This window comes from Lycorma delicatula, chromosome 13 (genome assembly GCF_047948215.1).
Source record: "Lycorma delicatula isolate Av1 chromosome 13, ASM4794821v1, whole genome shotgun sequence".
Taxonomy (NCBI): domain Eukaryota; kingdom Metazoa; phylum Arthropoda; class Insecta; order Hemiptera; family Fulgoridae; genus Lycorma; species Lycorma delicatula.
In genome coordinates, this window is record NC_134467.1 from 33183852 (window position 1) to 33255940 (window position 72089).

Consider the following 72089-nt stretch of genomic DNA (forward strand, 5'->3'; position numbering starts at 1 on the left):
TAATTTTATCAAAGTTGTAGATATCAGGACAAAATTTTTCACCATCCTACATCCGATAACGAAACAATTCAGAATTAATGTTTATATGAAGGTTTTTTATTTATTTTCACCAGTATAATGAAGGTTTGTTACATTCTTCGTGAATGGGCCAATATATACAGGGTTATCATAATAGAATGATGCGGTTTCAATAATTCATAGGAAGATTGTCGGGAAAATTCTAGATGTTATATTGGTACCCCTGAAAGCCTCCAACCCAAAAGTTTGTTTATCAGCAGTTGTAACCACAACGTCAGTTCTTGTATTGTTGTTGCGGTGAGTTTAGTGAGTTACTATGTTCTCGGATAAAGACAAAGCAAAGTGTGTTTTATTGATACCTGAATTAAAATCCGTATTTTTAGTTCAACGTGCGTTTCGTCGTGAATTCGGATCCACCGCACCAAAATAATATAACACGTTGGTTCAAACGATTCGAAGAAACCGGATCGGTTAAGAAACAGAAATCCACCGGCAGGCCAAGTGCACCAGACGAAACGGTTGAACTAATTAGACAATCGGCAATTAGAAGTCCTGGGAAGTCCACCCCCCGTCGAAGCGTCGAATTAGGTATTCCAAAATCAACAGTTCATAAAGTATTACATAAAAAACTGAAATTACACGCTTATAAAATCCAGATACTGCAGGAATTGAAACCCGATGATGGTATAAAACGTTACAATTTCGCTGTTGAAATGTCTGACAGAATAAGTGAAAACGAATCATTTTTAGACGATATAATTTTTACAGACTTCCATTCCGTGGGAATGGATGTGTTAACAGACACAATTCACGAATATGGAACTCTGAAAACAAACACGCAATTATTGAGAAACAACGCGATTCGCCTAAAGTTAATGTTTGGTGTGGTGTGATGAGATGAAAAATCATAGGGCCTTTCTTCTTTGCTGAAAAACAATTGATGGAGTTGTGTATCTTGACATGTTAACCGATTATTGCTTTCCTCAGCCGGATAAACTCGAAAACATTCATCAACTTCATTTCCAACAAGATGGTGCTCCCCCGCATTTCAATGCATCGGTCACGGACGCTTTGAACGAAAAATTTGGAGATTGATGGATAGGCCGGCAAAGACCCGTGTACTTTGGCCTCCAAGGAGTCCAGACCTGACACCTTGCGATTTTTTCTTGTTATGATACATCAAAAGCGTTGTTTATACACTAAAATTTCGCGATCTAAACCACTTAAAAAAAAGGATTAATGAAGCAATGACAACCATTAACGCAGAAATGTTTGGAGAGAAGTTGAGTATCGTTTGGACATTTGTTTTATATATATATATATATATATATATATATATATATATATATATATAAACGTGATTAGATTTAGAAATAAATTTAAGTGTAAATACGTCGAAATCATTTTCTCTACATATTTTTAAAACCCACCCACACATATCATCTACTTTCACCCTCACAGACAACTATATATCTTTAGAATATAAAATATTGGGTTGGCATATGTTACAAAAAAAATAAAAAAATAAAAAATCTTAACCCGACCAATTCCAACAAGTCTAAATCGATGAGTGGAAGGTTAGAACAAATTGTTAGGAAATATACGAGTAGAGTTAAAGAAAGGAGAATGTTTTTTAGGAGTGGTAAGTTGAATGGAATGAGTAGGGGAATAAGAGGAGGGTAAAACATAAAGAAAAAGAGGAAAGTAAAAGCCACATCAATAAATTTATACTTATAAACCATAATTCACAAGTATTTATTATAAGAATAAATATTTATCGCGTATGCTTTAAAATATTTTTCATCCATAATCCATCTTGACGTCAACATGATATTTTTCCATTACGAACAATTTATTATGTTTTCGAAACTTTCTTTTAACTCTACCACCCCTGAAATTCCATATAAACAATATGAAAATAATTTAAAGATAATCTTTTTAACAACACTCTGGTCGGGTTGTTCATAAATTAAAATACTTATTTGGGTAATGGATTTAAATATTTATGAATACATTTTTGTATTATTAATAACTTGATAGAAATTAATTCAATTCTTAGAAAGATTTTTACCAGGGGATATATATATATATATACTGCTCTGTTGTATTTTATTAAAAGGGTTTCATGCCATTTTTTTTTTTCAATCAATTCTATTACAAAATTGTTTTATTACAGATTTAGGAAATTATTACGATTAAGCATTCTTTCTACGTTAAATGACAAAAAAAACAAACGATATACCGTATGTACCACATAGTAGAGTAGGCTGAAAAAAAAGAGTATTCTAGACATGCTGAACCGTAAATGAAATATTTGCAGGTTTCTACCATGGAAACATATGATTATACAACAACAGAGTAGGAGCGTTGGATTCAAAACATGAATATATAAGAAAATAATGTTCCTATCAATCAGACCAAGTGGAAAAGGTCCCTATGCATGGCTCAATTAAATTATTTATATTTTTTCTGTTTAGCCTCCGGAACCACCCTCAGGGTTACTTCAATGATATGTATGAATGTAAATAAAGTATAGCTTTGTACAATTTCAAGTCGACCATTCTTGAGATGTGTTGTTAATTGAAACCCAACCATTAAAGAAGACCGGTATCCCCGATCTAGTATTCAAATCCGTATAAAATTACCTGCCTTTACTAGGATTTGAACGTTAAAACTCTCGACTTTGAAATCAGATGATTTACGATGACGAGTTCATCACTAGACCAAACCGGTGGGCTAAATTTTTTTTTAATTTCTTATAGTTTACCTATTTTATTCAGTTTTAATTCATCTAAATTTATTAAATATACTTTCTATTTTTTTATTTATTTTACTTTAATTATTGTTTCATAATAAATTAAACATCGAAATTTCTTTATGTGGAAAAAAAATATTGCATGAAAAAAGAATTTGTAACAATAGCAAAATAGACATAATTATTTTAATTTTTTTTTTTTCTATTGTTGGAACAATTACACTAATTAATATTTATTACGCATTTTATAACAATATTTCTATTAATAATACAGATATCAAAAAATAATGTGAATAATAATAATAATAGAAACAGGGAAAATATAAATTGAACAGAGTTAATGATTTGAAAAATGTTTGATAAGAAAGGAAAAATGTAAGACGTATTATCAAAAATTTTAGATACATTAATCATTTTACATTAGATCACACACGTTTATAAAAAATTTAGAAAATTTATTACATATATCCAATATTAAACATAGAAATGGAATATGCTTGCAAGTTTTTCGAACTGCAAGTGTTCCCGTACAATTTTTTTTTTCTATTTGAGAATTTGAATGGAATTTTCAATAATATATTTCGATATTTTAAGATTTCATGAAATATTATTTTAATAATAAACATGAGACCTGATTGATAGAAATTAAAAAATTAGAAAAATATGTAAAATATTTTTGAAACAAAGTTTCAGAAAATAAAATAATTAAAAGAACAAATAAATAAAAAGAACATATGGAAGAAGTAATAACATCAAATATTTTGGAAAAAAAAAAAAGGAATGAAAACTACAGTAAGAAAAATGTAAGTGGCTTTTTGAAAACCTAAGTGGCTTTTGGCACGTTTTAGAAAAAAAAAAACGCTATCTGTTGGATGTAAAAACAACATACGCTATATTAAATATTTTATAATTCCATTTCAATATTTCAAATATATGTGCCTACTATAGACGAAAAACTACTGGATCGATTTATGCGCCGGGTAAAAGGGAGAAAGGGAAAATTTGGAAAAGGGAAATAGGGAAAAATCGGAAAACGGAAAGATTGAAAAAGGGTTAAAGGGAAGAAGATAAATGGGAAGAAGGGGAAAAGAGGAAAATGGGAAAAAGAAAAGTAAATGTAAAGCGGAAAGACCAAAAATAAAAGGGGAAAGAGGAAGGAGAAAGGGAATAAGGGAAAGAGAATCGAGGAAGTAAAGAGAAAGGAGAAATGGAAAGGGGAAAGGGAAAAAAGGGAGAAACGGTTAAACGGGAAAAGTTAAATTTTATGAAGTTCTGTAATGTTCATTTTGTTAATGTTTTATCAAACTTTCAATTGTGTTCATTTCATCTATATATATATATTCAAATCTAGCAATAGCGAAGCATTACCGGGTCTGCTAGTATATATATATATATATATATATATATATATATATATATATATATATATACATACATTGTTACAATAATAATAATTTATAATTAATTATCATAATTGATGGTAATTGAATTCATCACTAATTAACATGTTTACATAATGTATTACATAATTATTAACGAAGATTATTTAATCATATGACGTAGCCGTTAACTGTAATGAAATTATATAAGGGTATCTCCAAATTTCAACGTATCGTAAAAATAAAATGCTACTCTTTAATACATTAAATAAATAATAATAAAAACAATAATGTTGTGGTGTAATTTATTTTTTTCAAATTTTAGTACATTTAGATAAGGTTATCTGGTATATTTTCTAAATAAAAATTATTTAATACTAGCTCTCCGTTGTAGCTTCGCCCGCACTATATGATTACTTGCGTTTCCCATAGCGGTCAATCTTTTTATTTTATGTTTTTTAGTCACGTTACAGGAGGGTAAGTGCAGCCAGTCACACATACAGTTACGGTGGCAGTGCCTGTGGTGGTCAAGCCACAACACCGTATACCTTCCCACCCTTAAAAAAAAAACCGGAATTTAAAAAAAAAACGAAAATGGTTTTTAAATAATATTTATGTGATGAAAATTTGCAAGGCCAGTTTTAGGGAATATCTCCTTTACTATAATTGGCATTAGAAAATTTACAATCATTGTTCAAAAATTTTTTTACCTTTCTTCTTCACCTTTCAAGGTTGAATTTCAAAAATTTAGAAATTGGTTTATTGTCATGAAGATTACACGCGCCAAAAATCAAATTGATTTCTTCATTTGTTACCGAGAAATTAAAAAAAAATAACATCGTTAGAAAAAAAAAAATCAAGAATCTATTGTAACCCTTGAAACTTTAGAATGAAACTGAGAAAAAATGGTAGGAATGTATATCTATATAAATAAAAATATAAATGTTAGTTTCTTCAAAATCTTAAATCTCCGAAAGTTCTTCATCGATTACTTTGAAAGTTTGATACAACGTTAAATTCGAATACGAAGGTATTTTTATATACCTAAGTTGTCACACCTGTGATAAGTAAAAACATGCTTTTATTTTTTTAAACAGCGCTATCTGTAGGACGTAAAAGCAACACACGGTATTCTAAATATTTTACGATTCAATTTCAATGTTTCCAATATGTGTGTCTGTTATAAACTAAAAAAAAATTACTGGACCGATTTACGCGCGAAAAAAATGAAGAAAGGGAAAAATCGGAAATGGTTTAAGGGAAGAAAGAGAAAATGTAAAAAATAAAAAAAGGGAAAAACGGGGAAATGGAAATGGGAAATGATAAAAATTAAAAGGGGAAAGAGGAGAGTTAAAAATGTAAAGGTAAATGGGGAAGGAAAGGGGAAATGAAATGGGGGACAAAGAATATGGTAAAAATAAAAATTGGAAAAGGAAAATGGAGAAAAAGGAATATGGGAAAGGGATAATGTTCATTTTGTTAATGTTTTATCAAACAGTTTTTACTTAATTTCTATATATATATACTCAAATCTAGCAATATCAAAGCATTTTTTGATTTGCTAAAGCATTTATGCTAAACAAGTGAAATTTTTTTCACATGCAACCACTGTCGTATGAATAAATTTGAGGTTTTTCTTAACTTTAAGGTGCAAATCTTTTTTATTCCCTACTTTTTTTCATTATCCCTTACTCCCCTGAGCCGGACATACAATCAAGTAAAGCTCAGTCCAGGAGAGCGTCCTTCACCTATAAACGGGCTTCCCCATCTACCGGCAGTACGTCCAGCATAACAGTTCAGCCCACCCAGAGGATTTTTTTTATTGCCTGCCTCTAATCTCTAAGAAAAGGTGTACCGGACCTATCTATGTCGTTCCCGGGTCACGCGGTCTATACTTTTTAATTCCTCACGCCTGTAACCACTGAGCAGGGAGAACCGGGCTTAACCAAATCGCTCCCGGCCCCCCATCACAGTTTAAGGACCCTGGAATCTCCGGTTGATCATCGTTGATCACCTCGGCATGCCGGCCCTCACAACCGGGGCTATCCGCCCTTCCCTAACTCTAAAATCAGTGTCGACGCGTCTCCTTGACTTAGTTGGGTTAAACGAATTAAAAGCCCTCCAATTTTCATCTGATGTCAAAATTAAACGTTTTAAATTCCGTAGCCTGCCTACGTAAAACGCGACATTCCTCACACTCGAAGATTGTATGTTCCACAGTATCCACCCTACTACAATATATGCAGCAAAGGGAACTACGTCTGAATTAAATACTATAGGAAATATACTATGCGTATAGCGAACTGTGGGGGATTCGTCCCACCTGACCTGCCAAGACGCAAGGCCCCAGTCTTCAATCTCTCGCTTTTTTCTGACGTCAATAGGTTATTTACCTTGGAAATGTAGCGTTCCTTACGCTGATTAGCCAAGATATCTGTTTGTTTGACTCAAACAAACTGTGCCTCACGGGAGGCACAGACTGCCTCCCGTGAGGCTGTTCTGTAACCGCCTATAACAGCCAGCAAGAGGAGTCGCTGGGCTCCGCAGTAAAATATCCGCGCAATACCTAAAAGCCACGTGGTGATCCCAGACAGGCGCAGCATACAGTATAATAGTTTCGCTGACACCTTTGTAAAGAATACGCATGGTGCGGTAATTCAACCCCCAATCGGGTTGAATCATCCAATTCGGGGAACTACCTTCAGGGAACCCCTAACGGTAACTACGTCTGCCGAACCTATGCAAATAATAATGGAAAATCCCATGATCTGTTAACTTAGTACCGGTGTGTAACTTAACAGCACCTGTCTCCTATTTAGCACCGGTGAAATTTACCTTCTTCACCTTCCGGCGTGCCGAAAGGGATTTTTTTGATAACAACGATGCAGAAATCTAAAATTTTTAATTTCCATGTTTACTTGACTAAAAACATAGATATAAAATAATAAATAAATAATGTATTTATGAGGGCTATGCAGAAAGTAAGGAACGTTTCCACCTGACGCCGCCAGGCGCACGCCAATCGCGTATATATTGGTGCGCTTGTGCTCGGCACTTCAGTCAGCGTCCAGCCGTGACAACGGGAACATTTCCGTACTGCCAGTTTTTTTTATATACAAATTTGAAATGTGTGCAGCAATCGAAAATCCCGCCAGTTGTGAGGTGCGGTCTGTGTTTCGTTTTTTGTTGGCAAAAAACTTAAAAGCAATAGAAATTCATCGGGAACTGTGTGAAGTGTACGGAAACAACGTAACGAGTGAAAGTTCTGTCAGGAAACGGTACATTCAGTTTAAAAATGGCCCAACAAACGTTCACGATAAAGAGAAGAGTGGACATCCGAGCATTGTGACTGACGATCTGGTCTCCAAAGTTGACGAAAAGATTCGTGAAAGCCGCCGTTTCACAATAACTGAGCTTTCTCTATGTTTCCCACAAGTTTCACGGTCTTTTTTGTTTGAAATTGTTTCACAGAAGCTAGGCTACCACAAATTTTGTGCAAGGTGGGTGCGTCACTGAGTGGTTGAGATCACAAGCGGCAGAATTCTATGACAGGAATTTCAAAGCTTGTCCACCGCTATGATAAGTGCCTGAATTTGTATGGTGATTACGTTGAAAAGTAGTATTTTAGTCCCTCTTTCACACATGTATATAATAAAAGGTTTTTCTTCTACTTGGTTTTTTAAAATTCCAAACGTTCCTTACTTTCTAAATAGCGCTCGTAAAAAATATTTACAAATATATTTTTACATATTATACAATTATTTTAACATTTTATTAAAGCAATTATAAAATTTATTTATTTTATTGGTTTATATAAAATAAATAGATTTATCGTAACAATAATACAAATAATAATTAATAAAAAGAGCATTGTACGTAAGAATTGTGAAAGTGAGAAAATCTTCCTTTTTTATTATATATTTCTTTTACAAATAAAGGTAAAACAAAGATTAGCGATGAAAAAGTGAAGAAAATGTAAAAGAGATATTTGTATGGGTTTAGTGGTGATAGGAGGTGGAGGGGGGGCTTCGGAATGAAAATGGTGAAACGAATCAAGAGAGAAGTCTAAAATAAAAGAATGAGAATTGGTTAATCTGAAAATCCTGGAATCTCTCTTTCTCCTATTGTCATTTCTTCCTCACTCACACACACTTCCTCTCTCTCTCTTTTCTACCACTTTTTGTGTATCTTTTTCTTTCACTCACTTTCGGTTGGATTACATTTTTAATCTTCAGAGTTATATGAGTGGAGGAGAGTCATCGGCGCTCATTCAGGCAATGCAAACTACACGACGCGAAGGCAGAGGAGAGAGCTCTCTAGATTAAAATATACATAACTAAGAAAAAGAGGAATACAACAAAGTGTATATAAAACAAGTTTTCCTTCCGTCCACCCTTTCACTCATCTTTATCATTCTATTTCACTCAAATACACGCACACACGCGCGCGCGCACACACACACAGCTGAAATATTACAACATTGCTTTTTTGTTGTTGTCTATAATACATCTGGTCTGGTCTGGTAGACTGGTTTAGTTATATAGTATATTTTTAATGAAAAATATTTATCAACTCCCAACCACCACAAACTTTCAAATTTAACTCTAACCGTACCATAATAATAACAAATATATATATATATATATATATATATATACAAACTAAAATAAATAACAAAAAAAATTAAAAACAAATATATAACCAATATTGTAACGTTTTCATTTTTTTATTATTTTTTTTTTTTTAGTTTTGCATTACGTTTTTATGTCCTCTTTTTTTTCGAATAGATAAGTAAAAAAAAGAAATAATAATTTGTGTATATACATAAATATTTGAATAAGTTTTTGATGAAAATGTAGTTAACTTATTTTATATACTGTTATGAAAATTCTTGGTTCGTTCTGATTATACATTCATTGAAATAATAATAATAATAATAATAAAAAAGTTTTTGTATAATTTCTGGTATCAAGTAATATCAGAATACTATAAATAAAGAACAAATCTAAAAAAAAAACCTACAAGTTTTAATTTAGATTGAATTTTAAATATTAAGAATATGTTTAAAAATCAATTAGATTAATTTTATTATTCCTTTTTTTTTGTTTTGAAGCAGTCTATTAAGGATCACCTACATTTTCTCTAAATGCATGCGTATTTTCCTCTGCCCATTTTCTAATAAACTTCTTTTTTCCTTCATCTTCAAAAACTTTTGCGTTGTAAATTAATTCCTCATTTTCAAATTTCATCTTTAATTTTTCTTTCGTCTGCTCTATCTATCATATTTAGCTTTTTAGTCTTCGCAGTTTTTCGAAGATTTCTTTATTTAATTTTTTTAATTCGGATGATAAATTCAAGGAATTTTTTAACAGTAGTATCCAAATTTTCTTCGTTTTTATAAATCTTGAACCCCGTAAGTCTAAAAGACGACCTCCAGTAAATTCCATCAGTGGCAGGAACGAGAGGTGATATAGCGACCGGAATCGTCACAAGGTGGGTATACGTTGTACTATGGACATACGTTGGAACCGACAGTACATTGGAACCAAGTCCTAGTGAAGTCAGGCATTTATATACGGATTTTTAATACTAGATCGTGGATACAGGTGTTCTTTGTTGGTTGGGTTTTAATTAACCACACATCTCAGGAATGGTCGAACTGAGACTGTACAAGAGTACACTTCATTTACACTAATACATATCATCCTCTGAAATAATACCTGAACGGTAATTCCTGGAAACTAAACAGGAAAAAGAAAGACCATCCATTCCTAGCTGTGATGGCACTTACCGGAGGTCGTCTTTCAGTCTCTCTAAGTTTTATAAAACAACACAAACATCAGTTTGGCCTCTGTTAGGATGCCACCAATGCAAATGCCATGGAAAAATTTCCATCAGTGTATTTATACAACCTATTATTGCCTTCATGTGGCCTTTTCCAATCACAACTACCTACAGTAACTTACAACCCTGACCTATCAAATTAACTGATTCGCTGAAGCGCGATCCCCGCGCCTTCCTATAACACAAAAGGTTTCGCATCAAAACTCTTCCGATATCTAACTATACACTCAGAAAATAACTTGATTGGGTCTTTAAACACAAAAAATAATACTAATTTAAAATTTAATTCAACAAATTAAAAAAAAGAAGAAATTAAAAAAATTAACTTTACAAAAATGTTCAAACGATACGATCTAAAGTATAGAAGTAAAAATATCGATGTGCTGATTAAAAGAAAAACATATTCCTAATCAGCATGTAAAATAGGTCAATCAGTTTTAGACAAAAGTTTTTTTTAAACTGTGATGCCATCTAACGTGACAAGTTCTCCGTTAATTTAACAGCTTTGTATCACGTGAAATAAATTATTTTTTTTTAAACCCTGCCTCCCGGAAACAGATCCCCAATTAAGCATGAACACGGTTCCGGGAGATGCCTTCACCTCTAGCTGCCAGATAAGGGAAACTCCAGGCCCGGCTATGCCGTTCCTGGCCTCCATCACCCAGCAACCAGGACTCGGCCTTTGTGTTTCGCCTGTAACGGGGACATTCTCGAAGGGACAGCTCCACCGGGAGACAGTCTTTTAGCTCAGGGGCTCGAGAGTCCCCGCACATCATCACCACCGCCCACCCATGCAAGCACGGGCGAACGGCAACTCCGTACGGAGCTGTCCCTCAACCCCTCGATTCCCGATATTTCATTTTCAGTATTCCCGACACAAAACCCGTTACAGTGACGTAGACCACCGAACTGCGTAACATCGTTCCAACCAAGGTCCCCACCTCGAGATGCCCAGTTACGGCAGCACAGTCGCGGCGTTTCTCGTCTCACCAAGGGCACTGGAATATCAAGTAATTCGGCGCGTGTCTAATTCCCTACAGTAGAGAAGAAGGGGTCTTCAGCTCTTCTTCGTCCATACAGGTATGAACGAAAGACCCCATGACCGGTCAGGAATTGTTTCAACCAGAATCCCAGTTCACCAAACTTCCTCCCGGTCCACGACTCAATGTGCGTAATCAAATGATGCGTCCACCTCCATTTCGTGGACGCATTCCACCTGGCTTCCCAATCCCTTTGACAGTCACTTTGACACCATCTCTGATAAACTTGCGCGCGAGCAGCCACCAACTGTTGAAGTGGCAGCATCCCAGTCACCACCAGCACCGTGATCAAGGCGTAAGCCGACGCCACCTTAAGAGCCATACGGCGCTGTACTCCCTCATCTCTTACGCCCTACCATCTCAACAGTCATCTCTTACGCCCTACCGCTATGGTTCTCTGCCTCACTGGGGCACATAAGAGGAGGATCGAGGTCACCACATACGCGTACAGCCTCTTCTTCGACGTACGGGACCCTCCAACGTTCGATAACTTCACCAAGTTCTTGACTATCTGCCTAGCTTTCTCACTCACCGACTGGACGTGACGAGTGAATGACCGCCTATGGTCCAACCATACCCCAAGGTACTTAACTTAAAACATTATATAATAACACTGAATTATTTCTATTATATTATCTAAAAGCAAAAAAATAAATGCTATTATACCTTAAGTAGTATACAAATGTTTAATCGTATTACAATGATTTATAAAAGTTAAAAAAGAATTAATATAAATATCATGAATTAAATACGTAATGTACTAAACTGTAATGAATAAATACCAAAGAGATATCTAATTTACATTATAAAATAATTTAGAACATATAACTTTATTTTTTATTCCTTAAATAATTGTAATAAAAGAAAAACATGTCAAAACGTATATATACGTCGTATATAAAATAAACTTGAAAGGAAGTTACATGAAGTACGCTCATCCAAAAAAATAAAACGTAAGCGAAAAACAAATTTAAACCAAAATTTCAACAAAGTGTCATATTGTATTAGCTTGTAGATATGTAAAAATTTACGCATTATATATTACAGTTAGATATGTACTTCAAATAAGCTTTAAAAATTAACAAAAAAAAAGAGAATTCTTTCAAAGATTGAATTAGGTTTTTTTATAAAGGATGTTAATTAAAAAGTTCGTTAGAATGTAGAAAAAGTAAAATATCAAAGGTTAACACGTTTTGATATATATATAGACCATACATATACACCTATATCTTTTAGAGGGAAATCTAAAAAGAATAAAATAAAGTAAAAGTGTAAAAAAAAATACCACTTAAAAAATATTTCTCAACATGGTACTGATTTTTTTTTTAACACCATGTTTATGTATGAGTACATAAACATAAGCGTCAGACATTTCTTTCTTATTATTATATAAAGAGGAACATAGTTTTTGATTGCTCCCAAAAACCGCGAAATTTACTGAACCAATCAATACGAAATTTTAATTCTAACTTTCCAAAGACTTCCGGAATGTTTGCCACAATTCAAACCACACCAATTTCACTGCTTTATAAAAAACTAAATATAATTATAAATGAGTAAACTACAATTTTTGTTTTTTTATAAATTTAATATCGTTGTCTATATATCGATCGTTAAATATATCAATATCGATATCTTTAGACAGTTATTACGTCATTTACTAAATTTAATATCATTGTCTACATCAATATTAAAAATTGAAAAAAAAATCTAAAGAGCATGCGGGTGATAATTTTGTGTATAATTTTATTTTCCTTTTTTAAAATTTATTTAAACATAAATACACACACACGCGCGCGCACGCACACACACACACACACACACACACACACACACACACACACAGAGAGAGAGAGAGAGAGAGAGAGAGAGACAGACAGAGAGAGAGAGAGAGAGAGAGAGAGAGAGAGAGAGAGAGAGAGAGAGAGAGAGAGAGAGAGAGAGAGAGAGAGAGAGAGAGAGAGAGAGAGTGATTGAGTGTTTCTAAAAAAGTTGGTTGGCTATACTTTTTCGGGTTCTACTTGTAAAATTTAAAAAAATACCCTTAGCAAAATGGCAGTTTTCATTAGTACTCCCTTTGTCCGCCATTTTATTATTTTTATATAAAAATTATATCTCAAGTTCGGATAGAGGAATCGCATTAATATTTTGTAAATGTCTTTGTAATAATGTTTTAAAATTAGCAAAAAATCAGGACTTAAATATCTTTGAAAATTACAAAATGGGGGCCATTTTAATTGGTGTTGGTTATATTTTTTTTAATTTCTTTGTTATCGTTACGACCCCCACTAAGATGTTAACTGTGTTTGTCAACATATACCAGTGCAGCCTCCGAATAAGCAAATATTTCAGTCTTTCAGCGACTTATTTGGTGAGTATCGATATTCACTAGAGAATATCGACATTTGCAAGATATCGGTATTTCACGGTAATAGAATATATATATAAAATATAGGTTTGATAATTTTTCGGCCGCCTATAGGACGGTGTCCAGGTAGGAGGTTGAGGTGAATGCTGGATTCCCGCATGTAGACTTGATGATGATGCGGCGTAGCAGAACTAGGGAACTGTGAACACTCCCATTAGATGAACGGATGCGTTCCGCTGAAGAACTAGAAGAAAAGATCGCACAAACATGGCAGGAGCGGTTGATCGGGCCACGAAGGGTATGTGGACCGACCGCCTTATTGGGGACATCAAGGCGTTCGGAGGACCCATGGCACGCTGAATTTTGAGTTAACGCAATTCCTGGCGGGTCATGGGGGATTCAGGTTTTATTTGTATACAATCGGGTCTTACTTGTATTCATGCAAGGTGGAACAGACCCCCCCCCCCATCAAGTTTTCTTTTTGTGTCCGCGATTCGCCATAGAGCGGAGAGAGGTGCTCGGTAACCTGAGACGTGAGCACATGTTTGGCCATGAAAATACCCTACGAGTCCTGTTACAAGGTGAAGCACAGTGGAAGACTGTGGAAAGATTCATGAAGAAGCTGTAATTATATGAGGTGTCCCGCAGAGAAGAATGGCGCCGGATGACGCGGGGGTGGACAGGTCCTCGTCTGAGTGCCTAGGGGGCCCTCGTATGTGTGGGGGTTCCCTGGTTGCGATGAGGCCGGAGACACTATTCTCGTGCGTGCGTCTGATGGTGGCCACTGGTAAGTGGTGTGACCACTTGATATCTGTGACTTGACGGCTGTGTAGGTGTGTAACGCTTGGGTGTTGTGGATGTTAGTAGCTTGTCCTGTTTTCTGCAGGTTCTTGTGTGTTGTTGTTGTCGGTATATGTATTTGATGTACTGTATGTGTTACTTCCAGTAGTGTTGTTGGTGTGGTGTGTGACATTATTGGATTGTTATAATTGTGTGTGTGGGCGGGCGGTTCCCCCTTCTTCTGATGAAATTTTTTTAAAAGTAGTCCCAAGAAGGGGGAAGCCAGAGGTGGAGGTTTAGTCGGTAGTGCACAGGTATACATACACCCTTGGTTATAACTGGCGGAACCTGTTAGCGAACCCGATACTGCTTAGGCGCCCGTAAATGGGGTTCCTCCACTTCTTAAAAAAAAAAAAAAGGTTTGATAAATCCTGAATTTCTGTATAGATATTGACTTCTTCAGAAAGTTATATGTTTTATTAAATTTAATACCGTTGTCGAATCGTCGAATCCGGTGATGACACGAGATAACTGGTCCTAATACAAAGCACTCTATATTATTTTATATTCTGAACTAAGTAATTTCATCACTGAAATCCATACAAAAAATCTACATAGATTCGACTTTCAGGGTGGAAAAACTTCAATATCTTCCTGATTTCATTAAAAATTTGATTATAGGAAAACATCTTATCTATAAATTTAATATTATTCGGTAATTTATGAATAGCGATAAATCTGAGAGCACGAATCCGTCAAACTTTACAAATTCTATACACATATAGTGGGGATGATCTGTAACGAGGAATGCTAGCGTTATTATACCTTTAATATGACAAAAAGTGATAAAATTAAAATAAATAAAACACGTAAAGATAAAAATTTTATGAAGTCTGTTTGTGGATCTGTAAAAACGGGTCACATATGTGATATTAGTATAATAAATAAAACTTGCTGTTATTTTCCGTAGAGAATGCTTTAGTAATAATAATAATAATAAACAGAAATATTGATTTAAAATTCTATATTAAAAGCCGACGACAAAAACCAAACCAGTGTTTTTAAAGTTGAGGGGGGGGTTGAGGGAGGAATATTCGTGAAGTAATACAACTGAAAAAGGTGGAAAAGTAACAAACATGCATATAACAATAGAAACATTGTTGTTAAATTACATGTCATTACTATCCCTACAGCTACTGCTGTTGTCGTTATGACGTAAGCTGTTGTCCATTTAACGTCATCTACTGTCCCTTCCAGTTTATATTTGACAATAACCCCTCCACCAACACAACTCTTACTCTTAACAATTCACCCCCACCATACTATTTTCTCATTATCCTAACATTTCAACTCATCACAATTCTTCCCGCCCGTAAAATTTTTTTCTCATTTACGTTAAAACTCACACCCAGTTTAATGATGTTTCTAAACGATCTTCATCTAAAAACTTATGCATTTTCACAATTATTTGTAATAATATAAAATTTTAACTACATTTTAGATTATTTTCTTAAAATATATATATATATATATATATATAAATAAAGTTTTTCTGACATTGTACGATTGTTAAAATATAAATATTATACAGAGTTATCATAAAAGAATGGTGCGGTTTTGAACATGGTTTAAATAAAAACAGAATTACTTACAGTTTATGTTTTTTATTTTAAAAATTTGCCGTCTCAAACATTTTTTAAAATAATAAATAAATTTCAATATGTGCGCCCTTAGTCGCTCGACAAATATCCAAACGATACTCAACTTCTCTCCAAACAGTAGTTAACATTTTTTCGTTAATGGTTGTCACTGCTTCATTAATCCTGTTATTTTGCGATATTTTTGTGTATAAACAACGCTTTTGATGTACCCCCACAAGAAAAAATCGCAAGATGTCAGGTCTGGACTCCTTGGAGGCAAAAATATGGATCCTTGCCGGCCTATCCATTGATCTCCAAATTTTTCGTTCAAAGCGTCCGTGACCGATGCATTGAAGTGAGGGGGAGCACCATCTAGTTGGAAATGAAGTGGATGAATGTATTCGAGTTCATTCTGCTGAGGAAAGCAATAATCGGTTAACATGTCAAGATACACAACTCCATTAATAATTGTTTTTTCACCAAACATTAACTTTAGGCGAATCGCGTTGTTTCTCAGTAATTGCGTGTGGGTTTTCAGAGCCCCATATTCGTGAATTGTGTTTGTTAACACATCCATTCACATGGAATGACGAAGCTACATCCATTCACATGGAATGTAGCTTCGTCTGTAAAAATTATATCGTCTAAAAATGATTCGTTTTCACTTATTCTGTCCGATATTTCAACAGGGAAATTGTAACGTTTTACACTATCATCGGGTTTCAATTCCTGCAGTTCTGGATTTTATAAACGTATAATTTCAGTTTTTTATGTAAAACTTTGTGAACTATTGATTTTGGAATACCTAATTCGACGCTTCGACGGGGGATGGACTTCCCAGGACTTCTAATTTTTTAGAAGTACTTTATTTGATTTTTAAGTTGAAAAACCATTAAAAAAAATACTAATATTGTCCCTTAATTAAGTCCTAAAAATTTCAGTTAGACCTCATTTCAACGGATTACTGAAATCCGAGTGAAATATTTCCTTATTCGTAACTCGCAAACGAAGAATTTTAGAACATATATGATTTATATGAACTTTTTTCATTATTTTCACGAATAGAATAGGTTATTAAAGTTCCAAGAGAACTTCGTGATACACTCTGTATAAACAAATAAATTACTATATTCATGATGTTTTAAGTAATAGTTTCTTCAAAAAGAAAGTAACAAAAGACCTTTTTTTTAATTAAAATGTTTAGTTTTTTAATTTACTTTTTTTCATATATATATATATATATATATATAGGTATATATGGGTATTGTATATGTATGTGTGTTTGTAAAAGCGCGCGCGCACGTTTGATGACACAGCTTTAATATTTTAACATAAAAAAAAACTAAATTCTCTAGCCAGTCCTTTGCTAAGCTATATTTAATTTACTTAACGTTTTTCAGTTTGCATGAAACATGTTCTTTTGTTTCATACGTTTAGCTATTTCTTTCTCACTCTCTTCCTTTCTTACCTTACACATCTATTTCATTCTTTATATTTATTTAGCTCCTGTACACACATAAACATACACACACACACAAATAAATATATATATATATATATAAAATTTTTCCTTAGCACGAATATACTTAGTCATAAAGCATTACACCGTCACGAATGTTTTCAGAAGTTTGTGTGTATTACACTCATTTCTTTTGTTAGCATTCAGCAAGTAACCCCTACCTACGCATAATAATACATTGTTATTCGTGTTCGCACGCATACACGAATTTACGTGTTAATTTTCAAACATGAAAATCTTCTTCTTTTAGAAAGTTTAAGCTTTCTTTAAAATAATTTATTTATTTTATGAATTTATTTCTTTTAAAACATTTTTTTTTTGTCTTCAGTCATTTGACTGGTTTGATGCAGCTCTCCAAGATTCCCTACCTAGTGCTAGTCGTTTCATTTCAGTATACCGTCTACATCCTAAATCCCTAACAATTTGTTTTACTTCCAAACGTGGCCTGCCTACACAATTTTTCCCTTCTACCTGTCCTTCCAATATTAAAGCGACTATTCCAGGATGCCTTAGTATGTGGCCTATAAGTCTGTCTATTCTTTAAAATATTTATTAAAAGAAAATAATTATTTTTTTAAATTTCTACCAGCCTTTCTTACGGCTCTAACATATGCACATTTTTCTGATATGTATCACCAGTGATAGTCAGATTTTATTTCTGTCAAGAGTGTTACTGTTAATTGTTTAGGTATTTCGTAAACCTAAAGAAATAAATGTCATTTTAATTGGATTTTTTGGTCTTGATGTGTTCAAGATATTTCTTTTTTGCAAGATTCTATAATGGAAATGATTATAGAATCATGCAAATGATGCAGTGATCAGTACAAATGATCATGCAACTTTCAGTGTTTTATCACTGAAAGTGACAAAACATTCTCTAGAATACCTATCAACCCTTACTGGGAAAACATAAGAGTGATTTTTTCCTATTGGGGTGAATTGAATATGCAGGGAACCGCAACGAATCGAGTGATTTTTCAACACTGTTTTTCTTTTCAGATAAAAAGTTGAATAGGGATAAAATCACTACCATCATTTTGTAGCTTATAGAAAAAAGGAAATGCCCACCGGACTGGACTAGTCGTGAACACGTCATCGAAAATCAACTGATTTCGAGTAAAGGTAGTTACTTTTATACGGATTCGAATACTATATCGTGGATACCGGTGTTCTTTGGTGGTTGTGTTTCAATTAACCACACTTCTCAGGAATGGTCGACCTGAGACTGAACAAGAATAAACTTCATTTACATTCATATATTATCCTCTGAAGTAACACCTTACGATGGTTCTGGAAGCTAAACAGAAAAAATAAAAGTAGAGTGTGGAACAACGTGACTTTCTGTAAATGTATTTCACAAAAACGGAGACATTTACATAGTCACTTTGCGTGAAGTTCAAAAACATAAATAATTGATCATAATCATACTGTTTCATCAGTTAATACCATCGAAATTTTGGTTCATAAGTTCTTTGAGGCTATGGTTCTACGATGAAGAAAAAAGGTATTAAAAACAGTACATACACCCGAGAATATTTTGACTGTAAGAAAGGAATTTGAGGGAAGACCACACCAGTTAACAATTCTGTGTCACACTTGGACTGTATAACCTAACATATGACACAATAATGTCAAACTTTAGCCGTATAAAATTCATGCAATACACGTTTTTTTTTCCGAGTGCAAAACGAAGTGTTGTCACCTGTTTTGGCTGTTTACGTAGCCATCCAAATAAACCGTGCTTCATCTGTGAAAAATAACGAATCCATAACATTAATTCCCTCGCGCAGAAATCGACGGAACAGTTGACAATATTGTAGCCGTTTTTCTTTGTCGGGCTCAAGAAGTCGATGAACCGTTTGAATGTGAAAAGGTCGTAATTGTAATCGTTTGGTCGCCCATAGAACAGTTGATTTAGAAAAATTAATTTCAGCAGACAAACGTCTTATCGATTTATTTGGCGAGGCGAGTAATGGGTCTTTGATTTCAGCGACTGTATCTGTATTCAACACTGACGCAGATCTTTTGTGTTCCTTGTTATTAACAGAACCGGTCTCTCTAAATTTTGCAACTGACCTTAATACTGATGTTTTGTTAGGAGCTGGTTTACCTGGGTACTTATGGCAAAACAAATGTTGCACTGCAACCGCTGATTTCGTACTGAAGTACGACTCAACAATGAAAACACGTTCATCTAGCGAAAACACCATCTTGTCTCTAACAATATACTGAACGTTATGATTGCATTGTTGTTACTATCGGTAGTGTTCTACTGCGTCGCCGCGATGTTCAGATGTTGGACTAGTCCATTTCAGTAACGAGTAGGGGAGTAAGCTTGACTTTGGAAATTTCATGGATGAGGGATTGATGGGTTGCGTTTTATATGGGAAAACCTGTATATATATATATATATATATATATATATATATATATATATATATATATATATAAGATTAATACCGTCATTTAATAAAGTTACTGTGCTAAAAAACTTATATTTCGACACCGAATTTTGTATTTTACATAATAAAATCGGATATCTTAAAGACTACTTGAGTTACAGTTCTAGGACCGGTTTTATCCTATTTCCCAGCTCAAATTACATTAGAAACCACCAACTTTACTCCTTAATTAAGGTCCCAAAAATTATAATGTTTTTTTTTTTTTTTTTTTTTTATAGAAGAACTGATACCCGGGCGAAATATTTCGTTAGCAGTAACCCACAAAACGTTTTCATACCTTTATTCATTAAGAATTTTTTTTTTTTTTTTTTTTTTTTTTTTTTTTAAATTATTTTCACCAGCAGAACATGTTCTAAAAGTATTTTCCGTTTCTTTATCGGATACTCCGTAAATATTTCATTTATTTATAATTATGATTCCATCCTTGGCTCTTGTAGTGAAAGGTTGTGTTTTATTGTGCTCTGTGAATTGTCAGTTGTAACCAGTCCAGCCAGGTGTTCAACAGTTCTTCTACCTGCGTCGCCAGACAATGTGAGAAGGGTCTGCTAGGACATCAGCCGGGCGGCCAGCTACCTGGACTACAGGCCAGTCACATTAAGAAAAGGATAATCCTTTTCTTAATTTTACTTTTATCCTATTCAATATTTCTAATAATGTAAAGTGAACTCTTGTAGTCATTGTGAATACATTAAGTAAATAGCCTATTATTATAGGACTATTGTGCTACTTTTAAAATAATTTTATTTTTTAATTGATTTTCTTGTCAGTGATTTTATTTTACAGCAAGTGTAGATTAAGAAGTGTAAATTAAGTTTAATTTTAATTTTAATTTTTAAATTTTTCTTCCTTATTTTCCTCAATGGAAGGAAAAATAAGGCCTCCTCCACCCCGTTCTCCCACCACGGAACTGTCCGACGGTGGAGAGGAAAGCGGGTCTGGCGCTAGGAAGCGCCAGAAACGCCGGGACTCCGCGCCTCCTATGGAGGCGGAGCCCGTAGCGGGCTGCAGCAAGGCTGCAGCAGCTGCCAACTCGCAGGCTGATGATGGGGCCCCATCACAGCCTGCTACCGTCAGGCGGGAGAAAATCCCGCCGATAATGCTGGACTGCCCGAAAGAGTGGCCAGCATTGGCGAGGGACATAAAGTCGAGGATTGGGGGGCGCCTGGTGGCTAAAAGCACCGGGCTCTCGATAAGGCTGCAGCTGGGCAGCGAGGCGGATTACCGGGCGGTGCAGAGTTTTCTGCACTCGAAGGGAATCGCCTTTCACTCCTTTCAGCTCCCGAAGGACAGGGAGCTGAAGGTGGTTATACGGGGGATCCCCTATGGGGCTGCCCCGGAGGAAGTAAGGGAGGAACTGACCTCCCTTGGCTATGAGGTGGTTTCGGTTAAGAAGCTCCTCACAAGGGACGGTCGGGAAACCCCGACCTGCCTAGTGGCCCTTAAGAGGACCCCTTTGGCCCGGGCCATTTATGACCTTGGCAGTATTTTTTACTGCAAGGTCGCAGTGACTGCATTTGTGTCACGAGGGGGGCCACCCCAGTGCCACAGATGCCAGAAATTTGGACACTCGTCCAATTACTGCCAGAGGGCCCAGCAATGCGTAAAGTGTGGTGGAAACCACGACACTTCTGCCTGCGTCAAGCCGCGTGAGGAACCAGCCTCATGCGTCAACTGTAAGGGGCCACATCCGGCCAATTACAGGGGCTGCCCCTATTATAAGGAGCAGACAAACAAAGTCAAGGGACTTAAAAAGCCCGCGACTTTGGACGGCCGCAGCTGGGCCCGTGTTGCCGGTGGGGGAAAAACAGTCCCCAAACCGGAGGTGCCGGCACCTGTGGCCAAAGCGGTCGTGAAAAAAGGGGAGGTACCCTCCCCAACACCCGCCAAGCCAAAACCGGCGGCAACCACCAAGAAGGTGGTGAAACAAAAGGCGGCGACAAAGCCGGCCCCGGCGAAGAAGGCCAAGCCTTCCTCGACGGGAAAGGCAAAGCCGGCCCCGGCGAAGAAGGCCAAGCCTTCCTCGACGGGAAAGGCAAAGCCTGCTCCGGCTGGGAAGGCCAAGCAGGCTGTTAAAAACACTGTGGCCCCGCGCCCCACCAAAAGGGCGGCCGCGCCAAAAGGCACCCCCAGCGGCAATCCGAAACCGGCTACCCCGTTGGAGACCACTGGCATGGACTTCCTGTCGCAGATGACAGTGAAGGATATCCTGCCAGATATCATGATGGTTTTGCCACGCCTGCTCCAGGCAAAATCTCTCAAGGACTGTATTCAGTCCTTAATAGAGTGCCTCATGGCTGTACTGTCCAGGTATGGTTAGGCCCACCCTCAGACTCTTGCAGTGGAACGCCAACTCAGTAGTAGGCCGGACGGAGGAACTATGCCGTCTGGCCGAGGATCTACTGATAGACGTGATACTGTTGTCTGAGACGTGCTTGAACCCAAACAAGCAACTGACCCTTCGGAACTATTTTACATATAGGACGGATAGGCCAGTTCGACCCGGATCTCGCACCTCTGGTGGAACTGCGGTTTTAGTCCACAGACGCCACATGCATACGCGCGTTGTTCTTCATACAAACGTGATGGAGCAAACGTGTGTGCATGTGGAGCATCTGGGCACGGTGTATCGGCTGGTTTCGGCTTATAGCAAGCCGAACGACGCGGTAACCGGCGCAGATCTGGATGCCGTGCTGGAAAATTGGGATGGGCCCGTGATACTCATGGGCGACCTCAATGCCAAACACGTGTCATGGAACAGCATTCTGACAAATCCGAATGGCAGATTGCTGTACGAAAGGGCGAGAGCCCGCCGCTTGGTCGTCGTAGGCCCTGAGGTGCCCACGTTCGTGCATCGCTCAGGCAGATCTAGGCCTGACGTGCTGGATATCGCAGTCATGAAGGGGGGTACCCTCCCATTCATGATTGAAACGATAGAAGACCTCAGCTCGGACCATTCCCCTGTCCTGTTGGAACTAGGTCAGGCAGGGGGCGGCCGAGATCCCCCGCCTATACCCCGAAGGTCAGTCAACTGGAAAAGGTTCTACGAGACCCTCCAGCGGGAGTACAGGCCGGTAAATCCTGAGCTCCTGAACACCCCGGAGGAAATCGACGACACTGTCGGGCGCGTCACGTCGTCAATGACCGAGGCCCTGGCAGGCAGCTCATCGGCCAAAACTCGAGCAGTTGTTCGAAACGACCTCCCTCCTCACATCTCCGAAGCCATAACGGAGAAACGACGACTGAGGAGGAGATATCGAATCACCCTGTCCCCCGCTGATAAGCGGGCCTTTTATAATCAAACGGACAGGGTAAAACAACTGCTGACAAGCCATCGAGAGGATTCGTGGAACGAATACCTCGCCTCGGTCTCTGACGACATCTCCTCGGTGTTCAGGTTGAACAGGAGACTGCGAGAAGGGAAGAAGCCTCGCCATCCGGTTGTGGGGCAGCGAGGTTTTCTTGCATACTCGGAGGCGGAGAGGGCCGAGGTATTCGCCGATACCTTGGAGGAGCAGTTCACTCCAAACCCCCCTCCCTCCCCGAACGACGAGCACACAACCGAGGTGGAATCCTTTCTTGTAGATTATTTCTCACAGGTGGAGGACGCCCCTCTAGAGATTGACCAAGTCACTGAAGCGGAAGTTTCCGCAGCCATTAAGGCCACAAGCCCCGACAAGGCCCCGGGTGTCGACGGGATCAGCGCCCGTGCATTCCGGAACATACCGGCCTCCGTGATTACAGCAATTTCGGTGATATTCACGTCCATTTTGTACGTTGGATATTTCCCGAATTGTTGGAAAACGGCCAAAGTCGTATGTTTACCCAAACCGGGGAAAAGTTTACTTTTCCCACGGAATTATAGGCCAATCTCCCTGTTACCGGTATTGTCTAAGTTGTTCGAGAGGATTTTTCTCGAAAAACTGAGGCGATACATGGAGGGAGAAGTGCGGCCCGAGCAATTTGGGTTCAGGGAGGGTCACTCAACCACCCTCCAACTGGTAAAAATAATAGACGACCTTGTCGGAGGCCTGAACAGGAAACGGGTGACTGCAGCCGTTTTTCTGGATGTGGCCAAGGCCTTTGACAAAGTTTGGCATAGCGGGCTGCTTTATAAGCTAGCGCGATCGGCGATCCCGTACCGCTATGTCAGACTGATGCGGTCATATCTGCTAGACCGACATTTTGTCGTGCGCGTAGGGGAAACGATTTCCTCTACCAGAGAAATAGCCGCTGGGGTTCCCCAAGGAGCAGTACTTTCCCCGTTCTTGTACACCTTGTACGTGAACGATATGCCGCTGTCGGAAGGGGTCAAAACGGCCCTTTACGCAGACGACACGGCATATTTCTACGAATCCGCAAATGTGGATTACGCGGTCCGGAGGCTCCAAAGGCAGCTGGACTTAGTGGAACCGTGGCTCGACATGTGGAGAATCAGGGTCAACGGTGAAAAATCGGTGGCCGTGATGTTCACATGCAAGACACGAAAACCGACCAGAGAGCTGGAAATCTCAGGGGAGAAAATCCCTTTTGAGAAAACAGTTAAGTACCTGGGGGTGGTGTTGGACAGGCGGCTTACCTTCGGCGAACATGTAAATTATGCGACCCGGAGGGCTAAGGCCGCCAGAGCCTCGCTATACCCAGTGCTGAACAGTGCCAGCCCGTACCCACTGGCAACTAAGCTCCTCATTTTTCGGCTATACGTACTGCCGATTCTAACATATGCTTACCCGGCATGGGGGGCAGTGTTGAGCTCCTCGCTTCAAAAGAAGATCGAGGCCGTCCAAAACATCGCGTTGCGGACGATCTTTGGAGCTCCGTGGTTCGTCAGGAACGCCACTCTCCGATCTGATGCGAGATTTCAATCCGTGTCCGAGGTGGGGGTGGCGCAGGCGCGCAGACTGTTCGGGAGAGCGGCTGTGTCCGAACACAGTCATCTTCGGGACATCTGCCGAGAGGACCCAACTCCGACAGTTGTAAGGAAGCGGCCTCACGCCGTACTGGACGAACCACCGTGATGGTGCGGTGCGGTAGCCGAAAATCGACAAACCAGGCTTAGGGGCCTCCATATCGCATGAGCCATAAACGGAATAGTGCGTCAGACGCGTTTCCGGGGTCGCGAGTGAAAAGTTTTCGCGAGTTATATAGTTTGAAGACGTCAAACACGGTAAGTCGCGCATAAAACAAAAACGCGGTCTAAATTTAAAAAAAAACTTACAGTAAGACAAATTATCCCAGCAATTGCGACTCCTCCGGAAAAGGGGACGCATTGCTCCCTCCTTATAGCTAGTGCCCCGTTGTGGCGTATTCCTGCTAGCCTATTAAAGAGTTAGCACCGAAAGGACTTCAGTGGACGGTCTGAAGGGGAATTACGTCGGGAGGACAGGCTTTATAAGCCTAGCCTTCCGCGGTCGGCCCATGAAATGGGTTCGATAACGCTGGTTTAACAACGGATTGGAATGCAATTAAATCCGTCTTAAATTCACTAAAATAATAATAGACAAAACTTGAAAAATTAGATCCGAGATTAAAAAAAATAACCCTTTTAAAAAACAAGCCCGATTAGAATGATCCAGCAGCAAGGGACTCTGTCCAGGTTCTGCGATAAAGTAGGGAGTAATAGACTCCTGCCAACTTTGCATTCCATTCCATTCCATTATAATTATATTAATAATAAAAATTATTCAAAATTTTGTGTTTTGATATTTTATTTAAATTTTCTTTGAAGTACATGGAGTATATAAAACCACGACTATAACAGTTTGTGTTATAAATATAGAATTTTTCAGATCAAAAGGAAAAAGACATGTTAAATGATATTTATAAATAAAATTGTTTAATAGATGTTTCAATAATCATTAAAAAAATATCAAAGAATTAAATTGAAATTATGTCAAAAACAGTTGACATGTTTTTAGTTTGATCTTCTTTTTCAATTATTAAATTTTATTATGAAGTATCGAAGTTATTCTGGTAAAAAGAAACGGAAGATATAAAAATGATAAAAATAAAAATAATTATAATATTAATAGACAACAAATTTAACTTAGTAGTATATATCAAAAAGATTAACAAACACTATAAAGTGGTTTGCAATTTATTTCTGGGATCAATAACGTATTACCAGAGAAGATATTTTAAAGTGAATTAAATGTACAGGAAATAACGCGTCATAGAAAAAAGGGGCTAAATATAACACCTTTATTTTCATCAATAACTAAATGTATGCTACTTTTGCGTACATCTATATTATATTAATAAGTCACGTCGGCTTCCATGGTAGTGGTAGTGTTTTTGCATTTCATCCGCAGATCCTGACTTCAAATCACGGTCAAGCATAGAATTTTTCATACGCTACAAAAATTTCATTTCATATTTCTACGCACAAGCTTTAAATTTCAGTAAGAGAATTTCATCGGTAAAAAAAAAAAAATATTTATTACAAAACCAAAAATTTGCGTAAAAATTTTGAAATAGTCATAGCAGAATAAAATATAAAAAAAAAAGAGTTTAACATTTTTATTTAACAACACATAAAAATAATAATAAGCTTGTAAAAGTGGCGGCTCGCGTATAGCCACTGCGAAATTGGAGCATCCTCTACTTCCATTTGAAATTACCGATAACATTTAACATACGAGTTATTTTTTTGTGCTGTGATCGCGAAAATATTCGGTTTTCAGATTTCAACGGAAAAATTCATTTCAACCCTGAATCAGTTTTGGCTATTTTCGACGTGACGTCTGTACATACGTATGTATCTCGCATAACTCAAAAACGATTAGCCGTAGGATGTTTAAATTTTGGATTTAGGACTGTTGCAATCGACTAGACCAAAAGTGTCATAAAAAGCATTAAATTCAGAAAATCTGGATTTTGGACTTTTTCTTAACTGCAGTAATAAGCCCTCATTGAGAGCTTTACAACGATGTTTCATAAATGGTACTTCTTTCAATTAGTTCCAGGGTTATATCCAAATAAAATTTTAATTAATGAAATATTTGGATTCTAAAAAAGAAAGGCACATCGGTTGGAATCCTTTTTTTTTAATCTAAATATATTGATTTATAAATAATTATTAACCTCTATTAGGAAAAAAAAAAAAATTAACAATAAATAATAGTACAATAAACAAAAAAAATGAAAAGTTATTAATGGAATTAATTATGTATTTACTTTTTTTTTTAAATGTACATGGTGTCCCATATAAAACACAACCCAACCTTATATTTGTAGGTATTGAAATAATAAAAAGGCATGTGTAAATGTAAATGCAATTTTATATATTACCATCCATAACCTTACATTTGGAGTAAATGTTGGAAGTGGCCGCCATCTTCTTGAATACAAACTTCAATTCTTTTTACAGCGTTTCTTGCAACTTTTTTCAAAGTTTGTGGCTGGATATTTAATACAGCTTGTTCAATAATGACTTTCAATCGTTCAGGTGTTCGTGGTTTGTTGCTGTAGGCTTTTTCTTTGAGGTAACCACTTAGCAAAAAATCCGTCGCAGTCAAATCTGGAGATCTTGGTGGCCACAAGCTTCGACCGATAACACGATTACCAAATAATTCCTCGACGAATCAGAAGTTGAACCTGCGTAGTGTGATGTCGCACCGTCATGTTGTAGCCAGCAGTGTCTGCAACCCTTTTCCAACAGTGCAATGAACTGAAATAAAATATCCTGATATCGTTCCGCATTATTGGTGTACTGGAAAAAAATACGACCGATTATTTTCTTCCGCGATATCGCGCACCACACGCCCGACTTCTGCGGGTGTAATTGTTTTTCGTGATAAACGTGGGGATTTTCAGCACTCAAAATTCTACTGTTTTGGCTGTTTACGTAGCCATCCGAATGAAACCGTGCTTCATCTGTGAAAAATAACGAATCCATAACATTAATTCCCTCGCGCAGAAATCAACGGAACCGTTGACAATATTGTAGCCGTTTTTCTTTGTCGGGCTTAAGAAGTCGATGAACTGTTTGAATGCGATAAGGTCGTAATTGTAATCGTTTGGTCGCCCGATGAACAGTTGATTTCCACAAATTAATTTCAAGAGAAAAACGTCTGATAGATTTTTTTGGGGAGGCGAGTAATCGGTCTTTGATTTCAGTGACCGTATCTGTATTCAACACTGACGCAGATTTTTTGCATTCCTTGTTATTAACAGAACCGGTCTCTCTAAATTTCGGGACTAAACTTAATACTGATGTTTTGTTAGCAGTTGGTTTATCTGAGTTCTATGGCGAAACAAATCTTGCACTGCAACTGCTAATTTCGTACTGAAGTACGACTCGACAATGAAAACACGTTTACCTAGCGAAAATACCATCTTGTCACTAGCAATACACTGAACGTAATGATTGCATTGTTGTTACTATCGGTAGTGTTCTACTGCGTCGCCGAGATGTTCAGATGTTGGACGAGTCCATTTCTGTAACGAGTGAGGGAGTAAGCTTGACTTTTGAAATTTCATGGATGAGTGATTGATGTGTTGCGTTTTATATGGGACATCCTGTATATACGTAATTTAATAGGAGAAAGTCATGTGATGTCCACATCCGGTGGTTAATCAGTGGTTAATAATTATTAATAAATCAATATATTTAAATAAAAAAAAAAGAAATGAAGTCGTATTTCAACAGATATGCCTCCGCCTTTCGTCCAAAATCAATTTTTTGGGGATTTTGGGCCATTTTGGACACAAAAGAGGAGGTGTATCACTAAATGTTACAACAGTCTTAAATCGTATATTTCAACATTGTACAAATAATCGTTTCTGATATATGCGAGATACATTCGTAAGTACGTACAGACATCACGCGGAAACTAGTCAAAATGGATTCAGGGTGATTATCCCTGAATCCATTTTCATTCCCATATATCCATTTCAAAATGGATATATCCGTTGATATCTGAAAACCAAAATTTTTCTCGATTACAATACTTCCTTTATAAGGAAGTAAAAATACAGAAGCTGATGAAATTAAAGAATTTAATAGATCTGAAATTTTTTTAATTAAATCTCCTAGACTTTCTAAGATAATTTTAGTTTTCTTTATATTTCCAACGATACGTATTTGGTATTTATTTTATTCATATATTTTACTCGGGCTAATCATCAAAGCCTCTAATGCCCGCTCTTATAAAAAAAAAAAAAAATAATACACATAAAACATTAAATTAATTTTTTTATATACATTACTAACTGGTGTCCGTGGCTTCGCTCACGTGATTTTTGATTTGTACTTAGAATAAATTTTCAAAATAAAACCACATTTAATAATGCGATATTTCAGTAACCATATTGGTAAACATCTATATTTAATATAGCGAGGATAGTAATCTTTTAGATGTTTGTAATGGTAAGCTTTAACCAGAAAATATTTGTACACTTTAAACTTTGTTGGCCAACGAAATTTACCTTTCACGGACGACGTGTTCTGTCATGCGAAGAAAAATCACAACAAAAATCTATTTAATCACTTTTTTGTAAACTACTATTCCCTTTAAGCACAAAAATAATCAGAGAGTTAGATAAATTCTCTGTAGAATGGACAATTAAATGGTTTGAGCTTTAGAAAAAATTTAAACCTTTGAAGTATCAAATAATCTAGCTTACAATCAGCCACGGTTAGCACTGGAACAATGAAATCGTCTCCTAGAATACAGAGTGATTCATGAGGAATGTAACGATTTTTCAGGATCTTAAAGGCTCTACTAGTAAAAATGAAGAAGAAACTTACAGATTCGGAAAAAACTTTTTTTTTTCATTTTTATTTTTATTTTTTTGTTTATACGGCTGGCGAATTACGGGTGATGAAAGATTTCACTTATTTCTGCGTCTAACCTAAACTGTAATTCTTGTGATCCAAATTAAAGATCACAGATTTAGTGATCCTAATTGGTGATCAAAATTAAGTAATTTTATATGAAATCGGACCTGAAAAATTAAAAACAAAATGTATCCCACAACGGTATTTTTATTAATTTTTGAAAAATCTTGGGTAAAAGATTGGGTTCAAAAACTAACTATTTTATGTTTGGAGTAAAATACCTATGTTAAATGGGTTATTTTTAATGCTAAATATCACTGTCATTTCGATTGTATATTTGTAAAAGACTCCACGTGGAAATAAATAATGTCATCTTTTTCTCTACTAAACCTAACATGGAATCTCCTATTCTATTATTTAAAATTACTAAATAATAATAAAAAAAATATGCTAAAATGTTGTGGCACATATTTATTGAAATAATAATAATCATAACAAAAATTAAAATTTTGTTAAAAAGGAAAGACTCATTTTTATTAACTATACAATAAATTTAACGTAAAAAAAAAACTAAGCAAAGTAAAAAGTTAAATACTGGTTTTTAAAATAATATTTAAAACAAACTAAAAATAAAAATTTTAAGAGATTATTAATAAAGGTTGGATAAGTGGATAAGAGAGAGGAAAAAAGATTAATAAAGAAATGAAGAACCACAACGAAAAAGGGAAAGAATTATTATGTGTATAGATATATATATATATATATATATATAATATTCTGTAAATTTCTGCATCCATGATGAACCTTATGTAAATCTCCTGTGAAATGCTGTGTTATAATAATACATATACCAGTAAAATAAATGCAAAATATTCTGCATTAGTTCTACTTTTGTGGTATTTACTTTGTACATATATACGTACTAACTCTTTCAATGATAATTTTATATATATATGCATACACAGAAGGAGAAAGAATACAAAAATTTTGGTTGGTAGTTAGTTAGTTAGGCATGTTTGGGTTAAAATTGAAAAATTGTTGATGGTTGGTTCTTAATGAGGCAATTCGTTCCCTCCCACCACCCAGCCTCTCCTTCTTCTTCCCCACTAATACCAATGCCCCTCCCTTCATATAACTATTCATAAACTTTATCTTCTCACATCTGCACTTTCTCTTTTTCACTCTTCCTTTTATTTAAAGTATGTTATTAACTTTTTTTTTTAATTCTGTATTTCTTTATTATTTTTTTTTTTTTGAAGTTTTTAGGGGCATCGACTACTTTAGTCATTACCCCATCAAACATCAAAAAAAAAAAATTCAATTATTCACATTTCTATGAATCAAAAATGTTAAAAAATTTACGTTCTTCTAACTTCGAATCCAGAATATTACTTTCTAGGCTATCCTTTCGGCCATCCTTTCTTGCTGCGTTTCTCCATTCTTCTGACGGCCTCAACCTCTGATGACAGCGTATCTGAGGCCTCAGACACGGCATCGTCTTCCTCTCTTTCGGATGCCAGTGACGTTCTGCGGCTGACGTCAGTTTATGAAAGTTTCGTCGGTACTGTTAGCATCTTTGCTAGGGAATCTAAACTAATAAGCGATGATGTCTCCGCGGCGGATGAGCCGGACTCTATCTCTACTGCAGTACTGGGTCCAGCTGAAATAACTCTAACCAAAGCTGATCTTTGCGCTTTTGGAGGCTCTATTGGTATAGGTTTTATATTCTCTACGTCTGGTGGTTTCTCAATAATAACTTGTACCTCCATTTCCGTAGATTCAGATTTTCTTGTCACAATTTCTTTAAGCTTGTGACTAGACGACGGAGTGATTCGTTTCTCTTTGCTAGATAAGTCAAGATTTTTTATTCTTACTTTAGTTGGTGGCTTAGTAATCGCAGGTTTAGCTGGTGATTTAAACTGTGCTGGTCGGTCTCTCATGTCAACGGCGTCAGTCCTGGGATGAGCCTTCTCATCTTTACTTTGTTTTCTCAGATGAGTCGACTCAATCTTTGAATCAATGATTCTTTCAATCATCGTCGCAAGACTTGGAGCCATCGTGTTAAGCAACTGCTCCACATTAATTTTAGATGTGGAAAAGGCAGCCGCTGTTTCTGCGTAAGAAGTCGATGGTCGTGGTGTACGTTGATTAAAATTTTCTTCGCTTCAAGATAACTGACTTTCTGAAGCGTTTTAACTTCCTGAATCGCTGTTTCTAATTTATATGTAGGGCAGTTTCTTGAACGACAATTGTGATGCCCTTTAGAGTTAACGCAGGTTGGAGGGTCTTTACATGGGTCCCCCTCATGTGTTTTCTCTCCACATATACATATTTCTTGCGCTTCACATCTTGCTGCTGGGTGTCCGAATCGTTGACAATTAAAACATCTCATCGGCTGCGGAATGAAAGCTCTACATCAAGCCGATGGATGCTAGCTCGTACCTTTTCAGGAAGATTCGGCCTATTAAATGTCAAAACATGCGAGGCCGAAGGAAGAATCTCACCATTTCTTCTCGTAGTAAGTCTGCGACATTGAGTCACTCCCTGACTCGACATTTCTTGTACAATTTCTTCTTCTGTACAATTAAGAAGTTCGCGAGAAACAATAACTCCTCTGGATGAGTTCCGTGTGCTATGCGGTTGGACAGAAACCGCAAATTCACCAATCTTCTTCAACGCCTGAACTTTCTGGCTTTGCATGTCGTTGATGGTTTCGACATGCAATCCATTAAAAGTTTTACGAATTTCTTTGACAGGACCACCAGCACAATTAGTAATTTCTCTTGCGATTATTATTATTATTATTAATATTATTATTATTACCTTTTTGTTCGTTTAAAAATGATTATTTTAAAAACAAAAGTCAGTTAATAGAGAAATATCAATTTAAATCCTCATATTATACAGAATGAAAGAAAAGTTCTATTTGGTTTACAAAAGATTAAATAATAACAAAATAAGAAAGTAAAGTACTGTGTTACAAAAATATAACCAATTGTAAAAAAAACCTTTCAATTAGTTTGAGAAGTACTGTGATCGCGAAAAATGTCGAATTCCAGATTTCAACGGAAATATCCAATTTAATCATCCCTGAATCCATTTTGACTAGTTCCGGCGTGACGTCTGTACGTACGTATGTATCTTGCACATCTCAAAAACGATTAGCCGTAGGATGTTAAAATTTTGGATTTAGGACTGTTGTAACATCTAACTGTGCACCTGCCCTACTGATTGTAATCGACTGAACCAGAAATGTACAAAAAAGTTCAAAAACCAAAAAAAATTTGGATTTTGAACTTAGTAATAAGCCCACATTGAAAACTTTTAACGATATGTCATAAGTGGTACTTATTTTCATTGGTTGCAGAGTGATAGCCAAATAAAATTTTAATTAATGAAATATTTGGATCTTAGGGGAAGGCACATCGGTTCGAATCAGACTTCATCTTTTTTTTTTCTTAACTTATTTTTTTAATTAAATCTATTGCTTTATTAATAGTTAACCTGTTATAGTCAATAATAGCAAAATAATAATAAAAGAAATATCCCAAGTTTTTAATGAAATAAAATTTGATGTACTTTTCATTTAAAAAAAAATTATGAAAATGTAATTTAATAGGCGTACAAGGAAGTCATGTGTTGTCCACATCAGATTATTTTTAAATATGCATTTATATTGTGACAACGACCAAATTATAAATAAAAAATCCTTTTTTGGTTAACCCCCGGTACCACCTTTACGTATTGCTTCAGAGGATGAGAAGAATGACAGTAGCGTGTGAAAATGCCATGCCTGACCGGGATTCGAACCTGGGACCTCCCGATTAAAGGCCGAGATGCTGCCACAAAGGCCGGCAAATGAAATACCAGAACCTAATTTTGTTTACTTTTAATGATAAAACAAATTAAACATAAAATTGGATTTTTTTTTTTTTTTTTTTTTAACGGAATATCCAACATTCATTTTAATTTTATTCTAAAAAGTGGTATTACTGATTAAAATAAAATAAATCTATAAATAAAGTTATCAGATTATATGGTATCACTGATGTAAAATACGACCGTTATATTTGCATTTTTAACATTTATAATGCTAATTAATTAGGTATTAATAATTAATTTTTTATCACACTTTTAGACCAAAAATTGTTATTCCCGAATTTACAAAATATATATATATATATATTTTTTTTGTTTGTTTGTTTAACCTCCGGGTCCGTATTCAAGCAATTCTTTCCGCAGAAAATGAGATGAGTGTTTTTGTAGCGTGTGTGAAATATGCCATGCCTGACCGGGATTCGAACCCAGGGCCTCCGGGTGAAAGGCCGAGACTTTGGCACTTGCGACACGGAATCTGGAAGAATTGTTCAAGACTAAAAAAAAAAAAAAATAAATAAAATAATAAATGAAGTAAGAAGTGGAATAATAAAACGAAAAATAAGACAAAAAAATGAGTCAAAGAAAGAAAATCACAAAAAAAGATATGAAGGAAGAAAGAATACTTTAAAATGTTTTACTGATAATATTCTATGCATGTATTATACTTAAAAAAAGAGACTGTGAAAAAGAAACGAAGAGGAGTAAATGGTAAAGAAAGAGAGATAGATACGTGTATTATACTAAAACCATCTGTATTTCTCGAGTTTTATCCGATTCAAAATCTTTTCTTTTTACTCTAAGGTTAATAACAAACCAATAAATAGAAAAGTACGTTATGTTTTCGTTAGTACACAAATTTCTTAATTCTCATTTCTCCATGAGTACTCAAATTTCTTATTGTATTATAAATAGTATATACAGAGTGATATAGATTTATAATATAACTAGCAGCCCCGGTGGTAAAGCTTCGCTATTGCTAGGTTATAAGTTTAATAAAACATTAACAAGATGAACCTTACACGGAACTCCACAAAATTTAACCTTTCCCTTTTTTCGTTTTACCATTTCTCACTTTCCTTTTCCCCATTTCCCTCTTGACCATTTCCCCCATTATCATTTTTAACAAATTAAATTTTCCCCTTTCATCTCACTTTCTCTTTCATTTCCACATCTTTCTCTTGTTTCCCTTTCCCCTTCATATTTCCCACCTTTCATTTCCTTTTCCAGTTTTATTTTTACCCGTTTTGCCCTCCTTCCCATTTACCTTTAATTTTCCCCTTTTCCGATTTTACTTTATCTTCCTTTTTCATTTTAGATTTTAGTATATATATATATATATATATATATAGATTAAATGAACACAATTATGCGTTTGATATAACATTAACAAGATGAAAATTTCCCTATTTTCCGTTACCATTTCTCCCTTTTCCCCCTTTTCTGCTTGATCACTTTCTCCATTTTTCTTTTTCCAATTTTCATTTTTACCATAATATATTTCAACCTTTCATCTCACTTTCCATTTCCTTCCCTTATTTATCTTTCCCTTTCCTCGTTTCTCTTTCCCCCGATTCCCAGTTTTCTCTTTTTCTTTTTCCATTTTCCTCTTTTTCCCTTTTACCAGTTTCAATTTTTCCCTTTTCCGATTTTTCCCTTTCACCCTTTTTACCCGTTTTTACGTCCAACAGATACCGCTGTTTTTCAAAAAAATCATGTTTTTACCTGTCACAGGTGTGACATCTTAATTACATAAAAACACCCGTGTATTCGAATGTAACGTTGTGTCAAAATTTCAAAGCAATCGGTGAAGAACTTTCGGAGATTTAAGTTATTGAACAAACGAACATTTACATTTTTATTTATATAAATGGGATTGGTGAGATATGAACTATGCCAAACATTTCGCAAGTCATAACAAAGTTACAGTTAAAATTTATTAATGATTGTTTCAGTAATTTTTCCCGGTTATAATAAAGAAATGAAAAAGTTGTCTCTTAATATAATAGTGAGATTTTTTGACCTGGATTTTTGAGATTTTTATACATGTCTAAACAGCTTTTTATATACAGAGTGATTCAAAGAACGGGAAATTTTAAAAATTAAATAACGTTAACGAAAAGGTTTTTTTTAGAAAATGAATTTTATTTCATGTAATTGTACAAATGTTGCCAATTTAGGATACATACATTTTAGTTTATTTTTTAAAGATGACATCTTGCAGGTGACCTCCTCTTCTACGTAAACACTCACGAAGTCTTTTCGTTAAATTGCTCACGGTTTGACTTAACATCTCGACTGGAATTTCCGCAATTGCTTCTCGGATCTTTGCCTTCAGTTCTTCCGTTGTAACAGGTCTACTGTGAAACACTTTGCTTTTAAGGTGACCCAACAAATAGTAGAGCTGAGAGATCAGGCGATCTGGGAGGCCATCTAACGTCACAGTTTCGTGAAATTACACGTTGTCCAAACTTTAGGCGTACAGCTGCCATCGATATTCGTGCAGTATGTGACGTTGCTCCGTCTTGTTGAAACAAGGCTGTGTTAAGAATCGGTGGAAATCTCTTTTGTTGTTCCACAACAAAGATTTCAAACACGGCTACGTAACGAGCCGACGTCACTGTAATCGCAAGACAGTTGTCATCCTCAAAAAAATAAGAGCCTATAACACCGTAAGATGACATAGCACACCACACGGTCACTTTCTGGCTGTGCAACGGACGCTGCTGTAGGATTTTCTTGTGCCCGGTATCTGAAATTTTGCTTGTTAACAAATCCGCTGAGGTGAAAATGCGCTTCGTCTGACATCCACAGTTCGTGAACAAACTCTTCGTTATCATTTATCTACTGAAGCATTACATTACAGAATTTTGCTTGCACAACTGCACCGTTCCCGGACGATCTGCAACTTGTACGGATGGAATTGCAAGTCCTTCACTAACGTTCTTCGAACACTTGAACTATGCGATTGTAAAGATGTTGAGAGACGACGGATTGGCAGATGTGGACTTCGGGTGACAGTATCTTTGAAAGCTTGAACATTCTGTGGTGTACGGACGGTTCGCTCACGGCCTGCAGGTTTCCTTTTCATTGCCGAACCGGTTTCCTCAAAATAAGATATCCATGTTTTAATTGCATGTGCTGATGGAACACGGTCGGCGAAATTCTCTAAGCGCTCCCTCCACACTGTCATTATTTTTGTAAAACGCTTTGATAGCAAATGCACGTTGCGTACCACTCCAAGGATCCATGACAACTAAATGGCAGGTTAGGTTAGGGAGGCTGGTACCAATCGCCAACGGATACCAATACAACTTTCAAAATTTCCCGTTTCTTTGAATCACTCTGTATACGTGATAAATGTTAATTTAATGTTCTGACATAGAAATAATTTTCACGTGAAATTTTAAGATTAGCTAAAATAAAATTGAAGGTAAATTAAAATTTGCCGAACCGAAACAAATATTGGGAGTATTTGAAACAAAACCTTTGGAATATGTAAAACAAATTGTTAGGGATGTAGGATGTAGAGTTTACTGACATCAAATCAGTCAAATGACTGAAAAACAATAAAAAATAATTTTTCTGGGATTATTTAATAATTGAAGAAACGAAAGGTTTCTTTTTCGTTGCCAAACCAGTTTCCTCAAAATTAGATATTCATGTTTTAATTGCATGAGCTGATGGAACACGGTCGTGTCGTCCCAGATTAAAATGACGGCGAAATTCCCTACGCGCTCCCTCCACACTGTCATTGTTTTTGTAAAACGCTTTTTGATATCAAATGCACGTTGCACACCACTCCAAGGATCCATGACAACTAACTGGAAATGGCAGGTTAGGTTAGAGAAGCTGGTGCCACTTATCAAGTAGTACCAATCGCCCACGACTATCAAAATGTACCGTTTCTTTGAATCATCCTGTATGTCTTTAATTACGATGTAACTTTAATTAATTTACGATTTAAACAATTAATTTTCATTCTTTTACTTATTTAGCAATATTTATTTTTCTTTGTCTATAGAAAATTATCTTTTATATAAGAAAAAAAAAATACATACAAAAGACCATCAAACAATAAAAAAAAATAATTATCGTATCACACGATACGATAATTTTATTTCGTTAAGATGGACAAACTGTTTTGTGGTTATGATCTGTAAAGAATATAAATAGAAGGGAGAGAGAAGAGTTTCCTATATACTATTGCTATTATACCTCCTCTACAGCTGAATCAAATTATATCTCCGTCGTCACTGGTCCGGTATTAAAACGGATAGGATTTACCGCAACTCTTGTGGTGGTGCTCTCTTCTTCATCGCGTCAACCATCCCCTTGTTTATAGTATATATAGTATTACCCGCAGCTTTCTAGATATATAGATAAATAAATACTATACTCTTCATCGTATCAGTTTTGGTTGAATGGCAATTCAATATAGATTGGTTTATTACTGCTTCAATTACTGGCTATTTACACAGGATTAGATTTAATAATACATAACCTCATTCTTAACGGTTAAAAACAAACCGAATACTTCAAATATTGTTAAAAACTTTTTTAATTAAGGTTAATTAATTTTCTTATCTGGTATTTTTATACAACCACAGATATTTCGTTGTATACCGAGGGTATATCAAATTAATTTCATATAAACATGATTCTAGGAAACGCTTCATAAGCGAGTGGGCTGGAAAAAGTTTCGCCCTGATTTCTAGAACTTCAATAAAATTAATCTAACCTGTAATACATTGGAACAAAATTAAGGGACAAATATAGTGACTTTTATATGAAATCCTACCGGGAAAAATTGAAAAAAAAATAATTCCCAGACCTATATCTTTAGTATTTTTCGATAAATCTAGGTGAAAAGACATGGAGTTGAGGTAAAAAGATTTGGTGTAAGGTAACATTGTTAAATGGTAATAAACATATAGATATTTTAAGCTTTCGTACACTAATACCGGCAATATAAATGCGCTGAAAGCTTTTTTCCAGTTTAGTCACCGGTAACCTTTCTGATAATACTTCAGAGGATGATATGTATGAGTGTAAATGAAGTTTAGTCTTTTACATTCTCAGTTCGACCATACTTGAGATGTGTTGATAATTGAAACCCAACCACCAAAGAACACCGGTATCCACGATCTAGTATTCAAATCCGTGTAAAAATAACTGTTTTATTAGGAATTGAACGCTGGATCTCTGGACTTCCAAATCAGCTGATTTGGGAAGACGCGTTCATCACTAGACCAACCCGGTGGGTCAATGCGCTGAAGTTCCTAGCTTCTATATATACTACATTTACTTACCCACAAAGCCCCTAATGACGGCTATAGCTGCAAATCCCATTTATTTCCACAATAAAAAATCTTATTAAATAGCATCTAAACATTTACAAAAAATTAAAAGTACATAAAATTTTATTTCATTAACAACTTTTGATATTTTTTCATATAAATTTTTTTTTATTTTTTTTTTTTTACAATCAGAGGTTAATAATTATTAATAAATCTATTTAATAGATTTATTAACAATTTATTTATTTTTTGGGGGAAAACATCACACACAACCTCCAAGAAAATCCAAACTGGAATGAAAGAATAAATAAACTCATCAAAGCCACAATAAAAACACAAAACATTATAACAAAAAATGGATATCCATAAACACAAAAATAAGATATAACTCGGTTATCCAACCAGAAATACTTTGCGGATGCGAAACCATATTTAGACCGTACCAGACAAGGTTTACCGACAAACCTAAAGACAGATTCTACGACGATGCATCGGGAAAAACATTAAAAAAGACGGGATTTGGAGAATTATTCCAAACGAAGAGATTTAAAAAACGATCATCCCAATAACTAATAAATTTAGAAAGAAGAGAATTTCCTTTCTAGGACATATTTTCAGAACGGAAGAGACCAGACTTATCAGACGGATAATCGAACTTTTCTGGAACAAGAAAAGCAGACCGAACTGGTTATACGAAGTACAGAAAGACATTAGACATAACCCGTGAAAACCTAAAAACGAAAACCGGAAACTATGAGAAATTAAAAAAATGAAGAAACAAGATTCCTATCAAAACCCAAGAAAACAATAACCTGGGTGTACTCTGAACAAGAAAGGACAAGAAGATCAGAAACCCTTAGAAATTACTGGCCTTAGAAATTACTAAAAAAACAACAAATCAGCAAGACAAGAAAGAACTTGTCAAAAAAATGAACTAAAGCGATCCTTTATGGTCTTAAAAGTAAAAAAAAGAATCCATTTAAGTTAAAAAAAAAGTATGAAGTCAGATTCGAACCGATGTGAGAACTTGTAAGATCCCTTGTAAGAACCAAATATTTCATTAATTAAAATTTTATTTGACTATAACTCTGAAGCAATGAAAATAAATACTTCTACTAATGATATATCGTTGAAAAGCTCTCAATGAGGACTTATTACTGCAGTAAATAAGTCCAAAATTCAATTTCTATGGATTTTGAACTTTTTTGAACATTTTGGTCCACTCGATTGCAATCAAAAGGGGAGATGTACAATTACATATTACAACAGTTGTAAATCCAAAATTTCAACATCCTACGGCTAATCCTTTTTGAGTTATGCGAGATACTAGATACGTCACGCCGAAACTAGACAAAATGGATATTCCCGTTGTAATTTAAAAACCGAAATTTTTGGCGATCACAATATACTTCCTTTACTTCGTACAAGGAAGTTAAAAATAAATGTAAGAATTTTAAGCTGTAAAATTCTGCTTAAGAGTTTTTTTTTTACAGCCTATATGTTTCTCTACAAAAAAGAAAAGAAAAATTAAACGAAATTTCATCGAAATCAGTGCAGTAATTTTTGCGTGACTGAACAGCAAAGAAACAAACTTTCATATTTATATTTTAATATTAGTCGGTCAGGACACGCTGCGGACTCCCATCCCGTCTAACCCGGGAATTTACATTTCCAACATTCACAATGTGATCATTATCCCATGCTTGTGAGAAAAATACTTTCTTTTTCTTCTTTCTTTATCCTGTTTAGCCTTCGGTAACTACCGTTTAGAAAATACTTCAGAGGATGAATGAGGATGATGTGTATGAATGTGAATGAAGTGTAGTCTTGTACATTCTCAGTTCGACCATACTTGAGATGTGTGGTTAATTGAAACCCAACCACCAAAGAACACCGGTATCCACGATCTAGTATTCAAATCCGTGTAAAAATAGCTGGCTTTACTAGGACTTGAATGTTGGAATTCTCAACTTCCAAATCAGCTGATTTGGGAAGACGCGTTCATTACTAGACCAACCCGGTGGCTTTTGTGAGAATAATACTAATAAATATCAACTAAACCTGTTTAATCTATAAAAACTATCAGTTGTTTCGTAATATTTTCAGAGAAACAGTTTTGTCAGCATAGGATTATAGGTTCAAATCCTAGATACGAATACTAAGATCGTGGATACTGGTGTTTTTCGGTGGTTGGGTTTCAATTAACCAAAATTCTCAGGAGTGGTCGACCTGAGACTGTACAAGACTACACTTTATTCACACATTCATACATATCATCATCATTCATCCTCTGAAGTAATTTCCAGAAGTTAATAGAACTTGCTGATCTCCGTGGTTCGAATGGTAGCGACTCGGCCTTTCAACCGAAGGTCCCGGGTTTGAATCCCAATCAGGCGTGGCATTGGCTACAAAGATTTTCATTCAACTCATCCTTTAGATCAATACCTATCAGTGGTCCCGTAGGTTAAAAAAAAAGCGGAAAAGTTAATAGAACTTAGTGAAAGTAAGGAATCAACTGCTTTACAAAAATTTTAAATAATCTGATTTTAATTACTACTAGAAAAAAGTAAATATAATATGCTCTCTCTTTCTCATCCTCCCTCTCTCTCATCCTATTCCTTTCTGTCTTTATTCAGTTATTCGTAATTAATAAAAAAAAAAAGATGTAAAGTATGGCGTAAAAGGATGTCTTGTGGTGTCCACATCAGATTTTTTAAATTTATTTTTTCGTACAATTATTACAGCAATTAAAATATATTGCGAATAAGTGATTGGGTAATAAAAGAAGATTTTTTTTACAGTTATTATAGAACTAGTTAATTTTGACTCAAATTCATTAATAAATATTTAGTTATAAATTAATTTAAAAAAAAAAATATTTAGATAATGAAAAAGAGAGAGATATAGAGTGATAAGAGTAAGGGGAGAAACACTAAACAGATTAAAACACAAGTGTGGAAAAGTATAAAGTTAAAAATTTAAATAAATTGTTATGGATCACTGATATTTTTAATGCTACAAATGTATATAAAAAGATTCTTTATATTTTTATAGTATTACTTAAAAAAAAAAAAAAACACAAAAATACAAAGCTTTATTTTTAAAAAACAAAATATGTAAATATTAAATATATCTACGTAGATACGTTCATATCTACTCAGGATAAGAAGATTTGTATCTAATAAGATGAAGAATAAGAAATAAGATTGTAAGGGAAAAAGAAACTGCGTGAATAAGTAAGTGGAATTTGTGGAAACAGCATGCGGATAAAATATAAAAAGAGAAATAATAAAAAATAAATAAATAAAATGAAACGAAAGAAAAATATGATAAAAAGTTTAAAAGTGCAAACTTGAGTAGCAATATAAGACGATGTACCAACCCATTTTATGTATTTCAACAAACATATGTCATATTACTGTACAATAAAGGAATTTTCGTTTTCCCCGATAACATTCTTAAAAAATATAGTACACATTATTTAATTTTGTTGGGTGTGTGTGTGTGTGTGGGTGTGTGTGTGTGTGTGTGTGTGTGTGTGTGTGTGTGTGTACACAGAGTGTACTACGAATTTTTCCTGAAACTTTTATCCTACTCATGAAAATAATGGAAAACGTACATAAAAACATATGTCCTAAAATGTTTCGTTTTGCGAGTTACAGCTAGTGAAAGATTTCCGCACGGTGGTACTAAGGACGTACTGAAATTTTTAGATCTCAATTAAAAAGCCGACTTACTAATCTCTTATAGTTTTTGACCTTAAAAATAAAATAAAATTGGTTCCAGAATCGTATCTCCAATGGTTTTTTTTTTTTTTTAGAATTCTGGGAAAAAACCAATAAATACCGGTAAAATGTTTTTATGTTTGACACATAATAACTTTGTTAAATGGGTAATAAATACAAAAAATTTATAAATAAAACATATACAGAATCAAAAATGGTATAAAATAATTTGAAAAATTCGAAGAAAAAAAGTGAGCGAGATAGAGCTCACGCACCATATTCTGTTTTCCATATGAACGAGTGGTAGCGTGGATACTGGTGTTTTTCGGTGGTTGAGTTTCAATTAACCACATTTCTCAGGAGTGGTCGACCTGAGATTGTACAAGACTACATTTTATTCACACATTCATACATATCATCATCATTCATCCTCTGAAGTAATACCTTACGGTGGTTTCGGAGGCTAAACAGAAAAAAAGAAGTTAATAGAACTTGCTGATCTCCGTGGTTCGAATGGTAGCGACTCGGCCTTTCATCCAAAGGTCCCGGGTTCGAATCCCGGTCAGGCATGGCATTTTCACACACGCTACAAATCATTCATCTCATCCTTTGAAGCAATAACTAGTGATGATCCCGCAGGTTAAACAAAAAAAAAGAAGATATAATATAATTATTATATAATATACAGTAGTAAATATGAGCATGATATATATAAAACCCAGAGGGGTCAAAAAAATGTACTCACTGTTTGCTAATCCATATCTCGTGACAAAATGACAATTTTTGGCTCGGAGGAGGGTTTATGTGTTCGAAATGACCACAACAGCTTCTGTACAACGTCCAGTGCGCCGAACTGCATCCCGAAGTACGGTTGTTAGTGAATCTGGCATAATGGTAGCACATGACTACGATTTTTTCACGTAGCTCTTTGTTTGTTGTGCTGGTTTTTGTCGATACATGTCATTCTTCACGGTCCCCAAAAGTAGAAGTCCAGAGGTGTCAAATCAGAAGTCAGATGTGGGTACTCAACAGCACCTCTTTACCACCTACCGTCCGGGTACAATTGCATCAAGGTACAACGTGAAATTTTGATGGTAGTATGACTCTTGTATTTTGCACGTAAAAATGTTCACCACCAAACAAGTTTTGGATAGAAGGCAAAATCCTTGTCTGAAGTATATCAAGATACGCCTCACTAGTTACAGTACCCCCGAAGAAGAAGACGGGAACAATCAAACGTACTGACAGACCACACCACACAGTAACCCAAGGTATTTCACTGCCCTGTCCAGATGACCGTGAAGATTTTCAGGAGCTCAGTAGACAATTTTGGCGGTTCATAGTACCTTTACGTTTGAATTGTGCCTCTTCAGTTCAAACTTCCCTGAAAATTCTTCTACCTTGCCAATCATGTGCTTTCTTTTTCCTGTTTAGCCTCCGGTAACTACCGTTTAGATAATTCTTCACAGGATGAATGATGATGATATGTATGAGTGTGAATGAAGTGTAGTCTTGTACATTCTCAGTTCGACCATACCTGAGATGTGTGGTTAATTGAAACCCAACCACCAAAGAACACCGGTATCCACGATCTAGTATTCAAGTCCGTGTAAAAATAGCTGGCTTTACTAGGACTTCAACGCTGGAACTCTCTACTTCCAAATCAGCTGATTTGGGAAGACGCGTTCACCACTAGACCAACCCGGTGGGTCTGCCAATCATGTGCTGAAACCATTCACAGTACTCCATCCTACGATCTGAATCGCCCTCAATCATCGCGTGTAGCAATGTTCGAATGTACACTTTCCACTTTGTACTCTTCAGAATGCGTCTTATATTTGAACGGCCCACCCTAGTTTCGCGCGCTACCTGGTTCACTGATTTTTGCGGTGATCTGGTGAAATGTTGCAACACCGCAGCACTGGACGCTGGACTTGTTGCTATTGTGGCAGTGTTCTTAACAAATGATAGGCAAACCTGTCATTGGTGCTACTCAACTATCTTCTGCTGCATTGTCTTATGGAACGAGCCAATCGTATTCGATTGGCTCGTTCCACCACCAACCACCCGTGCGTGCGCGACTTAAATTGCCAGCTCCACCTACAAAAATTATTGTACCTACTAGACACATCTGTTTTCTTTTTTTGTAACATTTTCTTCTGAATTGTAATGAATTTATTATATTGCTGGAAAATATCCGCTTAGCAAAACGAATTGAAATGTATTACCAACTTGATGGAACTCCTACACATTTCACATTTCTTTTTTTGTAACATTTTCTTCTAAGTTTACGTCGGTTTTGTTGTTAATAAAATTCGACATGTTTAAAATTTTATTTCTTTTTTGTTGACATTATTTACATCAATCTTCTTATAATTAAATTCTCTACAATTTATGTTTAAAAAATGTATGATTTATTGCCAATTTAATAACGTTATTGTACGTCAAACGTAAAAAAAATGTGTTTATTGACCTATTTTTAGCGTTTTACATGGAATATCTTAGAAACTAAGGGAGATACAGTTCTGGGACCTATTGTTTTCGATTTCCCAGCTCAAAAACCATAAGAAACAATTGAATTTGCCCCTTAATTGACTTTCCCAGAATTTCAGAAACCCTTAATTTACCCGGAGGAACAGAAACTCGGGCGAAATCTTTCACCCTGTATAACTCGCTAACGAAGCGTTTTCGGCCCTATGTTTATATGTACTTTTTTCTTATTTTTAGCCTCTAGAATGAGTTGTCAAAGTATTACCTTATTCTCCTGAATAACTCTGTATATCCACTAAAATGTATACATATATACAGAGTGTCCCACGAAGAAACTTTGTTCTAGTGGTGAAAATAATGAAAAACTTTCGTGTAAATATAGGTCTGAAAACGCTTTGTTTTTGAATTAAGACTAGCGAAAGATTTCGCCCAAATTTCGGTACTTCTGATAAAAAAAAAGCTCTACTGTAATTTTTGGAACACAAATTAAAGAGTAGTGGTTGGTGGTTTCTTATATAATTTGAGCTGGGAAATACAAAAACACAGATCCCAAAACTCTAACCCCAGTAGTTAATTTGTCCATCACAAATTTTGAATTTTCAACAGAAGGAAAGGATAAAGATTTTGTTACCGTAGGATGCGCCAACTTTGTTTTCTGACAAACCAGTGAGACATTAAATTCCTAACCTACGTTGAATATGCTGAATCACAGGATGATTTACTTGACGTTCAACAAAAAACGAATACGTTGGAAATGATCCTTTTGTACATAAATGCTGATAAAACTAAGAATATTTATTAGGTACAAAACAGATAATACGATTCTTTTTTGTCAATTTTCGTCTGCTTTGCTTCAATAAAAAAAAAAACTAATTTTAAAAAGTGTTAATTTACTTTTTATTAGCTGAATTTAGATTAATTTCCTCACAATTAAATTTTCTACAAGGTTTGTAACTAGATCTTTCGTATTTATTGGTAATCTAACAAACCTATTGTATAAACCTTAAAAGCTTGTTTTTAGACACCGAATTTTGTGTTTTAAGTCTGATACCTTAAAAATTATTGAAGTTACGTTCTGGGATTTATTATTTTCCGATTCCCCAGCTCACATTACAAATAAAATCGCCAACTTTACTCCTTCGGTCTCAAAAAGTTACAGTAGGGCTTCTTTTCGTAAAACAGGTGAAATCTGAGGTAAATCTTTCGCTAACCGTAACTCGAAAACAAAGTGTTTCTAGACTTATGAAACTTTTTCATCATTTTTACTAGCAGAACATGTCCTAAAATTTTTGCGTTTCTTCCTGGGACACCCGATATATTTTCAAAGTGCTTCATAAAGAATTAAAAATAATTTCAGCACACATTTTACAAGAGAAAATAATGAAAGAATTCATTAAATAATATGGATTCGGGGAAGTTCCATTTACCTATTATAGTTTTTTTTTTACTTCCGGGACCACCGTTAGGTATTTCTTTAAAGGATGAGATGAATGTAGCGTGTGAAAATAAAATGCCTGACCGGGATTCGAACCCGGGACCTCCGGATGAAAGGCTAAGACGTTACCACTCGCGTGCGTCCAATTATAGCTTGCGAAAAAATTCCTCTGATTTTTACTCTAAAGATAAAATGAAGCGATAATTAAATTCTTAAAACTTAATGTAAATTTGATCATTCGATATATATGGTTTTTGACCTGTAAAATTGAATCACACAGTTTTCAGAAATATATTTCTAGAAACCTTTCTGAAAATTATTCTAAAACACAAAAAAATGATGTTCCAAAACACAACTATTTGGATTTACCTTAACTTGTTAAATTTTCAATAAAAAAATGCAATTAAAAAAAAAAAAACAATTGTAAAGAATTTAATTCTGAGAAAATCTTTGCGAGTAAATTTCAACTGAACGCAAGCAATAGTTTAAGAAATATAACTTTTATTAAAAAAAACAAGGTGAAAAGATAAAGAGGCTACGGTTTGCTGATGATATAGTAATTCTAGCCGAGAGTAAAAAGTATTTAGAAGAAACAATGAACGGCATAGATGAAGTCCTACGCAAGAACTATCGCATGAAAATAAACAAGAACAAAACAAAAGTAATGAAATGTAGTATAAATAACAAAGATGGACCGCTGAATGTGAAAATAGGAGGAAAAAAGATTATGGAGGTAGAAGAATTTTGTTATTTGGGAAGTAGAATTACTAAAGATGGACGAAGCAGGAGCGATATAAAATGCCGAATAGCACAAGCGAAACGAGCCTTCAGTAAGAAATATAATTTGTTTACATCAAAAATTAATTTAAATATCAGGAAAAGATTTTTGAAAGTATATGTTTGGAGCGTCGCTCTATATGGAAGTGAAACTTGGACGATCGGAGTATCTGAGAAGAAAAGATTAGAAGCTTTTGAAATGTGATGCTATAGGAAAATGTTAAAAATCAGATGGGTGGATAAAGTGACAAATGAAGAGATGTTGCGGCAAATAGATGAAGAAAGAAGCATTTGGAAAAATATAGTTAAAAGAAGAGACAGACTTGCAGGCTACACATTAAAGCAACCTGGAATAGTCGCTTTAATAATGGTGGGACAGGTAGAAGGAAACAATTTTTCAGGTAGGCAACGTTTCAAATATGCAAAACAAATTGTTAGGGATGTAGGATGTAGGGGGTGGTATAACCGAAATGAAACAACTAGCACTAAATAGGGAATCTAGGAGAGCTGCATCAAACCGGTCAAATGACTGAAGACAACAAAAAAAATTGCAGAAAAATACTGTAACATAATATTGTAACTAAAAGTATTGTACGTATTTATTTTTACATAAGGATGTGCAGTGTTCTTCTAAAATGTGTTACTCTGTATATTCTTATTCTACACATTAGTCGATAAGCTATCATCTAAAATGAAATTTACTATATTCCACTATTTTAATCTCATAGCACACTATTTTTAAAAAAATAATAATAAAAATAAAATTTAATTTAACAAAAAAAAAAAAATATTGTAAATTCTAACTATAAAACTTAGTTAAGATAAGAAAAACAGAACTAAAATTAAAACCAACTAATTTGTATGAAAACACGGAAAAAAAATGCTGATAAAAAACACGATTACACTGAATAGAAATGTACTGATTTAAAATGAAATCACTACATGAAATCTCTTACTTCTTGTTTCAAAGAAATAAAACCTGTTTTTAGAACGGAAAAAAGCTTAAGGTACAGAAATTAAAAGGATGTGATATGACAGAATCTTAAAAAAGTTACGCGATCTAAAGTTACTTTACTTTATACGCTAATAAGACAAGTATCTTAGGAAATGTACTTTTACAAAGTTTTTTTTAACTTTTACTTTTTTTATTTCTATGAGCCTCTGATACCGAAAATTAATCGAAGGTATGTAATATGTATTTAATTTAAATAATTATATATTGTTTAGGTTTATTCTGCATATTATATTATTATAATATAATATGCATATTATTATATTATATATTATATTATATTATATTATATGCATATTATTATTATTATTATTATATTATTTTTCGTAAATGGTAATAATTTTGAAATCCGTTAAATGCAAAACTTTCAAAAATTTACATACATCATTAAAATTAGAATAAAGAAAAATAATCAGTTTTAAAATATATTATTACATTAAATTGGATATTCACCATATTTTTTATCAAAAAAAAAGAACAAAATACTTTGTCATATTTCATTCTAGTTAATAGAAAAATCCATTAACATTTAGATTAAGAATTTACGGGAGTATGAGCGTGCATGCGTGTAATCTAGTTTAAAAAATAATAGCAGAAAAATACTGTAATATAATTTTAAGCAAAAACAAATGTCATATTACTCTATTTCTACATTAGGTTATGCATCAATTTTGCTAGAATATTTCACTCTACCTATTCTTATCATAAACATTAGTTGATAAGTTATCAATTAAAATGGAATTTACTATTTTTCACTATTTTATTACAATAGTACACTATAAGAAGTGGATTAAAGAAAAGTGTTCAGAATCGGAAAGAGAAATGAACATTGGTAAAATAGACGGAGCATACAGGAAAGTTAAGGAAAATTTTAGGGTACATAAATTAAAATCCAATAATGTGTTAAAAAAAAATGGTACACCGATTTATAATACGAAAGGTAAAATCGATAGGTAGATGAAATATATTGCAGCGTTATACGAAGGAAATGAATTAGAAAATAGTTTTATAGAGGAAGAAGAGGAAGTTGAAGAGGATGAAATGGGAGAAACAATACTGAAATCTGAATTTAAGAGAGCATTAAAAGATTTAAATGGCAGAAAGGCTCCTGGAATAGATGGAATACCTGTAGAATTACTGCCCAGTGCAGGTGAGGAAGCGATTGAGAGATTATACAAACTGGTGTGTTATATTTATGAAAAAGGGGAATTTCCGTCAGACTTCAAAAAAAGTGTTATAGTCATGATAACAAAGAAAGCAGGGGCAGATAAATGTGAAGAACACAGAACAATTAGTTTAACTAGTCATGCATCAAAAATCTTAACTAGAATTCTATACAGAAGAATTGAGAGGAGAGTGGAAGAAGTGTTAGGAGAAGACCAATTTGGTTTCAGGAAAAGTATAGGGACAAGGGAAGCAATTTTAGGCCTCAGATTAATAGTAGAAGGAAGATTAAAGAAAAACAAACCAACATACATAGCATTTATAGACCTAGAAAAAGGCATTCGATAACGTAGACTGGAATAAAATGTTCAGCATTTAAAAAAAATTAGGGTTCAAATACAGAGATAAAAGAAAAATTGCTAACATTTACAGGAACCAAACAGCAACAGTAATAATTAAAGAACATAAGAAAAATGCCGTAATAAGAAAGGGAGTCCGACAAGGATGTTCCCTATCCCCGTTACTTTTTAATCTTTACATAGAACTAGCAGTTGATCCATAATTATTTTTAGAATATGCCACATTTTTTTTTTGTCTTCAATCATTTGACTGGTTTGATGCAGCTCTCCAAGATTCCCTATCTAGCGCTAATCGTTTCATTTCGGTATACCCCTAAATCCTACATCCCTAACAATTTGTTTTACATATTCCAAACGTGGCCTGCCTACACAATTTTTCCCTTCTACCTGTCCTTCCAATATTAAAGCGACTATTCCAGGATGCCTTAATATGTGGCCTTTAAGTCTGTTTCTTCTTTTAGCTATATTTTTCCAAATGTTTCTTTTTTCATCTATTTGCCGCAACACCTCTTCATTTGTCACTTTATCCACCCGTCAGATTTTTAACATTCTTCTATAGCACCGCATTTCAAAAGCTTCTAATCTTTTCTTCTCAGATACTCCGATCGTCCAAGTTTCACTTCCATGTAACGCTACACTCCAAACATATACTTTCAAAAATCTTTTCCTGACATTTAAATTAATTTTTGATGTAAACAAATTATATTTCTGACTGAAGGCTCGTTTCGTCTATGCTATTCGACATTTTATATTACTCCTGCTTCATCCATGTTTAGTAATTCTACTTCCCAAATAACAAAATTCTTTTACCTCCATAATCTTTTCTCTTCCTATTTTTACATTCAGTTGCTCATCTCCGTTATTTCTACTACATTTCATTACTTTCGTTTTCTTCTTGTTTTTTTTCATGCGGTAGTTCTTGCGTACAAGTTCATCCATGCCGTTCATTGTTCCATCTAAATTTTTTTACTCTATAAAGCTTAATTCATTTTTCCTTCAAATCCAATCTTCCCATCCATATAACAAAATAGGTATAATAATGACATATTTCCTTAAATTTTTATTTGTAATCCCACAATCATTTCTAAATCTACGAGTTTTATTTCGAGGGTCTTCATCCATAAAAAAGGAGAGACTAAAATTTCAAATTAGGATAAGAATATGTACAGTGGTACATTCTAAAAATAATTATAGATATCTCAATGTAAAATATATGATACTTGTTCTGATTTAAAATTATAATACAGAATTTTACTCCAATTTTCAATTCTTCTTTGAATATTGATTTTTTGAAGTTAAAATCAAATAAAAAAAGGGAAAATTGCCAAGAACCTATCAATCCTTATTTTAGCACCACTTTAAGAAGTATAAATGTGAAGAAGGATATAAAATATATATAATTTTACATGGTTTTTTTGGTAAAAATAATTATGGTACAAATAACCATTCGTACCATAATTTTTGTCTTCAATCACCAGCCAACTTGGTCCAATTCATCTCCGTAGTTACTTATGATAATCATGTCGTTAGTAAATAAATAAATGTGTGTGTATGTGTGTGTGCGCGCGCGCGCTCACGCGTGTATAATATGTTACTGTGCTGAATCTATCAATCCTTGTTTTTGTCCCGATAAAGGACTGAGAATCCTTAACATTAATTAACTTTCTCTCCTCTAATCCCAGAAATAAATAATATTAAATATGATAATTATTAATTTATTATTACAGCTATTATATTATTATTAAAAAAAATGTAATAATCAAAATTTAATAACTTAATTAAAACAATCCAGTTTTCAAATAAAAAAAAAAACTTATATTTTTTAACATAAGTGGCGCCAAAGTGCCAAATACTAAATGAAGAAAGACGTTGAAGAGAAAACAAAAAAATATATATATAGAAGGGGAAGACAGTTGTGAAATAAAGATGGTAGGCAGGCTACATATAATAAAAGAGAATAAGAAGACAGTTAGATTTAGAAAATGAGACAGAAGAATTTTGAACAGAAAGAGTAAAAGTGAGATGAAAATCTTCTTCGTTGAAAAGTAGTAGAATGAGAGAGATGAAAAACTAGATAGTATAAAAACGGGAAGTAAGATAAAGATAGAATGATGCTAAGTAATTTCTTATTGCCTACAAAACGAGAGAATAACAGTGGAAGGGATGTTAAAAAGAGAAGGGAAATATTTCTTGGATATCTTAGCCTTATGAGAAAGAAAGAGATAGAAAACATTGAAAATAAGGAGAGAAATGTTAAAAGGAAAGATAGAACCACTACGAAAAGATGGAAAGGGAGTTACTTTACAGTTTCTTATCTACAAAATACTTTCCCATCTAAATTAAGTGAATAGTTCTACGTATCGCCACTACGAACGTAACAGTATAAGGCTACTTACAGAATAAAATGTAATTTGAGGTAAAAAGTTAATGCGTAGAGATTTAACAATCAATCTTCCATTTTCTTGTTATATTATTTCATTTTTTGTATTCCTTCCCCTTTTGCTTAAATCTTTTTTTTTTAATTTTATGATTTTCATTTCAAAAAATAATATTTAATACTATTTTAATAATTTATAACTTGTTATATCAAAACGCAATTAAAACCGACTTAAAAAGAATAAATCCATTAATCTGATATTTACAGATCATGAAGATTTTAGTAATATAAAAAAGAAGAAAAAACACTTAAATCATTTTAAGGAATAATGGGATAAAATATAGAAAAAAAGGATTTATATATATGTAATGTATAATTTAAGTACTTAATTTAATGCTATTTTAGTTGTTAGTAACGCTACTGACTCGGCCAACGTAACAGTCATAAGGGAAAAAGAACTGGAAAGATTAAATTCCTTTAAAAAAAAAAAAAAACTACTCCTTTTTAGAAAAATTTATGAGTTTTATATTTATGTAATTTTTAAAATTAATTCTGAGGAAGGAAATAGTAAAAAAAAAACTTTTTTTGTAAAAAGAGTATAAATTCTCTAATATTTTACGTTAAAATTCTATTTCAAATAAACATGAGAAAGTACAATTACATTATAAACGCGTTAATAGTTTCTGTATATTAAACTCGTAATCTTCTTTGTTTCGAATAATATCAGCTTACACACAGTGATTTTCACAAAGAATGTAACAAATTTTTAGGAAATGTTCTACTGGTAAAAATAGAAAAGTAACTTGATGTAAACAAAGATTCAGACGCCGGCGTCCGTGGAGCGAGCGATAGCGTCTCGACTTTTAATCCAGAGATCCCGGGTTCGAAACCCGGTCATGCATGGCATTTTCACACGCCATTTGTCATTAATCTCATCCACTGAAGTAATACCTAACGGTGGTCCCGGAGGTTAAGCAAAGAAAAAAAAAATATATATATATATATATATATATATATATATATATATATAAGAAAAAAACTCCATCACACTAAATTGTCTAGGATTTGCAAATAATATTCGCTCTTTTAGCAAATAATATTCAAGAAGCCAAAACACAAATCATGAGCCTTCAAAACCTAGCACAAAAGATAGGGCTTCATATCTCTTTCGAAAAAACTGAACTAATGGCCATAGATCCTCTGGTAATAGAGCACATTACGGTAAACAGTCAGAAAATTAAAATAGTAAAACAATTTAAATATCTAGGGGAAATAATAACTTATAATTTAAATGAAAAAGTAACATGGCAAAACAGGACAAATAAAATGATTAAATCCCAAAAATTAACTCGGTCAACATATAACAAAAAATGCCTTTCTGCTAAAACAAAAGTTAAACATTATAAAACTGTAGTTCAGGTAGAAGGCACCTATGGAAGTGAGACCCTTTTCAATATCACTCACAAAAACCGAATTGATAAAATTCTGAAAATAGAGAGGAGAATTGTCAGAACGAGTATCAATAAAAAAACACCAAAAAGGATACCAATGGTGGATTGTGCCAAATGAGGTGGTGTATCAAGAAATAAAGGCTGTTACTGATACTATGCGGAAAAAAGAATCTCTTTCTTTGGTCATCTCATAACGACACCGGAAACAAGACTGTCAAGAAATATCGTTGAAAAGCTCTGGTTCCAAAAACTAGAAGTAGGATGGATCAAAGAAATTAGAGAAGATATGAAAGAATTTGGAATTTCCCTGACCGACCTGCAAAATAAAACTGGAAAAATTACAAAGCTAAAAGACAAAAGCATTAGATTTAAACAAAAGACAGACAAACGACAAAATACAACGAAGAGGGTATTTACGGATGAAGAAAAGAAAGCAAGATCTGAACGGATGAAGAAATACTGGGCAGCTCGGAAGAGTAAAATAACACGCTTTTCTCAGAAAATAGCCAACTAAAATTGACTTAAGTGGTCCCATGTTGGCCGTAAAAGCACAATAATAATAATAATAATAATAATAATAATAATATATATATATATAAAAATTCAAAAAGTCTTCTTTAATGCGTAATAGTTGGACAGTATAATAAGTATCTTTCACCAGCTGATATTCTAAAGGTTTTTAAAAGAAAAAGACATATCCTCAAAATATTTAAATTAAACTTATCAAAAATTAAACCTAATTAAGTTCTTCCCAAATCAGTTGATTTGGAAGTCGAGAATTCCAGCGTTCAAATCCTAGTAAAGACAGATACGTTTACACGAATTTGAATACTAGATCGTAGATACCGATGTTTTTGGGTGGTTGGGTTTCAATTAACCACACATCTCAAGAATTATCGAACTGAGATTGTACAAGATTACTCATCATTTACACTGATACATATCATCCTCTGAAGTATTATCTGAACGGTAATTACCGGAGGCTAAACAGGAAAAACCTAATTAATTAAAAGGAAAAAAAAAACAAGGTGGATAAAGATTTCTCCCTGATTTCTCCGTATTTGGTAAAATTAAACAATACTGTAATTCTAGGAATCTAAAAAAAAAGAAACTTGAAATCTAAAAAGTTTATATTCTAGGAATCTAAAATTGAAAAACAAAGTAGATCCAAGAATCTTTTTTTTAGTAATTTCCGAGAAATTTCGGTTAAAAGACAAAATACTGAAAAACAAGACAAAATATGTCGGAAAACATATTGTTTTGCATTTGACATAAAGTAAATTTGTTAAACAATAAACAAATAACAGAGAATTATTTATTGAAAATGTGGAGAATTATTCTCAGTAAAATGGTTTAAATTTGAATTTAAATTGAAATAAGAATTTTTTTTTCTATTTTAAGCTTAATAAAACTTTTAATTTGGATTAAAGAATCACCACAATTCTAAGAAATAACAATATGTGAAAACAACACACACATTACAAAAAATCTTATATGGAAACCAAATGACTTCCTTGTACGGCTATTAAATTACATATACACATTTTTTTTAATGTAATTCATTTGAAAATGAGATACGATCCTCCAATTCTTTAATAAAGTGGACAGTTACACTATTGCATTGTGGTGGACACCTACACTGAATCACATTTTTTTGTGGTGTCCGTATCAGAATTTTTATTAGATTATATATTAATTTTGTTTCGTTGCTCAAGTAGTTATGTGGTGTAAGTGAGATCGTATCGGATTCGTAACCATGGACACATCGGTTGGAATCCAGCTTCATATACATATACCTTACTTTTTAAGTTTTTTTTATTTTTTTTAATTTAAATATATTTACTTATTAATAATTATTAACCTCTGTAGAAATTTTTGAATTAAGATGAAAGTACATAAAATTTTATTTCACTAATAACTTCTGACTTTTATTTAATATTTTTTATTAACTTTTTTTTTAATTTCCAGGGTCCGGCTTATAAATCTGATGGTTTTTTAGTAATTGTTATGTTGGCATCACTGTCAATGAGAAGGTGAGAGTATTGTACATCGATAGGTCTATTCATGCTATTTCAGTAGCCAGTATGTCGTGGTAGGGTGAACAACGAGCGTTTGTGATTGAATCCAATTTTAAAAATAATGACTCGGTTATTATAACACAGCGTTTATTTCGCAGACATTTCAATTTAAATCGACACGCGTCTGTTCCTAGTAGGAATACGATATTGTTATGAATGTTAGGAACACATCATCTGCTTTAAAAATGAAATCAACAGGACAAAAACGGACTGTGAGAACGCATGAAAACATTAATGCTGTAAGATTAGCTGTTACGCGGTCTCCACGACGTTCAGCAGCGAGACATGCTGCTGCGCTAGCCATTTGTGATCGTAGTGTAGTATGCCGACCTGAAATTCCATCCGTATAAGATGATGTTAGTGCACCGACTTAATGCAAATGATCGGACGTCTCGCAAAGCAGCTTGCGAGATCATCCTCCAAAATGTCCACCAGGATGCCATTATTCTTTTAAGTGACGGGGCGCATTTTCATCTGTCAGGATTGGTGAATAAACAAAATTACCGTTATTGGGATTCCCATAATCCATGGAAAATTCTTGTAAAACCACTTCACAGTCGATGTGGTGTGCGGTTACAAAGTTCGGCATAATTGGCTCACATTTTTTTGAGGAGTTAAATCGCAGAGTAACAGTAACATCTCATCGATACGTAAACATGTTGAATGAATTTCTGCGACCGAAACTGAATGAATTTCAAGGATATAAAATTTGGTTTCAACAGGATGGTGCCACCACCTATACGGCGAGAATCGCAATGGATGTTCTTCGAGAAACCTTTCTTCGACGTTTGATTTCCCGATTTGGCGGCATTCTTCGGCCATCGTGTTCACCTGATCTGGCTGTTTCGTGATCTTTTTCTGTGGGGGTATCTCAAACATAAAGTCTTCAGTAGTCGACCACAGTCAATTGCAGAACTCAAGGAGGCCATTCAACGAGAAATTGAAGCGGTTCCACAAGTGATGATTGACAGAGCAATGCCAAAGTTTAGAATGAGGTTAAGTGAACAATAATGGAAAACATTTGGACGACATAATATTCAAATTAAAAAAAAAATCTATGTAAGTAATTCACTATAAATTGCAAAAATTTATCTTTAATTTGATATATTAAATGTTTTAATAGTATGAAACACAGTTTAATTATTATCCCTCAAAAATCGCCAGGTTTATATGCCGGACCCTATAATAATTATTAACCTCTGACTGTAAAAATCAGCAATTATTACTGCAATAAAATTTTATGTACTCTTAAAAATGTGTATAAGTAATTTAATAGGCGTCCAAGGAAGTCATGTGGTGTCTAAATCAGATTTCCTTTTTTTATTGTTATTATTGAATTGTTATTTATTGCAATTTTTTTTACAATAGTAAGTTAATCAATAAAACAAATCAATATATTTAAATTAAAAAATTTTTTTTTTTAAATATATGTTTATGAAAGTCAGATTCGAACCAACATTCCTTCCCCTTGTAAAATCCAAATATTTCATTAATTAAAATTTTATTTGGCTATAATTCTGGAACCAATGAAAATAAATACCACTTCGGTATATCGTTGAAAAGTTCTCAATGAGGGCTTATTACTGCAGTTAAGAAAAAGACCAAAATCCATTTTTTTTTTTTTATTTTGGGATTTTATGGACATTTCTAGTCCGTCGATTGCAATCAAAAGAGAAGGTCCACAAATACAGGTAACAACAGTCATAAATAAAAAATTTCAATATCCTACAGCAAATCGTTTTTGAGTTATGCAACAATATACATACGATAGATGTCACTCCGAAACTAGTCAAAAAATGGATATTTCCGTTGAAATCTGAAAACCGAAATTTTTCGCAGTATTTCACAGTACTTCCTTTACTTCGTACAAGGAAGTAAAATCACAAAAAAAAATTGAAAAATAAATTTAACAATACGTACCACTAAACTTTACTAATAAAAAAGAACTAAATTCTAGCATAATCTTGAAAAAAGAAAGCATCGTGGAAATGGTAGCATAGAATTTACATCGATATTAATGCAATAAGAATTGTGTCTATAAATGAAAAAAGGGAACATTAAATTCTGATTGAAAATCAAATAAAACAGGGAAAAATTCAATAACGTAATAGTACGTCAATTAGGCGTAATATTACGTCAATAAAGATGTTACATCGTAATATTACGTCGATAATGAAAATGAGTTAATATTCTTATTTTTCATCCTCATTTTAGGTTGTAAAATTAGAGATTTGATTCTGGTAAGTTCATATAATCGATCCTGAGATTAGTGCGACTGATTTACTTTTAATATAAACTAATATATGAGAACTACTGGTGTATCAATATTGAAAAAATCTATGAGCTTAAATATCTATTGAGTAATCCGTGGAAAAATTAAGAATAAAAAAATCCATAAAAATAGCAAATTTCCATTCTAAATACTATGATAAAAGCTGATAGTATACTAACTAAGCGTGAAAAACCACTGGATGCTTTCCTAAACAGTATTCGTAAGATAAAAGAAAGTTAGAATCAAAAAATATAATTTTAGTTGCATTTATTTTCTTTATATCCCATTGATAACCTTTCTTTTCCTGTTTAGCCTCCAGTAATTACCTTTTCAGATTATATTTCAGAGGATGAATGTGAATGACATATATAACTGTAAATGAAATACAGTCTTGTAGTCTCAGGTCGACCATTCCTGAGATAAGTTGTTAACCATCAAAGAATACCGGTATCCACGATCTAGTATTCAAATTCATGTAAAAGTAAACTGCCTTTACTAGGATTTGAACCTTAGAACTCTCGACTTCGAAATCAACTGATTTATGAAGACCCTTTTAATAACCTATAATTCTCAAATTTACTTATTTCCACAATACGATTAATAGAAATAAATTTTCTTTATCTAACTTTTACAGTCAGCTTTCTTTGTTTTATTTAATCCTTGTTTATTTTAAAACATAAAATAGATATCTAAATAATTTAAGCACATAGTAGTTAAAGTTAAGAATAACTTTCTGTTAATTAAACTACTTTTGTTAAATGTTATTTTGTTTGTACTTTGTGAAAACAGTCTTGACTGTATTCTTCCTTCGTAATTCGTTTGTTAAGACATTATAATTTAAAAGTTTAGAAACAAACATTGTATAATAGTATAAATACTTAACAGTACATGATAATAATACTTAGTAATGCATGATTTTTTTTTTACTTAATTATTTATCTAAAATAATTATATTAGTGGTTTTTAAAGAATATAATTAATTATATATTTTGATAGAACCTCGGTCTTTCATCCAGATGTTCCGGGTTTGAATCCCGGTCAGGTATGGCATTTTCACACGCTACAAAAATTTTCATTAATCTCATATTCTCTGATACCTGACAGTGGTCCCGGAGGTTAAAAAAATAATAAATAATAATTATTTAATATGTTATTTTCTTGCAAATATCGGCAGGTAAGAGAACCTTATCTGGCGATCTCATATAATATCATATATAATAAAACCTCTGTTATCAGTACCCTAATTATTTTCCCGTTTAGTTTAATCAGCGTGAAGGAATAATACGTTATTTCCGTATAAACTGATGGATATTCTATTACCTTGTTTCTCCTCTACTTCAATTGATTGTTAGTAATAATAATTATAATAGAAAAGATTTTTTTTATAATTTCGAATAACACTAAAGTATTAATCTTTGTAATCTACATAAATAAGAATTTATTACAAAAATATCACAAATAATAAAAAGAAGTTCAAATTAAAAAAAAAGTTGAAAACATTAAATATTAAGAAAAATAGAAGATATATAAAAAATAAATTCCTTCAAGAAATGGAAAAATCGAAGCAAAAAAAAGAGAGAGAGAGAGAGAGAGAGAGAGAGAGAGAGAGAGAGAGAAAAACATATTAAAACTGAAATAGAAAAGTATTGTTCTATAAAAAAGAAACCTTCATCTTCTGAAACACAAATTAGAAATGCAATGATAACAACTGTTCATGAAAAGATTAATAAAACGTTATTTTTAAATTTGGTAGTATAAGAGAAAACGAAATTAGAAAAACATAATGAAAGCGAACAATTATGTAATTAATTTTATTTTATTTATTTATGAATACCACGTTACAGAGTAACAGCAAACTGATATGATGTCAACAATACTTTATAGAGAAGTCAAGACACCTGTGCGCAATCTGAATATACCGGTAAACGTATAGTCTTAAACAGACTCAGACCGATTATTCCGAGGACGTATAGTTAATTGAAACCAAACCACCAAGATGGTCGCAGGAAGCTGTGGGACGATGGACGAGAACCCTCATCCCCAACATCAAGCCGTGGTTGTCGAGAAGATTTGGTGAGGTTGATCATCACCTATCGCAGTTTTTTACAGGACATGGTTCCTTCAATAACTACCTGTACAAAATAGGCAAGAGAGAAGAGCCAATTTGCAACTACTGCAACGAGATAGATGATGCTGAGCACACCTTTTTTGAGTGCAATAGGTGGGACACACTTAGACATAGTAAGGCACTCACAGGTATAACTCCAGAGACAACAATAGACTACATGCTAAGAAGCGAGTCAAACTGGAATAATTTTGCTAGTTTCGTTAGACAAGTTGTTCTACAGAAATACTCCGATGAGAGAAGACAAGGTGTTGGCTAGAATAGGACTGGGTGGACAGCCTTGCTGGTGAGGTCCAGCATGCTGCGGTGTGTTGGCACTGATGAGCCACCAAGGACTCCACAGGTAACAGTCAGGCAACAGCACACTGAATACTGAAGGGACCCGATACCGCGTCGCGGCGAACTGGGTCTGGCGTGGTGTATTAGTATTGCCCTTTTGGGTCCCCAAGGGGCCAATATTGATAAAGAACTCTAAAAAAGAGCTAACCGGTAGGCCGACCTGCCTTGCCGGTATATAGCCGGTAGGTGGGGAGGCCTATTTGAGTTTAAAGACACTCCCCTGGGCGGCGTAATACCAACAAGTCGGTCCGGCCCAGGGGAGCTGAGAGGGGAAAAAAAAACCACCAAGAAACACTGATATCCGTAGTTAAGTATTCAAATTAATAATTACAATTAATTATTTAAACATTACGTATTATATTTTCTGTTTCTTTGTAATAAACGTTACTCATTAAATTACCACTTTTGGCTTACTTCGTTGTACGAAGTAAAGGAAATATTTTGATCGGGAAAAATTTCGGTTTTCAAATTTCAACAGACATTCGGTCTTATGTTTTACGGCTACCGAATGTGATGGTGGCGGGAAAAGTTCCAAGCAAACAAAAAAAAAAATATTCCAAACGTTGCCTACCTGTAAAATTATTCTCTTCTACCTGTCCCTCCAATATTTAAGCGACTATTTCAAGATGTCTTAATATATGGCCTATAACTCTGTCTCTTCTTTTAACTATAGTTTTCCAAATGGTTCTTTCTTCATCAATTTGCCGCAACACCTCTTCATTTGTCACTTTATCCACCCACCAAATTTTTAACATTATCCTATAGAATTACATTTCAAAAGCTTCTAATTATTTTTCTCGGGTACTCCAATCGTCCAAGTTTCACTTCTATATAAAGGATACGCTCCAAAAATATACTTTCCTGACCTTTAAATTAATTTTTGATGTAAACAAATTATATTTCTGACTGATGGCTCGTTTTGCCTGTGCTATTCAGCATTTTATATCTCTCCTCCTTCGTCCATCTTTAGTAATTCTACTTCCCAAATAACAAAATTCTTCTACCTCCATAATCTTTTCTCTTCCTATTTTTACATTCAGTGGACCATCCTACATTATTTCTACTACATTTTATTACTTTCGTTTTGTTCTTGTTTATTTACATGAGGTAGTTCTTGCGTAGGATTTTCTTCCATGCCATTTATTGTTCCTTCTTAATCTTTTTTGTTCTCAGCTAGAATTACTATATCATCAGTAAATCATAATATCGTTATCTTTTTACCGTGTACTGTTACCCCGGATCTAAATTGTTCTTTAACATCATTATCATCTAGTTATATGTAAAGATTAAAAAGTAACGGGGATAGGGAACATCCTTGTCGGATTCCCTTTCTTATTACGGTTTCTTTCTTATGCTCTTCATTTATTACTAATTATAGAAAAAATATTAAAAATATTATAAAAATTAATGTATTATATTTAGATGATAAAATCACATTTAAATCATAGAGAACAAATATAAACCTAAACATGAAATTGTTTTATTGGTAATCACAAATTACTGTGACTAATTTGTATCGTAAAATTTGAATAATCTTTATAAATCCTTTGATGACATGTTATTGCTGAGAACGAACTGTAAACAAAGCTTTAGGTAATGATGTAATCATTAATCATTGTCATCCACAGATTATAATACTTGAAATAGAACAGTAAATATGTCTAACTAATGATTCAACTGTATTGTTAAATACGATTACCTTAGGTCAGTTTAATTTAAAGGGAGATAAAATTTACATTAATCAGAAATTAAAACTTATCATTTTAATTACCAATCTGTAATAATTAAAATATTACGCCGCAGTAAACACATCAGAAGAGTGGATTTCCGTTTTAGTTAACAAGAAAAGGATGTTATTTTAGCTAGCTTCCCCGGTGTTTTTTTTTTTTTTTTGTTTTTTTATTATGATTATATTATTTGTTCCTCTATGGAATGGAATGGAATGAAAAGTTGGCAGGAGTCTATTACTCCCTACTTTATCGCAGAACCTGGACAGAGTCCCTTGCTGCTGGATCATTCTAATCGGGCTTGGTTTTTAAAAGGGTTATTTTTAATCTCGGATCTAATTTTTCAAGTTTTGTCTATTATTATTTTAGTGAATTTAAGACGGATTTAATTGCATTCCAATTCGTTGTTAAACCAGCGTTATCGAACCCATTTCATGGGCCGACCGCGGAAAGCTAGGCTTATAAAGCCTGTCCTCCCGACGTAATTCCCCTTCAGACCGTCCACTGAAGTCCTTTCGGTGCTAACTCTTAATAGGCTAGCAGGAATACGCCACAACGGGCCACTAGCTATAAGGAGGGAGCAATGCGTCCCCTTTTCCGGAGGAGTCGCGATTGCTGGATTATTTTGTCTTACTGTAAGTTTTTTAAAAAGGAGAGGTTGTGTAGAAGCTCTTCATCCGCTTCTGGTATGGCTGCCTTTAGGACGCATCTCTGCTGGGCTCTGTTCCGGACTCCAGTCCGTGATGTTGAGACGAGTGGCTGGTCTTCCTTCTTCTTCATCTTCATCTTCTCCCTCTTGTTCCTCTATAATACTGTAAGATACTGTATACTGCTCCAATAATATATTTTACTTGTATATTTCTATTCTATTTCTTCTTTTTTACATAGCTGTTGAGCTGTGATTTCATCAGTTGCTTAACGCTGGTATTTGGTAACAACCTACTTCGATACAATTATTTTGGCTTTTTTGGCACTTTTTTCTCAGCCGTGCTCGGAAAAAATAAAAATGTGTAAATTGATCAAAAACGATTAAAATTTTAAAGGTGTTTTTTTTTGGACACGAAACATTTTCCTTCATATCATATCACATTTTAGATGATTGCAAAACTAAAGTACTATAGCGAAACAAGAATGCGAAAATTATGATTTTAGCTTCAAACGTGATATTTAGAATTTGAAATATTGCAAAACTCTGGAGATCTTGGTGGCCACAAGCTTCGACCGATAACACGATTACCAAAGAATTCCTCGACGAAATCAGAAGTTGAACCTGCGTAGTCCGATGTCGCACCGTCTTGTTGTAGCCGGCAGTGTCTGTCTTCCTCTTCCAAGAGTGCGATGAACAGAAATAAAATATCCTGATATCGTTCTGCATTAATGGTGTACTCGAAAAAAATAGGACCGATTAGTTTCTTCCGCGATATCGCGCACCAAACGCCCGACTTCTGCGGGTGTAATTGTTTTTCGTGGTAAACGTGGGGATTTTCAGCACTCCAAATTCTACTATTTTGGCTGTTTACGTAGCCATCCAAATGAAACCGTGCTTCATCTGTGAAAAATAATCCATAACATTAATTCCCTCGCGCAGAAATCGACGGAACCGTTGACAATATTGTAGCCGTTTTTCTTTGTCGGGCTTAAGAAGTCGATGAACCGTTTGAATGTGAAAAGGTCGTAATTGTAATCGTTTGGTCGCCCGTAGAACAGTCGATTTAGAAAAATTAATTTCAGCAGACAAACATCTGATCGATTTATTTGGCGGGGCGAGTAATCGGTCTTTGATTTCAGTGACTGTATCTGAATTCAACACTGACGCAGAACTTTTTTGTTCCTTGTTATTAACAGAACCAGTCTCTCTAAATTTTGCGACTAACCTTAATACTGATGTTTTGTTAGGAGCCGGTTTATCTGGGTACTTATGGCGAAACAAATCTTGCACTGCAACCGCTGATTTTGTGCTGAAGTACGACTCGACAATGAAAACATGTTCATCTAGCGAAAACACCATCTTGTCTCTAACAACACACTGAACGTTATGATTGCATTGTTGTTACTATCGGTTGTTACATCAGCGTCGCCACGATGTTCAGATGTTGGACGAGTCCATTTCAGTAACGAGTAGGGGAGTAAGCTTTGACTTTTAAAATTTCATGGATGAGTGATTGATGGGTTGCGTTTTAGATGGGACACCCTGTATATATATAGGATATCAAATCAATAAAAATAATATAAATACGATGAATGACTACCAAATAAACCGTTGTTTTTTTACAAAATTCTGGCGCAAAGAGGACCAATGTTGCTACGACGAACGGCTGCATAAGGCTCCCTCTACAACTCTATCCCGTTAGAAGCAGTCCGTAGTCAATTAATTTACAGATTACTTAATTTCTAAGTGTAGATTAATCTTATTTATATGTTATATTTGTATTTCTATTTACTTATTATTGTTTATTAATTTTAATTTTATTTATTTAATTGATTTTATTAATACAATAAAAGAAAGAGATTATTAGTTAATATTTAGCAATAAAGAACATGCATACATATATGATCGAACAAACAGCTCGTCAAAAAAAAAAATTATTTTTTTTCTTAAATGTTTATAAACAAAAAATAAGAAGCAATAACACCGAAAAATAAGAACAAGAAGAAAAAACATTCTTACATGATCGAATATTCTGCCAGTTAAAAAATAAGATTTCTCCTTAAACGTTTATAAAAAACAAATAACAACAGTAATAATAATTATAAAAAATAAATTAATAAATTTTTAATACCGTAATTCATGCATTCAATATAGCAAATCTTAAAACACAATTATTTTCGATACAAACAAATATACTAAAAACACTATCGATTATACATTTAGAATCGTGTATATGATTTTTTTGTTGGCCTTGAAGTTACAATTAAACACACATATACCTATATACAAATTTGTATAGCCCCCCCCCCCCCATAACGTAAGGATACCAACGCGGAGTAATACATCTAAATCGGTCCGGCCGTTTAGCTATTACGATGGAACAAACATAGATATATACACCCTAAAAACATTACATTTCTTTTTAGGCAATCGTGTAATAAAAATATACGATAATTTATTCTTATAATGTTGGTACTAATATTAATATTATTGAATACTCACTGTTATTAATTTGGTACAACTGAACTGCCTCAAACAACCAATACGAACTTATCAAGGTAAATCAGACATCAACCATTGGCCCGTTAACAAAATGGATTAAATTCGATATTAATTAATATAATAATAATAATAATATTAATAATAATGGCGTAAAGTTTACACAGTATTATGATACAGTAACACATTACACAATATTAATTAATTGTAAACCTGATTATATATAAGTCTAGGTAAATATATATATATATATATGTATATATATAAACCAATATTACTGAATATATACATAATCATTTTGATAATATTAGTATGTTTAATAGATGGACCATACTGTATACTGCTATTTCAGTTTAAAATTATTTTAGTAATGTTGGAATGAATGTTAAAATTTATTTGAAATATAGTCCAGATTCTATCATTACTTTTAATATTTTCAAAACAGATTATTTTTATTTCTTTGTAAAAATTAATTATTTACATAATAAAAACAGGCCTCGTTCACTTAGAGTTAACAGACGATAAATGAGTTTTGTAGCGTGAGAAAAATGCCATGTCTGACCGGGATTCGAACCGGGGACCTCCGTATGAAAAGCCGGGACGCTACCACTCCGCCAGGGAAATTGGAATCTTGTCACTTTTCCTTGGATTCATCTCCGTATAACAAAAAATCTTTGATGACAAAACAACCTATTAACTATTTCATCCATCCTCCATTAAATATTTTATCCATTTCCATTAAAAATAGAATGTAGATAAAATGGTGGACTGGGTATACATTTTCGGATTCTATGTATCGAAATGAATAAAAAATTTTGTATGAAAAAAAAAATCTTGTTTCCATTTCATTTTTCTTCGGTACGCCATTTTTTATTTATTAATGAAAAATGTATATCTCAAGATCGGTTTGAGGAATCACGATAATATTTGATACAAAAATATATAATAATTTTTTTTTGTCTTCAATCATTCGACTGGTTTTATGCAGCTTTCCAAGATTCCCTATCTAGTGCTAATCGTTTCATTTCGGTATACCCCTTACACATCCTACATCCCTAATAATTTGTTTTACATATTCCAAACGTGGCCTGCCTACACAATTTTTTCCTTCTACCTGTCCCTCCAATATTAAAGCGACTATTCCAGGATGCCTTAATATGTTCCCTATCTCTTTGTTTAGCTATATTATTCCAAATGCTTCTTTCTTCATCTACTTGCCGCAACACCTCTTCATTTATCACATTACACTCATATGATTTTTAACATTCTCGTATAGCACCACATTTCAAAAGCTTCTAATATTTTCTTCTCAGATACTCCGATTGTCCAAGCTTCACTTCCATATAAAGCGACACTCCAAACATATACTTTCAAAAATTTTGTTCCTGACATTTAAATTAATTTTTGATGTTAACAAATTATATTTCTGACTGAAGGCTCGTTTTGCCTGTGCTATTCGGAATTTTATATCGCTCCTGCTTCGTCATCTTTAGTAATTCTCCTTCCCAAATAACAAAATTCTTTTACCTCCATAATCTTTTCTCCTCCTATTTTCACATTCAGTGGTCCATCTTTGTTATTTCTACTAATTACTTTTTAATAAATAACAAACATTTATGTAAACACGTTTACAAACTTTAATATGACAGCCAAATCAATTTATTGATTCTTCAATTTTGAGGGTCCAAACTCAGGAGTAAATTAAATGGATTTGTATGAAATGTGATCTGAAAAGTTTAAAAAAACAAAAAACAGCTTCCAGAATGATACTTTTAGTAATTTTCGAGAAATCTAAGGTAACACAGATTGCGGTCGAAAGACATTATTTTATATTTGACATAAAAAAACTTTTTAAATGAATGATAAATAAATAAAATTTTTAAAAATATTGTAGAGATTTTGATTTTAATTATATGAATAAAGTCCAAAGAAACTAAACAAAAACGTAAAAATTTGAAGTTTATTAAAAAAAATTTACTTTTAATTATCTGAATAAAGTCCAAAGAAACTAAACAAAAACGTAAAAATTTGAGGTTTATTAAAAAAAATTTACGACGGATATCTAAATTAAAGACCGCTGGGATATTTCTCTCCTTAAGGTTGGCGAACCTGTGTCCTTCATGGTCACGCTAGTAATGGACACACTGCATTGTTGTCTGTAAGTTGTAGTGTTGCAGTATCTTTGATTACGTGTAAGTTATTACTTTATAAAATGAATAGGAAAATCGATGTTGCCGCTGACTGTGAAATACGTGGAATCATACGTTTTTTAAACCAGCAAAAAGTTAAACGGCTGAAATTCATACGCAGTCGGTTGCTGTGTACGGTAATAATATAATGAATGAAAGAAACGTCCGAAAATGGTGTGAAAGGTTTAGAAATAACAGTATTAATGTGCACGATGAAAAAAATTCGGGGAGGCCCTCAATAATCACCGAGGAATTGTTGAAACGCGTCGATGATGAAATCAGGAAAGAATTCGCTCCACGATTTCCGACCTGACCCTTCTTTTTCCTGATATTTCAATAACTGGTCGCATCGTTCATGATCATGTAGGCTTCAGAAATATTTGTGAACGTCGAGTGCCGTACGTCTTAACGGAACGTCACAAAAAAAAATCCGAATGGGATCTGTTTTGGAATTTTTGATGCGTTACACAGAAAATGGTGATGAGTTCCTTAATCCAGTTGTTACCGCTGATGAAACATGGATTTCGTATTACACGCCAAAGAGAAAACGGCAGTCAAATGAATGGCGTCATCCTCAATCACCAACCATACCAACAAAAGTCAAGCCACAGCCATTTGGACGCAACCTCATGGCCACAGTCTTTTGGGAACGGTTTGGTACACTGCTGATTGTTTTTATGCCAGTGGAACGACTATAAATGCAGAAGCCTACTGTAAAACTCTACGTAAGTTACGGCGCGCTATTCAAAATCGGCTACGTGGGCGGCTGACCGAAGGCGTCATCCTGCTACACGTCCATATGTTGTGAGTCCGACACGTGCTTAAATGAGAATATTTGGATGGGAAATTTACGATCACCCACCATGTAGTTCGGATTTAGCTCCTTCTTATTACCATTTTTCCGGGAAATTGAAAAATATTTTGAATGGTGACGAATTTACGGGTGACGATGAACTTAAAATTGCTGTTAATCAGTGGCTAAATGGACTGGAGGCAGAAGAATACGACGAGGGTATACTGAAGCTGGTGTATCGCAACTATAAATGTCTTAATTCACGTGGCGATTTTACAGAGAAGCTGTATAAGGTATGAAGAAGTTTAAGAGAAATAAAAAATATTTATAAAGTTTCCAGAATAAATTTGTTTACAATGAAAAGGGTCTGTACTTTAGAGATAACCTCTCGTATATCAAAATAAGGTAGATGTATATAAAAACTAGGAAATTAAATGAAACGGAATTTTCAATATTAAAAAACTAACGAATTAAATATTGTAAAAAAATAAACAATAACTTTTAAAAAATGCACAATGAAATAAACCAAATTAATAGACATTTTGGCCAGTGTGTACTCTTCTGTGGTGTTATATGGAGTTCCTGTATGGCTGGGAGCGTTGTCGAGGGCAAGGAACGTGAGGCGTTTAATTATGCAACAACGTAGGCTGAATATACGTGTCATCGCAGGGTATCGAACGATCAGCGCCGAGGCGGCTTCGGTTATAGCTGGAGTACCACCCATAGACTTACAAGCGCAAATGAGAGCTGCAATAGTGAATGGAGGGGACAGAAAGGAGGCAATCGACGGTCTCTACATGGCTTGGCGTGACAGATGGCGAGAGTCAGACAAAGGAAGGTGGACCTATGGGCTCATACGAGACGTCAGGAACTGGGTGGAGCGAAAGCATGGTAATACAGGCTACGAATTCACCCAGTTTCTGTCTGGACATGGATGTTTTCGAGACTACATGTACAGGATGGGCAGATACCATACAAGTCGCTGTCACGATTGCGGCGGACTGGATACAGCAGAGCATGTAGTATTTTTTGCCCTAGATGGCGCAACTTCCGCGTAGTGCTCGAGGGTCAGGGTGTGGAGGGGGCCAACAATATAATCGAGGTAATGCTCAGCAACGGCAACAAGTGAGAGTGTGTCTCGGCTACCATTGCATCAATGATACGCGAGAAGGCCAATGAAGAGAGACGACGGCAAGCTGAGTTGATGCGAATCTATGGAGGCTTGGTGTTTGATGACGGGTGATCAAGGGAGGCCAGCTTCTGGGGGTGGGCGGCGGGGTCTCCTCAGAGTCGTCGCTCGTAGATCACCCCCTGGGGACGCCTTCCGGTCGCACGGATTCGGATAGTGGAGTGCCTGGGTGAACATGCAGGGGCTGTACATACCATATGGCTTAGATCCGGCCCCTGCATGGTAGAAGGGGAGGTTTTTTAGCGGGTGAGAGCCCCGCACTGCCGTTAGTACGGGCCTGACGGCGGCTGGCAGAGCTTTTTCCTCCGCTACGGAAAGAAAAAAAAAACTTAATAGACATTTTAACAAGTAAACAAAAATTAATTTGATCTAAATTTGTTTTAATTTTTTTTTTAAATTTCGACTGGCGAAAGATTTCACTCAGATTTCTTCACCTTTGGCAAAATAAAGCAAGACTGTAATTGTTCAGACCCAGTCTACAGAGATAAATTTAATAATTTTATACGAAATATGACCTAAAAAATTAAAAAAACTGAAAAACAGAAATGTAGTTTTAGTAGTTTTCGATAAATCTAAGTTAAAAGAAAAAAAAAAATTGTTATTTATTCACTGGAAAGGTAGACTCTCAGTTTAATCCAATTCAGGGGAAAACTCTTCCTAGCAAGGATGATTTTCCCTGAACCCCCCTCTGTGTTCTTTACCCTCATGGTTGTGAAAACAATAACACTGAATAAATAACAACGAAAACCTGAAAAGCTCTTTTTCCTCTAGAATTTCCCTCGTTCTTGACATAGAAGTTCCGATATCGCCTGAAAACCCCCAAGTCTCATCTCCTCTTTTTCTGTTTAGCTTCCGGAATCACGGTAAGTATTACTTCAAAGGATGATATGTAACAATGTAAATGAAATATAGTCTTGTACAGTGTCAGGTCAACCATTCTTGAGAAGTGTGGTTAATTGAACCCCAACCACAAAGGAACACCGGTATCCAAGATCTAGTATCCAAAGATCTAGTATTCAAATTCGTATAAAAGTGACTGTCTTTACTAAGATTCGAACCTTAGAACTATCGACTTCGAAATCAGCTGACTTGCGATGAAGAGTTCAGTACTAGATAAACCTGGTGGGTGCGGACTAATTACCTAAAACGTTCAAACAGTACTGTAAACTCGCAGTTGCACGGTAAGAAAGTGTACAGTTTTTTTCAGTTGTGTGAATTATTATTGACATTAAAAACAATAAGTAATAACGCATTTAAATGTTGTAAAACTATGTAAATAAATATAAGATTTCAAGAACCACAAAAATTTTCCTCCACCGGTTGAGAAAAACAGTGGTCTATACCATCGCCTAATCTTCTAATCGGTAGTTGGTTTAGCATCGTTTTCACTACGGAATTTACGCTGAACAGTAATTACAAACTCACACTGCGTGAAGCCTAGAACACAAAATGATTTCTGTTGTGGAGTCGTCATTTTCTCTAACAGTAAAATGAACGAAATTTTGGTGCTACCTAGCGGCAATCGCGTGAAACTCAAGAGTTCCCTCTTTCTAACAGTACTTTGCTCGATCAAAACAGATTAAAAGCTAAATAGTTATGAAATTTTAAAATCGGATTATTTCTTTATATTTGCCATACAGAAGGTACAAATTTAATTCAACTACAGGATCTTTCACTATATACTTCCTGAGAGTGCTAACAACCTTATTCTATATTTTTAATTATTATTAGTATAAATATTACTTATAATTTCTAGTTGATAAGTTGAAATATTAGAAAATAAAACTAACCCACCGGGTTGGTCTAGTGGTGAACGCGTCTTCCCAAATCAGCTGATTTGGAAGTCGACGGTTCCAGCGTTCAAGTCTAGTAAAATCAGTTATTTTTACACGGATTTGAATACTAGATCGTGAATACCGGAGTTATTTTGTGGTTGGATTTCAATTAACACACATCTCAGGAATAGTCGAACTTAGACTGTACAAGACTACACTTCATTTAAACTCATACATATCATCCTCTGAAGTATTATCTGAACGGTAGTTACCGGAGGCTAAACAGGAAAATAAAAGTAAATATTTAAAGCCAATCTCCGTGGTAAAGTGGTAACGTCTCGGTCTTTCCAGGACTCCCGAGTGTGAATTCCAGTCAAGCATGGTATTTTTTATACGCTACAAAACTCCAGTTCTATAATTCCCCGTACAAGCTTCTCTGTAAGCTTCTTTTCTGAATTAATTAATCAAGTAAAAAAAAAAAAAATTAAAAACCTAGTAATAAATAATATTTTTATGGGTGTAGAATTCTAATATAAAAAGGCTTTTTCAAAAAAGAATATTCATTGAAATGTCATTTATAAAAAATATATTTTTTATAATTCTAAATATAAAAATAAATTAAAAATATATATATAAACTACAACATTATTATTTATCAAGGTCGTTAAACCATAAGCTATTCGATACAGTGAACAACCTATATAAATTAAAATAAATACTTTCTGCAATGAATGTACCTAACTAGTATTACGTAACGGCGCCAAGATATACTGACATAGACTTTAGTGAACTATGTCACCATGTACTACCCATACCTCCTTTAAACAATGTGACCGTTCTTTCAACTCATTACTGAATCGTTCATGTGAACAAATGAATAGTGTGGGAGCGAGAAAGATTCACTA